The 72,089-nt window shown below is 41.0% G+C and overlaps 2 protein-coding genes and 1 non-coding gene across 3 annotated transcripts; 1 reads left to right on the top strand and 2 right to left on the bottom strand.

Annotated features, from left to right (window-relative positions):
- Nucleotides 1-890: 890 nt before the first annotated feature.
- LOC145397610 (uncharacterized) lies at nucleotides 891-3,047 on the bottom strand. Its single transcript, XM_080270650.1, has 2 exons — nucleotides 2,451-3,047; nucleotides 891-1,346 (listed from the first exon to the last, which is right to left on the bottom strand). Exons 1-2 carry the CDS (start codon nucleotides 3,045-3,047, stop codon nucleotides 891-893), a joined length of 1,053 nt encoding a protein of 350 aa, XP_080126776.1.
- Nucleotides 3,048-36,580: 33,533 nt separating this feature from the next.
- sfl (N-deacetylase and N-sulfotransferase sfl) lies at nucleotides 36,581-59,059 on the bottom strand. The gene is made up of 16 exons (XM_080270680.1): nucleotides 58,748-59,059; nucleotides 52,961-53,203; nucleotides 51,658-51,910; nucleotides 49,876-50,061; nucleotides 48,751-48,954; nucleotides 48,069-48,195; nucleotides 47,270-47,407; nucleotides 44,977-45,137; nucleotides 44,584-44,712; nucleotides 42,378-42,560; nucleotides 41,457-41,677; nucleotides 40,676-40,802; nucleotides 39,822-39,973; nucleotides 38,280-38,456; nucleotides 37,573-37,693; nucleotides 36,581-36,673 (listed from the first exon to the last, which is right to left on the bottom strand). Exons 1-16 carry the CDS (start codon nucleotides 59,014-59,016, stop codon nucleotides 36,581-36,583), a joined length of 2,784 nt encoding a protein of 927 aa, XP_080126806.1. The 5' UTR covers nucleotides 59,017-59,059.
- A 3,705-nt stretch (nucleotides 59,060-62,764) lies between these two features.
- On the top strand, nucleotides 62,765-62,883 carry LOC145397698 (5S ribosomal RNA). Its single transcript, XR_013897012.1, has one exon. It is a non-coding gene; the product is annotated as a 5S ribosomal RNA (ribosomal RNA).
- The last annotated feature ends 9,206 nt before the right edge of the window (nucleotides 62,884-72,089 follow it).

Below are 72,089 nucleotides of genomic sequence, written 5' to 3'. Positions count from 1 at the left end.
ACAGGAGAGCGACAGACAGGAGAGAGACAGACAGGAGAAAAGACAGACAGGAGAAAAGACAGGACACACATACAGTACTATACTTATCTGAACAGACTTCTACCACTCTCCTGCAAGCTTGACCCTCCGCTACTTCGAGTTCTCCAGGCAGTCTCCCATCACTCTTCAACCAGGCAATCAGGTTGTCCTCCCCCTGAAAACAGGCTATCTCGATACCGTACCTCATTCACATCCACACGAACCCAAGGCCACCACAGGAACACCACTGCAATGATTGAAGAAATATAGTACAAATTGTTTAGCCAACATTTAGAGTCGACAATTATACAGTAGATATCTGCATCTGCCTTCTACTTGCCCTATAATAATAACTGATCTACCTACATCATTGGCCATATGCCTCAATTCCATAAGGGGTGGCCACTCCAGTGTCCACACACAGCTGTTACCCTATTATGAGTTACCGGTATGACGATTTTAATTAACTAAGCTAGCTTTAGAAATACTCAGAGCGTTTAAAATGCAAACTAAAATCAATATCATCATAAAGGCAATTAATGGGAAGGAAAAGGAAATATATCTTACCAAAATCGTACAGCCTGCACCACTCCCACCTCAAGCCAGACTGACCAAAACCAGAGCTCAGCGTTACCAGATGCCAGTGACAGTAATATCGTACAGCCTTAGTCAAAGTTATCGTATTTTGGCTCAAATTATCGGATTCAATTGCTAAACCTAATCTTCGCGATACAAAACTATTAGTACACTTAATTCATGACAATCAACTTGTATTAATGTTATCTAAAAAAAAAAAAAATCTATTATCTTGGGATTACGTGTTTCTACTGTAAAGAACGTTAATGAATTTACTGTTGTACGTGGCCCTTTTTCTACTCTATGTAGATGTCTGGAACATCATGTGGCTTCTCTCCAGCAAGAGCTGTACTAGGGTACAGCACTTTTGAATTCATATTACGCAACATAGCTCTTGATGGTGTGAAAGTTGTACAGTTGCTATTTTGGTTCCACTGCACACTCTGCTTAGCTAATAACATGTCTCCAACAGTGTCGGTTTTTAGCCTGTTTCTGTCTTTACTTTTCATCCTGTTAATGTCTGAGAATATTCGTTCACAGTCAGCATTGGAATGAGGTAATGAGAGTACTGCCAGAGCAAAATTTGCCACACACTCGTATTTCGGGACTCCCTCATCATCAACCACCGTTTTTACAGTTCCCCAGAACTTATCAGGGGAATTTTCTTTGATCATCCCCTTCTGTTGAGCCATACTTGTTACTTCTTCTGGTAGATTCTCCATGCCAAGCCTCCTCCACTCACCATCCAATTTCTGAAGGGTCAGGTCATCTTGCTCAATAATTCTTGGCAGACAGCTTGCAAGGGGAACAAGACTTTGTTCCCGAATTCCTTGATGCCCGACAACATTAGCTGGGTTTAGTATGCTCAGTCGTGACAAAATTGGATCTCCAAAGTCATACCTCTTCTTCACTTGCTTGGCAGCAGTGACAAGGAATGATCTACACCCGAGACGAAATTCTTTCATTCTTTCTCGGTCGTTGTACATTGCTACATTTTCCACTGTCCTCTTTAACACTGATGCCCCTAGGTATACTTGTTCAAGCAATAGAAATTCTCGTTCTTCATCTGGATCAACATCAGCGAGAGATCTTTTCATCACATAATCCCGGTTCATGTACATCAGCAGAATATCTTTGTATAGTTCACAGGCTTGTCCATGCGGTGAGGTTATCACAACGCACTCACTTTGAAACAGTAGGTTAAATTGTGTAAATTTTTGTAACACACAATCCAAGAAACAAAAATACAGTCTGCAGTAAGGATCATGTAACATCTCATATGCTTGTGCTACTGATGTTGCATTATACTTTTTATGGTGCTGGAAGTGCAGATCAGTAAAGAACATCTGCAGAGGGTCCCACTGTTCAAGCATTCTTCTCACGACTGCGGCATATGAAAGCCAGCGGGTCCTGGAAAGTGTTAAAATGCGGTGCTTTTGTACACCAGCAAAATCCTGGAACTCTGAAAACTGAGCTAATCTCTTGGATGATAGTTTTAGGATGTTGTGAACATCGTGAACTAGCTGTTCAATACTATTGGGAAGCTCCTTACATGCCTCGGAGGTACATAAATGTGCCAAGTGACAAATGCACTTCATTAAAAATATTCCAGGACACACTTCTCTAAATCTGCTGCTAACGGAATTGTGCTGCCCCATCATTGTGCTGCAGCCATCAGATCCAAAACCAATAACATTACCAACAGGTACATTAAAATCACACAGTGTATTCATAATTACAGAGAATATTCGTCTTCCTGTTGCACCCTCAACAGTTCCTTCTGGATCTTCAGCTGTAAATATCGGTACCAGACTCCAAAATTTGCTTACTACTTCTCGTGAATCTGCAAATCGTACCACTACACACAGATTCTGAGAAGTTGAATTGTCCGTTGATTCATCAACCATAATGCTGAACTTTGTATTCCTTAGTTTTTCTGCTAATTCTTCCTGGTAACATTTTGCCATGACTTTCGTACAAACATTGTGGCATTTGGTTCTTTTCATATATAGGTCCTTTGCTATGGCAGAGTCAGGGAAACAGGCCTTCACTACATCACATAAATGGTCTGCAGCTAAAAATGATACATTATGTTCTACCATGAACGCTGTTAATTTTATTTCTGCAGCCCTTACTGCATCAGCTTTACTGTTCTTAACTTCACCACTTGCAAATGCCTCAGATATCTTTTTTGATGAAGATGGTACTGACAGTTTTTTGTGTTTTACACTTTTTTCATGCAATTTAATTGGCGTTATTTGAGCTGATATTTCCACTCCACACACACGACACCATGCCTTCAAGGCACTTTTCTTTGAAGGCTGCAACCACGGAAACTGTTTTTTCCACGCACTTCTGTACTTTTGCTCACATCTCTGTTTATTCTTCGATAAATCATCACTACGGGTCTTTTCTTCTGTGCCTTTTCTTTTATGTATTTTACTTTCAGACATGTTTTACGTTGAGGTAATGCGAAAGCTGTCAAAATTTTACGCTCCTGGGTATAGTTGCTCACTCGTGGGCACACAAGGCGAGGGGAGTCAGACTACTGGGAGGAGGCCAGCAGCCCGGGCAGGCCACTAAACTCATGCCAAGCGAACAGGTCCAACGCCCGCCAGCCGCCCGGGCAGGCCACTAAACTCACGCCAAGCGAACAGGTCCAACGCCCGCCAGCCGCCCGGGCAGGCCACTAAACTCACGCCAAGCGAACAGGTCCAACGCCCGCCAGCCGCTCGGGCAGGGCACTAAACTCACGCGAAGCGGACAGGTCCAAGTACCGTCCAACTTACGTTTTATGGGTGATGAACGGGTAATTTGATTACCACTACATCTCGAGTTAAAATTGTTAATGACTAGCGTTTTTATCAAAAAAAATAATAATAGATTATTATTAGCCATATATTTTCACGTATTTATCGTATTATATCGCATTAAAATGAAGAATTATCGTATACGTAGAAACGTTATTGTTTATCGTACCAAGCACTGATTTATCGTATTTATACGATAATTATCGTATACCTGGTAACGCTGCCAGAGCTCAGAAACCGGCAAATTCTTTCTCCCCCCCCCCTCCCCAGAATTCCGTCCACTTGTTCCCTTCCTCCTTCCCTCTCTCCCTCTCCGTTAATGCCTGTTTCCACCACCATCATTTCTCTCTCTCTCTCTCTCTCTCCTTTCTTCCATTTCCTTTCCTTTCCTTCCTTTCCCCTCCTTGTCTTTCCACCTCTTATCATCCTTCGTCCCTCCACCTCTTCCTCCTCCCTCCTCCCTCCCCTTCCCTCTCGATCCCCCCTTACCTCCATCCCCTCCATCCTCTCTCTCCTTCCTTTACCCAGCGCCATATATTTTATTATATATATATATATATATATATATATATATATATATATATATATATATATATATATATATATATCATCATCATCATCATCATCATCAGCCGTTGAGGTCCACTGCAGGACCGACCTATCCCTACCGAAACAGGGACGATACAAGCCAATGTATCTCTACCCAGTGGCTTTGGCTGTCTGGTAGAGACTGTATGTAGGGTGAGAAGTGCTTATAAGTGTAATTGTAGTGTTGTAAATGGTTTTGGATGTGTGTGTAGTCTGTGAACCAAGTGTAATCGGCCCGCCTTAAGCCGATTGCGTGCAAGCATACTAGTATGCGACACTGGTTCAACCACAGCACCCCTTATGTCCGCCAAAGTAGCAAGTGGCTCGGTGAACGATTCCCAAAGTATATATATATATATATATATATATATATATATATATATATATATATATATATGCTAAAGGATGTTCCTGAATAATTTTATTAGTACAATTTACAATGCTACGAGTATACGGTAGTATACTAATGTTTAAGCGCTATCTGCCATGACTCAATCATAGCTCAGTAAAATGATCTGATGTTAAATGAACTGAATGCTAGAGATGTCCCCATTATGAAAGGATAACTGTTAACAGTAAACTTAGTCAGGAAGGTAGGTTGTTAGACAATGTACGGTAGTATAGCTAGGTGGATAGGTAATAACACTGTGGTAGAGAGCCACTGTGACAGATGGGTTGGTAGGCATAGTGGGAAGGTAGGTAGGTAGGCAGGCACTCTAGTAAGTTGCTAGGCACTGTGGGAGATAGGTGTGTTGGCACTGTGGAAGTAGGTAGGTAGGTAGGGAATGGGGGAGGGATGCAGGGAGGGAGGACCCGTAGGTATTTTGGTAGGTAGGTATAAGCACTGTGGGAGATTGGCAGGTAGGTAAGTAGGTGGGTTGGCAAACACGTGGGCACTGAATAAGACTGCTATAGATTATTCTCCTTACGAGGTGTAGGGGCCTGAGGCTGGGACAGACAATTGTGGTCCAGTGTATTTAAGAGTAGCTGACTAGTCTGCTTGGTGGCATTCACCACCACCACTAATAGCGTTCTCTTTACCTGTTCTAAACACAGTGTTAGTAACATAATCTCTCTAAATAATACAAGGTACATCACCTTAAATGCCAGAGTTTATCCTAGACACCAAAAATGGCCCAGTGGTCACACTAGTGCTCTAAATATACCGGTGGCCCAAAAACGCCCCGGAAATCCTCAGTATTTTATATCTGAAAATAAGTACGGATAATCACCAAAATATCAGTAAATAAGTTACAGTATGTCTGTCAATATATTTATTTGCACTTTAAATCAGTATTTATGCAAAAAGAAAATTGTCTGAAGGAAAGCTGGCGATCTAAAGGTGAAACACATGGGGGTTCATTGTGATCCTTAGGGACTAAACTATGCGTTAATGGTGTTAAAATTCCAAAACTGCATATTGTCCACTTCCAGTACCATAACTCTAACACATTTTCGTCTTGAATCCAGTTTTTTTAAGTTCAATTAAGCAATTTTTGACTGGATTTATGATCATTACGTATGTCTGAACCTATATAGTGATTCTCTAATACATGTACATTACACTTGTGGGTACTCTAGACCTTCAACACATTTCTCATACGCAGCTGATCCCTTTTCAGCATAGAATTTTACCTGGGTACAATCACATGATATATGATCGGGTAATGTCAAATGAGAACCAATCACATACACTATGAAAACATAAACCGATGTCGATCTGACACAGGCCCAGGTAACCTAGTCTAAAGAAAAACAATAATCGGTCACTCACCTTATGTACTGTATGTCGTGGGTCGCTCCGAGTTGTGGCCAAGGGTGCCCCCAAGGCTGGTGGACAGCTGGAGGATCTGGGCATTCACTCCACTTTGTCAGGAGGAGGTCATGACCGATGGGGAGAGCGAAGTGGCGAGGCTGAGGGGAAGCGTAGCATTGAGGCGGGTGGCGAGACAGTAGGAGGGCTATGCGATGTTTTCCAAGTCACAAGTTTCAGTATTTCGCACACAAAAGGTTCTCTCCTCACCTATCTCAACACCGAATTATTCGTCGTGCACTTGCACTGTTACTCTGCGGTGGCCAAGATCTAAAGATTAACCTTTGCAGTTCGATGGAATTACTACACTTCGGAAACACAGCGCAGCCATCGTGACTCAAAAACATATGACTGTCGGCTTGTGCGGGTGACAGGTGTCTATACGGGATCATTCGACCCAGCCATCACAAATATCGTATAAGACATTTTTGCAATTGTTAAACCGAAACTGGGCAATCCATTAGAGCCGTTTTCACAGTTGTCCCCAAAATCCAACTGGACGCTGCTTTCCTTGGCTGCTCTTGGGGAGGGATGGGACTCAACAGATGGGACCAAATCATCGAAAATAAAAGATTCGTTGTCTAATGCATTTTTTCCCAATGATTTGAAAGCAGATACCCGGCCGGAGTAATATTGCTGAGATAGTTATACACCCTGTAAAGAAACTCATAGCTATAAACTTTTACGAGACTTTAATTTACCCGAATACAAGGCAACTCGTTGCAATTTATGTCGCAGAACGAATGGACCCGGAAGAAATAAAAGAATCGTTGTCTATGTAATGCTGTGTTTTTAAGACGACTTCTCGTCGTAAAAACACGAGCGCTGGACGGGGTCCTTTGGCTAGACCGGATGTAATGCACTAACAAAGGAACAGGGCATAAAAAGAGACAGTACACCGAATCACATCTATTGCTTAAATTCTATCCCTTACAGCGCTACATACACAACATTTGGTACATAATTACACAGAGATACAACAATACACTTATAATTGGATCCAATCTACTTTTGCACAGGGCACAGGGCAGTCAGGGATATGGGTTACTGTTATTGAGGAGAGATATCACTTCACTGCGATGGTCAATCGAGAACACTGGTCGTGCCACTGGTGGATAATAATAAACGGGGGAGTCTCACTTATATTCACTGTGATCGGGAGTCTGTGGGGGATATGATACTATAATAAAGGTAGGGTGCGTGTGGCGACATCCGACACCGTCACCTAGTCGCAAGGAAGCACTTCATTAGCCTTTCGGCTCGTTCACACACCTACCTTCGACTCCACAGAAAACTCCCCGCTTCCTTTCTGAGAGGGGGAACTGAGCTGTTTAATGTTCAAGCACGACTTACTCCGATATCACTGTTTAACATAACTTTTATTTGTCACTGCCACTGTGCATTGGATCACTGTCACTGTATTAGGGGTCACTGTCACTATCGCTGTTCTACCCGTGTTTCCTGGGTAGTTGGGTCACTAGTACTTACTGTCCAGGGAGGCTCCCTTGTTTAGGGCCTTGACCTGAGGGGCGGCTCCTTCCTAGGGCTGCACTGGTGGGGTGCAGGGAGGCCTCGTAGTCTGGGGCCTCGATCTGATCGGGGGCCCTCGGGACTAGGACCGAACAGGCGGAGGATTCGGGCCTGCTTCTTCTTCTGCTGGGGCGTGAGAGAGCCTAGGTCGCCGTCGTCGGGGAACGTGGTGGAAGGCCTGGGCGTCCGGGGTCTGCAGGTGCTCAGGGGGAGAGGCGCCGTCAGGGCTGGGCTGCGGCAGCGACTCCTGTAGGGCTCCAACAGTGCTAAGGAGCGTCCGGGTGTGGGCGGTAACTCCGCAATCGGGCCTTGCCACCACTCTAACGCCTCCGCTTGGCCAAGAAGCCTGGATGGCGACGAAGGGCTCCCCGGAGGGAAAGAGGCTTGAGGGAGACTCACGCTCTTCGTGGTTCCCTGAGTGTGTTCATTGGGCTGAGGTGGGGCTCCACTTCCCCTAGTATGGACTTTGGCTGGTGCCGTGAACTTGTCCGGCGTGCGAGGGACACCAGTAGGGTGATCGGGGTCGCCCTTTTGCCGAGGCATACGGCCGTCAGCGTGGTGTTCCTCCCGCAGTAGGGAACAAGCCGGAGTGAGGGGCACGAGGGCCGCACTCTCTCCAATACGGACAGATCCTACCGTCAGGGAATTCTCCACCCTGGTACGTGCCCCAGTCGTAACTGAGTGTCTGCCCCTACGGGAATCGACTAACGGAGAAACGGGATCACCCGTCTGCTCCGGCGAGAGGCCGGCCCCGAGTCGCCGCTTCCGTAATTGGGTAGCGCTACACGTACGGTAGCAGGGTCTCTCTACCCTGGACCGTATTCTGGCCGTAGCCAAAGTACAACTGGAGAGGGATGCACACAGGCAACTCTCTCTCTCCTCAGCGTGTTAAGGCCGGAGCCTGGGGTCACCTTCCCCTTTACACACTTTGTCAGGCCGTAGCCTGTGTCTATTTCTCTTTTAAGGCCATAGCCTTGGGCCTCTTCCTGCCCTAGAGGGTGTAGCAAGACCGTCAAGACGGTGCTACTTGGGACTGACCTCTTTTCAGTCCCACCCCTGGTCTGACGGTCACTACCCCGCCCGCACAGTAGTTCAGGTTGTCTGAACGCCTGGGGTTGGGGCACTTGCGAGGAATAGGGGCTCAGGGCCGGGATGTCCCGATGACCCTCTTGCCCGAGGTCACTAGCCTCACCTGTGTGTCCTCCTGGGGTGGTGGTGGGGTGGCGGCTCGGCGGTGGTGTGGGGGGTGGTGAGATGGGAGGTCCTGTGGCGGTCTCGGCGGGCATTTTAGTCTAATGCATAGTTTCATCAAAAACTTAATATAAATGCCAAATGTAATACTGCTGATACAACTAACACGCTGTTTAGAAAATACATGCAGACGTACTGATACTATACCCATTAAAAGTTAAATCACACCAAAACTCATTAGACGTTATTATATTTTACTTATATCTTCAAAGTTAACCCCCCTGGGGAGGGGGGGGGGAGAATACTTCCCCAGTAGGCTATTCCTGCTTCTAAGAGGCGACCAAATGAGGCCGCTTTGTCTCGTCTTTCCAACTGTCCTCGTCTGCTGTTGCCCTACCTCTCATCTTAATATTTCCGTTTCTCCTGGCCTTTATTTTCCATCTGTTCCAATAGTACCATATAGCCATATTATAGCTTGATGCAAATTCTTCGTTATTCCTTCCTTCTCCAAGGGTATTTTTACTCATGCCTTTCTTGAAACAATCAGCATTCATCACATTTCAACTTCCGATGTTGCAAGTAGGCGCTTGTTGAGGTTGCCACTGGTTAGCCCCTTCAGACGTTTTATATTCTTTATTTTTTGCTGCCTTCTGACGCATTTCTTCACTCCTGAATATATTAGTGGGAGTTATGTGAAGTAAATTTTCCAGCCATTCACCAATAAGTTCTATGTCTTTACAACATTAGGAAGGTTCTGGGTGAGATGCATTCTGCGTTCCAACAGTTTACTTCAGTCTATCTATCCATATACAGCCAGATGCCATAATCCCGCAAGGGGTGGTCATTTGACTTTGAGTTATTTGCATTATGGGAAAGGGCACTAACCCACCACCATCCCACTTGTTGACACGTAGGGAACACGTATGAGTTGGTATATGGTCACCACCCAGTATCGTAAATGGTTTCCTGGGTTACAGGATACCATTTTCTTGTCACTCAATGTAAATCCACCTGAAAATGAAAGAAGAGCAATAAAATGTGAGAGGAACGATGAGCTAATTAGGAAGAGAGGACGAAAGACACTGAAAAGGAATGATAAAGATGAAGGAACATGTAGGCAGCACTATTTCAAGTAGGTGGATGGTGGTTGCCACCACCTACCACCATGGGGATGCAAGTGTAGGTGAAAATTACTGGACCACAGTGCCTAAAGTAAAACTAAAATACAGAATTCAGTACACTGCTTATTCAAAACCATGTTGACTCAAGAAGGGGTTGTAACCACTTACAAACACCTGTCCTGATGATTACTCATTTAAAAAATCAGAAAACTAATGAGCAATTAATTAGAAAAACAGTAAATTATGTCAGTCCAAGCTGGGCTCCAACCATAACCAACAAAAACATATATAAACAAAAAATACAAAGCAAAGCCTTATGCAGTAAGACCATAAATATAGATCACCTACATCAAAAAATATGAAATAATAAGAAATACTTCCAATCAAGGATCATATGAAAGGCACATAGTTCACTGCTTCAGCTCAAGAGCCACCCAGCCCTTGTAACTTTGTACTATCCCATTTCACAAAAAAAAAAAAAAAAAAAAAAAAAAAAATCCCTCCTTCTCCATCAAACCGTACACTTCACAACCACATACATAAACACATGGACACTCCAACCATCCATAACTTTAGCAAAATAGCATCCTTCATGAAGCACCATCAAACACTCACTCGTTAGAAACTACCTTACCCAGAGAGATATGAGTGCTGCTAGCCTGATTATGACACTGCCATCACCCTTCCCTGCCACAGTGCCAACAAAATATTCAACATCAGAATAATTCATTGTGCCCACACTGCGATGCAGTCCCCCACACCACAACACACTTATTCACCTCATGCACCACACTATCACAACACAAACCTCAACAAAACACCCCTTTAAGAAATTAGCTGAAGTGGCTGCTTTTCTGCAGTCCATTGAGCTTACATCCTGATGAGCTAAGGGACTGTAACAAGAACAATGCCCAGATGACCCTGGGACCATCACAAGAATTATAACAGTATTTCTTACATAGTATCTTAATTCATTGCACTGATTCAAGAAACATGTAATTTACTTTATTTAATCAAAATACATAAACCAAGAATTCTGATGAATGCACATTATTGTTCATACATTAAAGTATGGCAACAGACAAAGTACAGTACAGTGCATTTCGCTTCTAGTTAGTATTATGATTACAGCATTTGTGGATCTCATCATTTCAGATTTTCTGATGTCCTTTTGCTTGACTACATATAGTTTACCCTGCACTGTAATAAAATAATAATATAAGCCAAGTGCCAATGTGCCCCTAGAACCGACCAGCAACAGAAAAGTTTCCTCCCAAGTACCCACTGTACTGCTGGGCACAGGGAGAGAGGAAAGAAATATATCTAACCAGCCTCAGAATCAAACTCAAGTCCTTCCATTTGCAAGTTGGATGTGCTGACCAATGCACTACAAACTCCCCTTTGCATTAACATCCTTCACTGCTATACTGTACCATGAAATCTCTTGCAATGCACAGAGAATGGTTATGGCATTTAAAAGCCTTTATTATAATTTAGTATTGTATTACCTCTCCAGTACAGTGGGTTGTGGTGATGCAATTTTTCTTTTGTTGATGAAAACTAAGAATATGTATGACTGAGCTGGAACTAAGACCTGCTCCATTTATGAAAAGTTTTAATCATAATTTCAAGTCCTGTTCCTTGAACTCTCCCCTTCCAGTGTAATGTAAGTGTGAGAGCAATCACTGGAGGCAAAACTGTTGTACCTCCCTCATCAAAAATTTTCAAGACATGGGCATTATGCAATTCTTCCATCTGAATAAGTCGTGGCCCTGTGATAATCAGTACAGTACCTTCAGTTTTTGGCAACCATTTCATCTGGCTTGCTTGTCAACAAGTGTTTGTGTCTCCTTTAACAATGCTGTGAATTTAACAAATTGAAAATTAATATCCATGTAACTGAAATATACACAATTTCACTAAGTGGAAATACAGTAATTCTTCCACTAACTGTTTTATGGATACTGTACCGATATGTTTCTTCCAGTAGTGGTATGGTAAAATTTCATCACAGTACTGTAATTCAAAATGTTATGTTTTATCATCTAGATCCCAACTGTACTATACATGTGCAGTAAATATTGCCCTATTTAGTTCTTGAGGCTGATGCCATGTACCATCACAACAAAAAGTTCATAAACAATCCCCTGACAACATTGCATCATGACTTCCATATTAAACTGTTGCTCTGCTACAAACAGGTGCTGGAGAGGAATACCATTGTGTGATGGCTTTCATATAACTGGGCAGTTCAACTTCCTTGTTATATAAACGTCCCTCAACTCTTTTCTCTATCTCCTGAAAGAAAAATGGCAGACTGCCAGAGAACGGCAACTTCAGCCTGCTGTTCAATGCACTGTTCAGATGAGACTGGGATTTAAAAACCTGCTGTGCCACTGTTCCTCAAATGTCAGAAAGTATCCTTCCTTTTCATTCTCTTTTGCTCTATGTTTCATACTGCAGCCACAAAAAAATACTTCATGTAACACTTTCCAATACCACAGTTGGCAGGCAAGTGTTGGCAAGCTCTTGACCATGAAATTACAATCAACTTCACTCCTCCATGTAATGTACTGTATCGTTTAAATGTGATCTATCTTACATGCTTTTCCACATTTTCAGGGTGTCTTGACCAACATTTCCTGTTAAGATGTTTACCTATACCCCACAACCAACCATTAAATACCATGCAGCACACTTATTCCAACAGCACATACCATGAATGAGGAACAATACAGTTCTAGGTATGATCAGTGAGTCCTAGTATGTCAGGGATGTCTTCCAAAATATCATAACTTACTCCATACAACTTACGTTAGAAGAAACTGGCAAATCAGTTTCATACAGTAGTTAGAAATGAAACTTTTAAAGGGCGAGCTGTTTGTAAATTACTGTGGCCTTATTAAAAAAAAAAAAAAAAAGAAAAAAAAAATCAGCATACAAGGATGGCCTGTACCAAAATGAATAAACAAGGTAAGAAAAGTGCCAAGTTTTCTTTATTCTCTTTTGTATTCTTTCTGCTGATTTCATACCACTGATAACTTTACAAGAATTATACTATACTTAGTATAGCATTAGTTTTATTTCATGGAATGACCATGTATAGACTTAACATAATTAACACATAAAAACCTCAAGGGAGCACTAGGTTTGACAGCAAATCTCTTGTTCTGTCCTGTTATACAATAATTTTCATAATACCAGTACTAGGTCCTTGTCACCTAATATTTCTTATGCTACCTTTGTAATACAATATCCCGATACAACACTTAAACCTGTGTGGAGAGGACAGGTGTGGGTGACCCTGTATTCTGATCATGATAAAATTTGTGGACACCCAATAAAGAGAACATCCCCTGTTTGTATACATTTTCCTATCACCAGGTACTACTAATTACTATAAAAATAAAACAACAAACAGTAGTTACATGTTTTCCAATATAAGAACATGGCAACACTGAAAAAAAAATTAGTAAAATGAACACTTGGTAAAAAAAATATACATGTACAGTGCTGTATACTGCACTGAGAATTATAGTACAGTACTGTATCTTTGTGAGTAGTTTCCTGTGAGCTGAGATACTGTATACCTTATTGCTGAAGATTAAACTAAATTACAGAGTACACCCTCATTGTTTATATCCAGCAGTTATGTGAAAAAATTAATGTAATATTCACTGGAAAAAAAAAAAAAAAATCCCACCTGCTTGAGGAATACAGTAGTCTGTATATGGTCATCTGCTTTGCTAGTACCAATGCCATTTAATAATACTTTTCACTGAATATAAAAAATGTTTTCAAGTGAGCTGCATTATATTAATGAGTAGAACAAAATATAAAAAGGCTAAGACTATTTTACTGTAATGCGGATAACAGGAAAAGCATTGTTACTAAGTAATGATATACTTATGGGAATAACATGTATTTAAAGATGCAACTGCAATTATAACAAGAATGAATGAACTGAGAAAAAGGAATGTTATGGTAATTTTGCAACAATTATTTGGTCCTAATTAATCGAAGTACAATGTCCTCATTTAATGTCAGGGATGAATTCCAAAATATAACATTTTCCATAGAACTGGTGTTGTAAACTGGGAAGAACCGGCATCTGCTTCATACATAACAATGGAACTTTATTGGTTTGTCATCAAAACATTTTCCACATTAGTACAAAACTGGTACTGAAGACTGGCAGGAAAATCCACTTTATAAGCACTGATGGATTAGAAGGAGGGGAGGGGAGCAACATATAACAAGGACTTCCTGTACACTATGGTTTCCCATACAACAAAAACTGAATCACAAAACCTGAAGGGAAGTTGAAACTCAGATGAAAACTGGGACAAGGTTGTTGCTGTTACTCAGTCCCAGTAATGCCCGGCTGAGCAGGCCCATTGACTGCAGGTAGACAACTGCCCTTGTGGGGTTGTCCTATAGGTTCCTTGGACAGTTTAGGCTGTGTTTGCATCTTAGTATGGCATGTACTGTGCAGCGCTCCAATGTGAGTGTTATGTTGTGTGACCTATTCCACAATCTGGGCACACGTCATCCGTGATTATACCCAACCCTATTTAAGCTGGTAGTTTGGGAGGACTGGGTTATGTCCTGATGTAAGCCTGGCTAGATGAGCTCGATTCACTCTATTTAAGGATACAATACCTATGATGGGTTGATACTGGGAGGAGGAGCTTGTAGTTTAGCATTCTGACTGAAGTGTTTGACACAGCACAGTACAGTTGATGAAGTGACAGTAAAGCTGAGATGAAAGATTGTGAAAAACAGATATACTGTAGACATACACCCTGGGAAGCTTCCACAGTCCCTGCTTTTCTGTTAACCCCATCAACGTGATGTAATTTTTGTTTTATTCATACTGCTGCCAGACAACTTCATTCATCTTGTGACTGACCTGTGGTACTGAAGGGGGTTAAACGAGATCATATCAAACCCCCTCCAGTTAAAAAAAAAAAATCTCTCCACAGCTGTTTAAAATCATCTATAGCAAAAATGAAATGTAGAGAGAAACATCCTTATGGTGAAGTGGCAAGAATGCTAACCCAGCACACTTTTCACACCTCTGCTTTTACAATAACCTTCGGTGGTGATGTTGACATGAGCTTGAACAATTACCGTAACATGAACATGATTACTAAATGGAGGTGATTTGTTTGTGGCCACCCCTTATGGGTTTAAAAGATTTGGCCATAGATAGACAGCTAGATGATTACAATAGTTACCATGGAATCCTTAGTATGTACCATTAATATGAGTATTATTAGAATGTTATCATGGAATCATTCATATAGACCATTAACATAAGCATTATTAAACTGGTTACCACAGAATCATTTGTACAAACCATGAACACAAGCATTACTAGAAGAAATACTGTGGAATCACTAGTATGCTCCATACCTGAAGTTTACCATGTTAGCAAGTGCATGAACCATTCATTAACATAAGAATTATGGGAGCAGTTGCCATGATATCCTTAGTGAGCCCATATCTACCCAGTGAAGCTTAATGTACCATGTTGGGAATTTCCTGTGCTGAAATGCAACAAATTAACTGTAGAAGTGATCCTTCGAGGCTACCGTTGTGAGAACAAAGACCTGACAAAAGATCTGGGGAGACACAGCAAACAACAACCATTCAACACAAGACCTGACTTAACTCAGCTTCTCCAGCAGCGAAAGGAAGTTCTCCTGGATTGGAGAGGTCAATGAAGGCTACATCTAACATCTTCAGCTTGAATATTCTCTGAGGCAGCAAGAATAAAATACAAAAACATGACCTCACAAAGTAAATGCTAACAGTAACTCCCAGTCCCACTGTGTCCCCCTTGCAGCATAGGGGACCACAGCATGGCTATGGCAGTCCAAAACATTTAAGAGTAGGAGACTGACCTATGCCCCTGGTAGCATTTACATGGCAGACAGGACTTTGGCCATTTCAAGAACATGAACCGAGTATATAAGCCACAACATGTTCTGACCCAGGAGCTCTATCACCAGACCATCACAGTGAAGATGATTAAACACAATACTTGTACCTCACTTCAAGACGGTCACAATTTCAGTAAAACTACTTTATAAGAGATCTGGACCCAACATGAATCAGTTTAGAGCAATTAGCCCTTTCCTAGTTGCATTTTCTCTCGGATTTTATTCCAGCTACTGTAATGCCAGACAATTACTGTATATTCAGCTGAGAGTGAGTCACAGGAGCCTGATTTTTAATACTGAAGCTACTTGCCCCTTATGGTCAAAACAACTCTAGTATTCTGCTCCAGCTAATACCAAACAACTTCATTTGGCATAAAATGAGTCACAGGAGTGTGAATATGGCAACCAACAGATTACACAGGCACAGACACACAACAGTATGTTTTATCCCCAGACACTCCACAGGGTAGGCACGTGTTCAGTTCCAGAACTTTGCCAGAGTCAAAATTTGTGTGAGTCAGATTAGCCTTCAATACACATGGTATGCATGAATAGTGAACACATACACTGTACACATTTTAATAACAAAAATAAACTTACTCTGCACAGAAAGAGTGAAAAAAAGAAAAGAAAAAAAGGCATACCTTGCATGAATAAAAATAAATATACTATATATCAAAAAGTAATAAAAATATAAATACTGAACACACTGTAATGAAAAATAAACTGCACATGCTGCAATAACAAAAACATACATAGCACACATACTGCAAAAATAAATAACAATATACGGAAGTTCCAAGAATGGCTATTCCTGACAAGGAAAGGATTTCCTACACACAGAGAGGAGTGTGTTTGCTGCCTGTGTAAGAAGTGTGATATTATACAGCAGTTAAATGTGGCCAAAGAAGAATGAGAATGTTAACAGATTGGAGCCGAGATGAGAATGGTTAGATGGACTATGCTCATTTAACTTAGCCTGAATTTGCCATCACTTCATCTTGATTGCCGAGCTGTAGCAACTGAATTACACTAGAATTGATTGCTAACCACCAAGAAGTGCTATGGAAAGGATGGAGAGCTGTTGCACTATCCTTTTTCCGCTAATGAGCTATGTGAAATAAGTTGCAAAAGATGAAAATCTTGGTCAAATTAAGATGAAAGAACTATAGTAATCCTGAGGGACATGTAGGATGGTGTTGCATCCAGGGAAAAATTTGGTATAAAGTGTACTAATGATGTGATGTGAATGGGACAACTGACATGGTTTGGATGTAGGGAGAGAATGGCAGAAGTTAACTGAGTGAGGAGGTTCAGGGATAGGAATGTTGAGGGCAGAGTGTCAAAGGTCAGATTTAAGATAACATGGGGTAAAGAGACTAGGCAGAAAGTCTACAGAAGATTTAGTAGCCTCAGCAGCCAATCCAGTAATCAAGATTTACACACATTAGCATGGCCAAAGTCTTAAATGATGTAGATATAAATGGGCATAATACGACCTTCTCATTTGGCCAAACTTCCAAAAGCTGCCATCTGAGTAATCCTAGAACCATTTGTACTGTTGTGCTGGTATTCCTTACACCTTGCTAAATTAATGATCAATGTGCAATACAAACAACTAGATTATCATCACCATCATCATCATCATCACTATCACCATCATCATCATCTTTCCCACTAGGATATAAAGCTAAATAAAGAAGCAAAAATCTGAAAAAGTATAAAAAATATACAAATGTCAACTTCCATGATTCTCTTCTGCCAAAAGATATCAATTTATTTCATTTTTACTATTGTACTACCACATTAATTTATTTACAGCAGGAGAGACTTTTCGTACTGGATGGGTTAGATATTGCCTTTACGCTCCTTTTAAACTATAAGATTTCTCCCCTAAATTGAGAAGAAAAGAAAATAATACTAATACAGGTAATTATAATAATCATTTCATTTTGTTTCCTTTTAGAAGGCTCCAACATGCTTGCAGGCGTCGGCCTTGGTCACCTAATGGCGGCTCTCCATGCTGCATGATCTATTGCAGCCTCCCTGCTCAGTCCCTTAACCCTGAGGTCACACTTAATGACCTCATCCCACAACCTTTTCGGTCTAACCCTTCACAACCCCACCCCCAATATTAACATTTCTCACCTTCTGCACCCAGTTATCATCCCCCATCCTCTCCACATGCCCAAACCATCTCAATCTACCTCTCCTCATCACAGCACCAATACACTCCAGTCCCATCCTACCTCTCAACTCTTCCATCGTAAACCCAGCCCCCCCAGGCCTTGCATGCAGGGACGCATTGCACATCCACCTAATCATTGTCATTTCTGTATGTCTGAGCCTGCAAATATCCTCCTCCTTTACTGCCCAGGTTTCACTACCATACAGCATTACACTCCTAACACATGCTGCATAGAAAGACCCCTTAGCATGTAGGGAGGGTCCTCTCAATACAGGTAATAATAATAATAATAATAAATAACAATAATAATAATAATCTTGAGGTAGTAATATCTACAAAACAAAACATCCTCAGGGTGAAGGGGATAATAAAACCCAACAGTCTATGCTCTTCCTCTCATTCAATCTTCTAAACTCACTCTTCAAACACACAAATATTTCCTCTAACAACTTCAATAAGATCCCTAGCAGCAAGTAGCTAACGTGGCCCATTTTCTGCAGTCCACATGGCTCACCTCCAGTCAACCCTGCAGTCACGACAACACGACATTTTTATCACTGTACTATTGAGGTGCCTAAAAAATAAAAAATAAAAAATAATAATAATAAAACTTTCAGGGTGCAGAGGCCAGAGGTTAGGATACCAAATCCACCACATTTAAGAGTAGACAATCAGCTGAGACATTTCCTGATAGCATTAAATGATTGATAACCTCCACCCACCTATGTACATGGCCAAACTGTAAGCACATACGGCCAAGCTGTCATCACATGGCCAAATTATATCTCCAACTGCAATTCTCTAACCATTCAACCACCTGCTGTACAGTCTATTATGTATGGCTCTCCACAGCAACAGAAGTGCTAGATATGACGTATGGTATTGTATCTACTATAAGGTGTAGGATCATATTCTGGTTGGTTTGGGAGGCATCATAGCTCCTCTTCCTTAATAATTTACTTTGCACATTCCACTTCAGCACTTTCTTGTATGCTACTTATTTTATTAACAACATCATTTACAGCACTAACACACAAGAGGATGCAGAGGAGTGATGTGCAGAGTAACGTACTTAGGAAGAAGTGTTCCAAAATCTCCGAAACCACAGAGAACATGACAATCACACAGAGAGAAAAAACAAACAGGATAAATCAAGACCTATCACCACTTAAATCTGGTGTTTTTTTTTATCTGTCTTATCCTTCACAGTACCAGATAATTTTACTCAACTTAGGGAACACATTTTGAAGTGAAGGGGTTAATGGAACCTATATCTGACCTCCCCAGTTTGTTACGAGTCATGCAAGAAGAATAAAAGCATCTGGTAAGTTGGTAACTGCAACAGCAATATATAAAATTAGTCACCAGAGTAAAGGTGTTAGTGTCAAAATACAAAATATCTACACATCAGTACCTGAAATGTTTGATAAAAGCTCATTAAAAAGTAAATGGTACTAAAATATAACTGATGTAATCATTTGTTAAAAAATATACTGTACATGTGATATACTGATCACTAAGATATAACATAAACATATAAATTAACTTAGTACTGTATGTGACAAAAAGTAATATTATAAAGTTAAATTATAATGCGTACATAATGATACACTACATTAAAAAATATATATATAATTATTTTGGTAATAAAGACTTGAAAATTGAAATATCAAAATACACCTGAAAAAACAAAATCTGTCTTTTTTCTGGAAGTCCCTGATTTTTAAATTTACATTCTTAAAACAGTGAATGCAAAGGAGTTCACAGGCAAACATCAACTCATTCAGCTCAAGGACAGTTTTGGCATATTTTCTTCATCACTATTCAGCTTAGGGAAGATATTTTGAATTGGAAGGGTTAGATATAGTATCTACACATTTAGCACAAGAAATCTTTCCTTGGGTGCATGTAATCATCTCAAGGTAACAATGATAAATAAGGAGAAAACATCATTGTCAAAAAAAAAAAGAAAAGAAAAAAAAAAAAAAAGCACCCACAAAAAATGAGGCCAGTCTCCACATCACGCATCACAGCATAGACAACAACCAGGTACAAATGCAAAGCACATTTCAAAAATATTTTACCCATGTGTTTGCAATATTAATATTAATAAAAATAACAACAACAATAATAGTAATAATAACAATAATAATAATAATAATAATAATAATGATAATACTCACCATCCACTCTCTTGATGTAGTGCTGCTCTTGGGTGTCTGCCCTTTCTTTCTTCCTTCATATCCTTCTTTCTTTCCTCTTCCTTCGCCTATGGGTGACTCTATACTTAATGACATGCCAAATGGTTTCCTATACACCAGGAAACCATTTACTAAGCTGGGTGGTAATCATATAATCAAACTATGGTGCCTAGTGATTTAGTGGGTACCTGTACTTAATTAAGGCACTCTAACTGGACTGAGCCTGTGTCAGTTTATATCCAAGGAGTGGTTGGGGTATATTGCTCACATAATGCCACTCAGGGATGAGTGAGGCTGGTCATTCTCATCTCAAATGTTATGACCAACTTGCCTAGCCCTGGGCTCCTATGCTTCTCATGGGACAGCACAGGATTAGATGATGTATGTATGCATGATGTAAAATAATAATAATAAAAATAATAATACAATTGTAAAAAATGTGGGGCTTGCCATTCTTTTCACAATCTCAGTTTTAAGAAAATGATCATTGTGTACATGCTTCTTGTACACAATTGCTACCTGGTGCTCTCAGCTTAGTTAAGCCACACTGAGATTTTAACATACCATTTCACAGAAGGTTATGGCTGAGAGTGATAGAGGTAAGTTACCTGAGGAATGGATGTGGAGTTACCAACGAGCAACAGAGGGTAAATGAGTATGTAGGAGGGTGAGTGAGTGTGTATGAGGGTGAGCATTTTTTTTTTTTTTTTTTTTTTTTTTTTCAGGGAAGAAGGAACTAACGACTAGGAGCCTGCAAACTGTTCCTTCCAAGAAAGAAAAAAATAATAATAATACAAAAGAGAGCCAAATTCAAGGTACGTTCATTTTGAGATGCCTGGACACATTGCGTTGGAAAGACTGGAGATCATAGGAAGTAGGAAATACAGACAGAGAGACAGTTCCAGAGTTGACCTGTTGCATAAATGAAGGACTGAGTAATGTATGAGGATGGATGAGTGGGTAGGTGAGTAGATGAATGTGTAGGAGGGCAGACGAGTGTGCAGAAGGGTGAGTGAGTTTGCAAGATAAGTGACTCTGAAAGAAAACAAATGTGTGTAGTAGGTAACTGCGTGTACGAGGGTAAATAAGTTGTAAAGAGAATTGGAGGTGGGTAAAAAAGGCATGCATATGACTGGAAGTCACCATCACTATCATCATTACCTTACTTCCCACTGGCAAGACAAATACATCCCCTGCCTCATGAAAAACTTATCTGGAAAACCTACCTCATTTGCAGGACAATAAAGATGGGACCAGCATTTGTGGGGAAAAAAAAAAAAAAAAAAAAAAAAAAAAAAAAAAAAAGGCAACATTTAACCTGGAAAAAAAAAAGGGGAGTGGGGGAGCACACCTCTCCACTATGACAGTTCCCATGCAAAGCAGCGATGAAGTAAGAGATTTATGTCTTACAACAGCATTAGTCATTATGGATGTTACAAGTTGTGTTACTCATCTATATTTTTCCCTGATCTGCTTCAATAACATCACTCGAGTCAACAATTCATTCATATACATTTTTCTCCAACATTACTTGAGTCAACAATTCATTCATTTATATTTTCCTCCTCGTATGCTTTATTAAACATCACTTTAGTCATAATCAAATCAGTGTTCATGTGTAAGCCAACAGATGTCACACACCTCAGCACTGAAAGCTTAATGCAGTTGTATAGTCAGTTGTCTGGTACAGTCTTTCTAGCTTAACTTGGCCCTAATTTTTGTCCTTTTGCAGTTAATTTCAGGTAGCTCAATGGCAGAAAAAGATAATAGTACAGCTCTACATATTCTCCACACCACTTTTTCTGACTAGCATCATATTCCTGTGCCACTCTTGTCAGAACACAGTATTCAAGATGAAGGGATGGCAATGTCAGGCCAAGTTATGGTAAAAAGGACACAGCACTCATGATTTAGCTTAAGCTGATTCATACTTGGCCAGCAGAGAAAGGTTCATTCTTGCGAACATGATCTCCCTCCCTTTGCAGTAAGGTCAGGTCTTGTGGTGTTCATTATGGTTTAAAATAATACATAGTCTCACATCCTCACCACAAGCACTGGCAACTCTAGTAGTTTGATTCCAGTGTACCCGTATTTGAGACCCAACAGAGCACTCAAAACCATAATAACAATGTCAGAATTCATATTCAGTACAGTATAACTACCATAATGCATACTAATGGTGTTATTTTTTCAAATTACAGTAATTACTAAACTGAGACATTTATTTGACATAATTTTCACTCTCATCTTAAATGTCGGGACCAACTGCCTACCCCCGGGCTCCTCCGCTCCTCATGGGGCAATGTAGGATTGGATGATGGATGAATGGATGGATGTGTTTCTTTGGAAATCCTTTATGGAAGAAGATTTGAGGTTCACAGAGTACAATACTGTACAATAATTGAACACCTTTAGCCTTTAAACAGCATGGTATGCCATATGATGCACAAGGGAGCATCCTTGTTTCACAAGGGATATTATACAACAAAAGGAACTAACACCACAAGGGTGGTCGTCATCAATCACAACTTTTGTGGGAGTGACATTTGGTGGTCGTCATCAATTACACCTTTTGTGGGAGTGATATCTGATGGTCATTATCAATTACAACTTTTGTGGGAGTGACATTTGGTGGTCATCATCAAATACAACTCTCCCCCACACTTGCCAGAGCTACATCAGTCTGCTACAGTTACCATGAAGCAAGACATGCTTAGTTCTTTTGCAATATACACTATCTGTATTTATGATGCTACACCTTGCTGAATGCACTATTTAGTGAAAAATCACTTTCATCTTTCTCATCACTATAATGCCATCAAGTATGCTCAATATTATTTGTTCCTTGCAAAGGAAAGACTGGACTCCACCAACAATATCTTACTTTTCTAAATAACCATTACCTTCATGGTGTAATAATAAGCTGATGATGAGCAAGTTTTAATAAAAATGCCTGCACTGATGAAAAGCAGTGCCTTCTCACCCATGCTGTTTATGGGTTAAAGTTGAATGTAAATATGCATGTAATTTCAAAAGTTATCTGTGGAAGATTATCATGGGTTTGATTACTTCATCTGACAGTGATAATACAATAAGGTCAATGGGCATGCCAAGCTGCCATTTATAACAAGCATACATGGGTACTGAGAAATCCCAGCTGGATTCAAGCCAGGGTTAAACCACTTGCTACAAACATGTGATACAATACAGAGGACACATGAAAACCATTGTTGATTGAACAACAGCTGTGTTAACTATGAAAATAATCACCAAATAAAAAACAGGGATCATGTTCTTTACTGTTTACCACACTGACTTCCACAGGAATAACAAAATGTGTACATTAACCCCTTATTTGTATCCCAACCCTGATTATTACTGGTCATGCCCTACTTATTTACTTGGTGTTTCTCTACACAAACACATGAAAATACTGTACTGAACACATGTACTGTACAGAAGTTTCAGATCTCATTACAGTCCTCACAAGCCACACTGCAGAATAAAGCCTTACTCAGCTTCACTCTGAAAGCCAAGTTGGCTGCTAAACCAAACAGGCAGTTCTCATCTTCCAGGGATGCATTACAAAACATCATAACTTCTCACATATAACTTGTACTGCAAACTGGGGGAAGTTAGTAAATCAGCTGCACAGGTAGCAATGGAACCTGAATGGATGAGTCTTCTGTCATTTACTGTAGACTTACAAAAGAAAACATTAAAAAATGATAACCTATAACAAGGATTAGCTTTTTTAAGTCATTCAGAGCACAGTCGCCAAAGCAATTATTTTTCCAATTTTAGTCTGTACTCTATATTTCCAATATGAGCCTGTATTCCAGGTGGTTTAGAAGGTTTTGTGGCAACTCTTCCTATGCAATATATTTTCTGTTCTGCATCACAACAGTCCCTTGCCGGTAATTTATACATATTAATATCAGCTATTTTGTATCAAAACCATTCAGTACAAGATGATACTGACATGTAGATGAAAATAACTGGGGAAGATGTATTATAAAATCACCAGTCATTCTGAATACCACCTTCTGTCAGAAGAATATCTACAGCAAAACACAGCTACACTCTCACCTCAGTAAATGCTTGTCTTGGTAGGTTCAATTTATTCAGCTTTAACTCTTTCAATACATTTATATTTTACTTTACTTAATGAATATTATATGTACTGCGTGAATTGGAAACTATCTCCTTCAGATCCTTCAGTATATAATTATATATGTTTACATGTACTTTTCCTACCACCTGACAAGTGTTTCTTTCTTTAGGGAGACTCCATGAAGAGATGAGAAATGACACACTCTCCATTTACTACCTCAGTATAGGATTATAGTTATTAACTTAATTCCTGACAATGCTAGACCATTTTAACCCACCTATGGGAAACCTCATGTAGATTATAAATAATCCCCAATGAGAAAGATAGCTGCGATTATATCGGCATATGCTCCACAGGCAGGATTGGATGAAGCAGAGAAAGATAGATTTTGGGATGATTTAATACGTGTAGTGGGTGGTATGCGGGATGATGAAATAGTGATTTTGGGAGGGGACTTAAATGGTCATGTAGGTGAAGCAGCACAAGGTTATGAAGGAGTGCATGGGGGATGTGCGTATGGTCTAAGGAATGCAGAAGGGGAAAGGATACTCGAGTTTGGGGAGGCAACGGACATGATTGTATGCAACACATATTTTAGGAAAAGAGACAGTAGGTTAATTATGTATGAGTCTGGGGGAAATAGCAGTCAGATGGATTATTTTCTGGTTAGGAGGGCCGATAGGAGGTTAGTGGGGGATGTTAAAGTTATAGGAAGTGAGAACTGTGTGAAGCAGCACAAACTATTGATTTGTGATATGGTGCTTAAAGAACAAGTGATGAAAAAGAGGACTTATGTACCTAGGAGGAAAATATGGAAGCTGAAAAACCAAGTAGTAAGGGATGCCTTCTATTGCGAGTTGAGGAGAGAGGTGGCTGAACAGGGAGCTGTAGACAGAGGTGTTCATGAACAGTACAGAGCCCTCAAGAACAATTTCTTGAGAGTTACTGATGTAACATGTGGTTGGACAAGAGGACCACCAAGACATAAAGTAACTTGGTGGTGGGATGAGGGTGTAGAAGCTGCAGTTAAGGAGAAAAGAAGGCTTTTCCAGGAATGGAAGAAGGGTGGTAGCAAAGAGGAATATATGGCTGCCAAGTGTAGGGCTAGAAGAGAGGTATACAGGGCAAAGTCTGAGTCACAGAGACTATTACTTGATTACCTAGATCATGAGGAAAGGAAAAATATGATATTTAGAGTGGCATGTCAAGTGAAGAGGGATAATCCGGATATTATAGGTGAGCAGTGTGTGAAGAATGATGAAGGAAGGGTAGTGGTGAACAGTGAGGATATTAAAGATGCATGGAGAGAGCATTATAATTGATTGTTGAATGAGGAGTTAACAGGGAAGGTTTGGAGCCAGCAGATCCAGTGTCTGGCCCTTGGCCTTTGATTGATACTGCTAATGTGAGTGAGGAAATAGGCAGGATGAGGGTGGGGAAGGCAGCAGGTGTGTCTGGGTTGACTGCCGAAATGTTGAAGGTCTCAGGTGATATAGGGGTGAGTTTAGTCACTGACCTGATAAATAGGATTATTTATGAGTGTGTTGTCCCAGATGATTGGCTGAAGAGTGTAATTGTAAATGTGTATAAAGGGAAGGGAGATGCCCTGGAAAGAGGAAATTATAGAGGTATAAAGCTTTTAGATAGGATAATGAAGGTAATGGAGAGAGTTTTAGAAGGTATGATTAGAGAAAGAGTGAATATTGATGAGATGTAGTTTGGGTTTATGCCAGGTAGAGGGACCACTGATGCTATATTCATTGTTCAACAGCTTCAGGAAAAATATATTGGTAGGAGAAGGGATCTTTATTTTGTTTTTGTTGATTTGGAAAAGGCCTTTGACAGAGTCCCTAGAGAGGTGGTGAAGTGGGCAATGAGAAAGCTTGGCTTGGAGGAGTGGCTGGTTAGGGTGGTTATGGCTATGTATGTGGGTGCTCACACCCATGTAAGAGTGAATGGAGATTTGAGTGATGAGTTTTCTGTGAATGTTGGTGTGCATCAGGGGTCAGTCTTGAGTCCCATGTTGTTTATCATGGTACTTGAAGCCCTTTCACGTGACTTTAGAAACGGACTCCTGTGGGAGTTGTTGTATGCTGATGATTTGGTGTTGATTGCAGAGAACAAAAGGGAGGTGGAGGAAAGGTTAAGGAAGTGGAGAGATGGTATGGGGCACAAGGGTTTAAGGGTAAATGCAGATAAAACAAAAGTGATGATATCTAGGGTTGGTGGCGGTACTGTCAAAGACGAGGGAGAGTGGCCATGTGCAGTTTGCCACAAGGGCGTGGGAAGTAATTCCATCTTGTGCGGTGTGTGTGATAAATGGGTGCATAAGAGATGTGGTGGTATCAGAGGTAGACTGCGAGATAATGCTGATTTTATGTGTATGGCGTGTCGGGGTGAGCAGGTGGAGATTGTCGGATGTGAAAGGATTGAACTTGCTGGTGAATCTCTTGAGTGTGTGGAAGAGTTTTGTTATTTGGGAGACATGTTGTGTGATGGAGGTGGGGCTGGAGCTAGCTCTGTGGCTAGGGTGGGAAGTGGTTGGGAGAAGTTCAGGGAGCTCTTGCCTCTCCTGACATTGAGAGGACTCTCCCTACGTGCTAAGGGGTCTTTGTATGCAGCATGTGTTAGGAGTGTAATGCTGTATGGTAGTGAGACCTGGGCAGTGAAGAAGGAAGATAATCGCTGGCTCAGACGTACAGAAATGACAATGATTAGGTGGATGTGCAGTGCGTCCCTGCGTCCAAGGCCTGGAGGGGCTGGGTTTACGATGGAAGAGTTGAGAGGTAGGATGGGACTGGAGTGTATTGGTGCTGTGATGAGGAGGGGTAGATTGAGATGGTTTGGACATGTGGAGAGGATGGGGGATGATAATTGGGTGAGGAAGGTGAGAGGTGTTAATATTGGGGGTGGGGTTATGATGGGTAGACCGAGAAAGACATGGGACGAGGTCATTAAGTGTGACCTTAGGGTTAAGGGACTGAACAGGGAGGCTGCAATGGATCGTGCAGCGTGGAGAGCCGCCATTAGGTGACCAAGGCCGACACATGCAAGCATTTTGGAGCCTTTAAAAACGAAAAGAAACGATCCCTTCAGTATACGAGGAGTCTCACAAGATTTTTTGGGAGACTATTTTCACCCTTAAGGTCATCACTAATTGTAATAACACAATGTTAACAACTGAACCCACGATGACCCAAATTTGCCCCAATATAACCACCAGAAACTTATTAAAAAATCTCATGAGGCTCCCTCCATAACGACAAAATTTTCTAATTGCTAACACCAAAAATTTAAATCAATCTTAAGGGATGCCTCTCATGGCGAATGGGTTAATATACTGTACCTCGAATATAACAGTTGCTCCAACCACTCTGAGTGAAGGACCGGATATATCACTCAGCATACAACAGAAGGCCATGCTAATAAAATAATCATCTGAAAAATCATAAATTTGTAAACCCTTCTATTTCAAAGCATCATCAAAACCAAGTATAAGTTGTATTAAAGTACAAAGTACATGACCATAGAGATTTCACCAAGATAACATTTGTATGTTAATGAGTACAAATGACCAAGATGGACAAGGGGCCCACCAAGACATTAAGTAACTTGGTGGTGGGAGGAGGCTGTAGAAGCTGCAGTTAAGGAGAAATGAAGGCTTTCCTGGGAATGGAAGAAAGGTGGTAACACAGAGGAATACTTGGCTGCCCAGCGTTGGGCTAGAAAAGAGGTTTACAGGGCAAAGTCTGAGACTCAGAGACTTTTACTTGATAACCTATACTGTGTGGAAAGGAAGAATATGATATTTAAGGTGGCAAATCAGATGAAAAAGGAGAAGAGATATCACAGATGAGCAGTGTGTGAAGAATGATGAAGGAAAGGTAGTGGGGAACAGTGGGGATACTAAAGACTCATGGAGAGAGCATTACAGCCAGTTGTTGAATGATGAGTCTGACTGGGACAAGGAAGTTTTGGGGCCAGCAGATCCAGTCTCTGTCCCTTGGCCTTTAATTGATGTTGCTGCTGTGAGCAGGACAACAAGCAGGATGCGGGTGGGGAAGGCAGCAGGTTTGTCTGGTATGACTGCTGAAATGTTGAAAGCCTCAGGAGATACAGGAGTGGGGTTAGTCACTGATTTGATAAATATTATATATGAGTGTGTTGGACCAGATGATTGGCTGAAGAGTGTAATTGTAAATGTGTACATGGGGAAGGGTGATGCCCTGGAAAGAGGAAATTACAGAGGCATAAAGCTTTTGGACCAGATAATGAAGGTAATGGACAGAGTTCCAGAAGGTATGATTAGCGAAACAATGAATATTGATGAGATGCAGTTTGGGTTTATGCCAGGCAAAGAGACCACTGATGCAATATTCATTGTTAACAGCTTCAGGAAAAATATGTAGGAAAGAAAAGGGAACTGTACTTTTTTTGTTGTTGTTGATTTGGAGAAGGCCTTTGACAGAGTCCTTATGGAGGTGGTGAAGTGGGCAATGAGAAAGCTTGGGATGGAGGAGTGGCTGGTTAGGGTGGTTATGGCTATGTATATGGGTGCTTGCATCCAGTTGAGGGTGAATGGGGATTTGAGTGATGAATTTTCCATGAATGTTGGTGTGCACCAGGGGTCAGTCTTGAGCCCCTTGTTGTTTATTATGGTACTTGAACCTCTCCCTTGACTCAGAATGGACTCCCGTGGGAGATGTTGTATGCTGATGATTTGGTGTTGATTGCAGAGAATGAAAGGGAGGTGGAGGAAAGGTTTAGGAAGTGGAGAGTTGGTATGGAGCACAAGGACCAGAGTAAATGCATATAAAACAAAAGAGATGGTATCCAGGGCTGGTGGCGGTACTGTCAAAGAAGAGGGAGAGTGGCCATATGCGATTTGCCACACAGGTGTGGGAAGTAATTCCAGCTTGTGCAGCATTTGTGATAAGTGGGTACATAAGCAATGTAGTGGTATTAGAGGCAGACTGAAAGATAATGCTGAATTCATGTGTGCAATGTGTTGGGGAAAGCTTGTGGAGATGGTCAGGTGTGAAAGGATTAAATCTGCTAGTGAGTCTCTTGAGTGTGTGGAAGAGTTTTGTTATTTAGAAGACATGTTATGTGCTGGAGGTGGAGCTGGAGATAGCTCTGTGGCTAGAGTGAGGAGTGACTGGAAGTTCATGGAAATATTGCCTCTCCTGACAATGAGAGGGCTCTCCCTCCATGCTAAGGGTTCTTTGTATGCTGCAGGTGTTAGAAATGTAATGTCGTATGGTATTGAGACCTGGGTAGTAATGGAAGAGGATATTCGCAGACTCACACAGGCAATAATTCGGTCGATGTGCAGTGTGTCCCTGAGTGCGAGGCCTGGGGAGCCAAGGTTTACGATGGAAGAGTTGAGAGGTAGGTGGGGACTGGAGTGTATTGGTGTTATGATGAGGAGAGGTAGATTGAGATGGTCTGAGCATGTGGAGAGGATGGGGGATGATAACTGGGTGCAAAAAGTGAAAAGTGTTAATGTTAGGGGTAGGGTAGCGAGAGGAAGACCGAAAAAGACCTGGGACGAGGTAATTGAGTGTGACCTTAGGGATAAGGGACTGGATAGGGAAGCTGCCAGAGACTAGGCAGTGTGGAAAGCCGCCATTAGGTGACCAAGGCCGACACGTGCAAGCATGTTGGAACCTTCAAAAACAAAAAATGGTTATACAGAAAGCCATTACTTCACCCCTTCACTGTAATTATATATTTACAGTTTCACTTTCACTACCACCAGACAACACTTTTCAACTTACGAAGGATCTCAGGTAAGGTTCTATTTCCTCCCTCTATTTTGAAATCTCTCATGAATTGAATAAAATCATCTGAAAGTAAGAATAAAACTAATATATGCACAACCAGACTCATGGCATTACAAGTTTAATATGTGGGCAAAATGCTTAATCCTTTGGCCATTTTGTTTTCCTGCACTGAAGAAAACCACCTGGACTCTGCCAAAATAAGGGGTAAAGTTAATAATAAGCAGCTGATGGAATAAAAAAGATAACCATTTACCCCTTTGCTGTGTAACATTTCCCATGCAAAAAAAAAACAGGGGGGGCAAGGGGCAGCTAGTAAAAATATAAACCTAGTACAGTACAAATCTGGTACGTTCTAGCAAAATGATTAACTGATGCAACAAAATGAGACAGGCTTTTTTTTGTGAGTGTGTGACTGATGGCACATTTAAAAAAGATAAAAAGAATCACCATCAACATCCCAACACAAACTGCAACCTTAAAACAAAAAAATATATATAAAATGAAACACACAACTTTCTGACTTTAAAAATATATATAGCTGCATAACAAACTGTGACCAACTGTTAATGAAATAAAGGTATTAAATTATTCATAAAATAGTACTGTAATAATAATAATAAAATTTAAAACAGATGACACTGTACATTATTGCCTTAAATACTGATCAAATTGTCAATGTTGTTTTTTATTTCACTCTTAATCAGCTGCTACAAAGAGGTCACAGCAGAGACATCCACCAGATCAAATAACAGTGACTATTTACAGCTTCCCATGACTACCATTTTCATATCAATATCTGTGGCCATAATCTGGTTGACTTTGGAGAACCATAGCACCTCCTCCTTACCACTGTATGTCTGGATATGAGACAATAATAACTGTCTGTGGCTACCTTTTCAGGGATTAATGCATTTGGCTTTAGACAGATACACTGACAGACAGGTCGATACCATAGACTGATCTGTTTTTATGCATATTATTGGCAGTATTACGGGGAGACAGACATTATAAGGAAACAGTCATTCTCAAATTATCCCCTTTGCAGTTACCATTCTTTTATGAGGGGCCAGAGAGGAGTGTTACAATGCAGCAATAAGCTGCTAAGGAGAGGTTCTAAGCAATATCCTAAAACTGAGGGAATTTAACATACACTTGAGGAAACTGCTGTATCAGATGTTAGCCAACCAATCTGACCCTCTACATATGAGACCAGCAAAGCAGTAGCCAAATACTTACTAGTCTGGTAACTGTGTGTGAGAGGGTTGGGGTTATGGGAGAAGGGTTGGAGAAGGTGAAGGCTCCTACCCATCCCTGTCCCATCCCCATGCCAGTCAGGCAGTTGTCTGGCTCAATTTCCCTACCACCTGCCTCAAATTTACTGGTTCAAAGTGATGGCCAAATGAATAATGCAGAACTTTCCTCAAGTGTACATCCCTTGGACACTCAACCATAAGGTATTAACCACCTCACCATAATACCATGTAATTTTACTCCAGTTTTTCAAGTAATATTTAGTAAAAAGACTAAAATATAAATTAAACATAAAAGACAAGTACAAAACAGTTCCACACATGAACATGAACATGAACACAATAAATCACCTCTCTCACGGCTGCACCTTTTCCGTATTCCATTCCATCTACTCTCAGTTTTATTTAGTTAAGAATGTCCATAGGAGCCTGAGTGCTAATACTGGTGCCACTAATCCCCTCAGGATCAGGGCAACTCTAGTATTTTATTTAGCTGTCATTTTTACTTACAAATACATATTAGCTCACTTTTTTACATACTAGCTCAATTCAATGCACCTTTTAAAATCTTGTCATTTTTACTTATATATACACACTAGCTGACATTTTCACATTTTTGCTCAATTCAATGCACTTTTTATATAACATCCTGTCATTTTTACTTCCTTTTACATACTAGCTCACTTTCTACATACTAGTTCAATTCTACACCTTTGATGTAACATTTTGTCATTTTTACTTCCTTTTACACTATAGATCACATTTTTGCATATTAATTCAATTCAATCCACCTTTTTATAACATTGTCATTTTAATTTACTTTTACAAACTACGTAACTTTTTTACATATTAGCTCGTCAATCCACTTTTCATGTAACATTGTCATTCTTACTTACGTTTACATACTAACTCAGTTCTTTTTTTATGTACTAAGTCAATTCAATGCACCTTTTATATAACATTCTGTCACATTACTTATATTTACATACTAGCTAATTTTTGTACATAATAGCTTGTCAATCCACTTTTCATGTATTATTTTGTCATTTTTACTTACATTTACATACTAGCTCATTTTTTTTTTTTTTTTTTTTTATGTATCAGTTCAATTCCATGCACCTTACATAAAATTATCTGAACAGGCCAGCTCAGCCAAGCCTTAACACTCTCTATACACACTTACATAACCATCTAACAGGCAGTCCTCGTTACAAGTCAGGTATGCATTCAAAAACATCTAAATTTTCTTCTTACAACCGGCAAAAAACAATTCAAGAAAATAACCATCTAACATGCAGCGCTCATTTTGTCAGGTATACATTAAAAAATATCAATATTTTCTCTTTACAACTGACTAAAAATTTCAGAAAAAAATACCCAATCAGTTATAAAAGTCCATTACCTGAAGTTCCATCGTCTGGTTAACCAAAAACAAAGATAAATAAATACAATAAATAAATAAAAAATAAATACAATGGATCTAAACCCACTGTGCCTGGGAATCTTCTCATCACTGTATCCTTTCTAACAACCAATGATTCTTATTCACCTTAGGATATCAGCCCATACTCTATGTGACTTCAGCATCTTTCATTACATCTCTTCTTCAGCAATTTCTTCTGCATATTACACCTCACAATCCACACAGATGTCAATGGAAACTATATAAACAACTGAGAAGATAATGGTAAGGTGTAATGTGCAAAATGAATCACCTATGAAAATGAGCTATGATGCCTCCCATGCCACTTGTAATATGTATGACAGCCTTTGTAACCCCTTCAATATGAGAGGCATTTCCGAAGTTGAATAAAATCATCTCACAGCAACAACAGCAAACTGAAAAGTATGTTACCTGATTTCAAGAAGTCAACAGGCAATTTCTTTTATTATTTTCTTGAACCCCTTTCACAACAATGACATCAATCTAATAATTCATCCTTGCTATTCCAGGCAATTTTATTCAGATTAGGAAAGACTTTACAAACTGAAAGGCCAGATACACCCATACAGAGGAGTGTCCTAATATGAGTAAAACTGTCTGGTGATAGCTTGATTTAAACTGCAAACTAAGTCACTGTACTGGTGGTGTTAATCCATTCAGCCTGTGGAGATCTTTTACACTTTATTCATAGAACACTTAACGTGGAGTAGACATAGTGAAGAAATGAATTATGTATACTGTATATCTAACTCTTCCAATTCAGGAAATGTCTTAAAAACTAAAGAAAATTGTATGCAGATAGCAGGGATTAAATGAATGTCATTTGTTTAAAGCGATTAGTAAAAATCAAAGTAAAGAAAGTTCCTTATAACAAGGACTTACCATAATATAGTCTAATTTGAAGGCCAAGGCGATGATCTAATTTCTTTAAAACTTAACTTCTTAACAATCTAGAACGAGTGTTAAACTAACATCAGTAGTAAGTATTGGTTAAACCCAATATTAAATTCACATCAGTAATATTATTGGGGAAACCCAATAAGTACAGTATATATATATATATTTATTTATCTATATATGTGTATAAATACCTAACCATCTGCTACTCTAGATCTATATATAATATGGCTAATACTTAAACCTTACAATCCCATGACATCTCTTGTTATTGCCCCAGGACTATTCAGTTTAGTAAGGACATTCTCAAATAGAAAGCATAAAGGAGAGGCTTTATATCCCTTCAGTCAGAGAGGTCCTGCCTCAGCATCACCACCATTCCTGGAAATATGACAGTGGATGGGCACCCTGTCCTCACATACCTCTCTCTCTCTCTCTCATTCAATTACTCTTCTATCTCTCTCACTAAAGTGCTGCTCCACTCTCTGTCCCTTGAACAACTCTCTCACCCACTCACAAGCTTCTCATCCTCTTTATGTTTCTCTCAGCACTGCTGCTACACTCTCTTCTTCCATACCACATATGGTCCACCTCATCCATTACCCTCAGTTGCACTTTCACTGGCTCTCCTTGGCATCCTATCTGTGCTAATTCCCACTGAACTGAAGAAGATAGTTCACAGGTAGCCATAATATTATAAAAAAAGATGTCTTAGGGCTCAAGGAGCATTAAGCTGACTTACGACCATGACAAACCAAGACATATGCCCTCGTACTTATGCAAACAATAGCCTGACCCTCAAAGCTGCATTAAGATACAAGTTGGTTTGGGTTGTGCATCCCTTCTCTAAACCCTTCAAGTGCAACCCTTTTAATACAGTATAGTGATGTGCTTTCTATCATTTCTTGCTACTGTTCTACCACAAGGATTTATTCAGTTCAGAAGAGACTTCCTTACTGGAGAGGGTAGATATAACCTTCACTCAACCCTACATTACCTGATGGTTCTCTAAAGCCAAATAAAATTAACTTGTTGTTGCAATGATAAACCAATGAAAGATGTCGCTGGTTTGAGATTAACTATTCATACTTTGTAAAAACTTATACTTGCTGACTAATATGGCTGTGATGCATTTCTTTATACCTGCATTACCTAATGAAGGAGGAAGAGAGGAAAAGATAGGATGAGACAAGCATGAAGAAGGCAGGAAGCAAAGAGTGAGGGCAGCATGGAAGGAAGGAAAGTTGAGGAAGAAAGAAGGAGGTAGGAGGAAAGGAGAAGGAAGGAAGAATAAGAAAGGAATGAAGAGGCGAGAAGAGAGTGAGGGGTGGTAGAATGAGATGGCATGAATGAACATGTCATACTTGTAAAAAGAGGTAGGAATCATGAGGGAGGTATGAGAATGAATGAAGAATGAGGGAGGGAGGGAGGGGAAAAATAGCATAAAGAAATGGCAAGAGCAGGCACATAATTACAAAAACTACCCTTAGGCCTAAAACCTATTACCTACAGAAGATCAATCAGGAAGGAAGGAACGAAGAAGTGAGGCAGGAAACGTAGGAGGAGATGGCAAGAGTTGGCATATAACATATACAATACCTTTCCCAAAAAATCCACCATTTATTGAAGAACGATCAAGGAAGGACAAAATGAAGCGGAGGAAGCATGAGGAATGAATGAAGGGGATGGAAGGATGAGGGATGAAGGGAGGCAGGAATGATAGAGGGAGATGGCAAGAGTGGGCATATAATTATGAAAGAATAGGCAGGAGTGATAGAGGGAGATGGCAAGAGTAGGCATATAATTACAAATCCTTCCCTTTTAACTCCATCATTTACTGAAGAGGATTAATGGAAGAGGGAAAGTGGGAATGGTGAAGGAATAGGGCAAGACTGTCAACTCAATTCACTTAGTTCTTCCAACGAAAGTATGTTATTTCCATTATATTTTTGCTACTACCAGGCTATTTTATTCAGTTTTAGGGGAGAAGTCTTAATAGTAAGGCTGTATCTAACTCCTCCAGTTCAAAAATCCTACCTCATGCTGAATATACCCATAAAAGTGGTAGCTTATCCCTTTAGCTAGAGTGAATTCTCCTCAGACAAACAAAGTCATCAAATGTTGACTAGAATAAAAAATCAAGTTCTTAATTCTATGTCACATTCTTCATTGAGGTAGTTCTTAATCTATCTGCTGCATGAAGTTCTCTGAGCTGAGTAAAACTGCCTAACGTTACCTGGAATGACATACACCATCACCAAAGGGATAAACAAAATATCCACCACAATTCTCCCATGTTTTTGCCACCACATCCATCACAGTTCTCTCCAGTTTCCACCATCACAAGCAGCCATATAAAGGTTCACTCTGTTCCTGAAGAGAGCTTACAGTTTATATTGACATTCTTGATATTAACCAGGGAACCTTAGTAAACACTCTGGACTTCAACATCTTCCCCATTACAAGCAGCCATGTAAAGGTTCACTCACTCATCCTGCTGAGGGATCACAGTCTGTAGCGATCTCACTAATTCTGAGTGGAATAGACAGGATTACTTATGCAATTGTGGTGTATCTATAACTTATCAAACTACTGTAAACACTTAATTTTTGTGGTTTATATGACTGGCTTAGAGTACATGGATTTTCAAATAATGTTTAGAATTAACTCTTGTCATTTGTACAGCTTATTTAAAACACACAGATGTCCTAGCGATGATTAGCTTCAACCTGACACAAACCAGACACGTTAAGTAATTACATCTGACTGTATGCACTTTAAATCACAAATACATCATAGCAATATTTAAGATGTATGTATATATACGGTATCGAACTTGCAGGAAAATCAAATACAGTATACCTGTATATATAAATGTAAGCAAGTGCGTACACAGCTGTCTTGCACATGCCCGACACAAGTGGGCAGCTCATTAAATTGTCATGTGAGCCATCAACCATATAAACTACATGACTTACCAAGGATTACAATAAATCTACAAGTGACACACACACCACAAGGACACCAGTGATCCAGTCTGTTCAAAGTGTGTCTAGTCCTGAGCATCACCTGAGTCTGCCCTCCACTGCACCTCCTCACCCACCCTCACTGCAGCTCCTCCTCCAGCCACCCAGGTACAGGGTAGTCTAGTCTTGTCAGCAGTTTCTCCAGGGCTATGTTGTAGGGCTGGTAGAACTCCTGCAGGATATATGTTGTTAGATATCATCATCAACGTCCTTACAACTCTACTTATCATTACACTCATCATCGCCGTCATCAAAGTCATTACAATCACCATCAATGTCATCACAACTGTTGGCATCAATATATTCCTAAATATATATAGTACATATATTTCTTGCAATTATTTTCAACATCACCCCCATGAACACACTAAGCTCAATAACAGCTTTTCCTGAATAATTTACTTCTGTTCTTCATAATATGTAAATATTAATTATACAAACAATCAATAATGAAATGATATAAATACAGCAACACAAAGGAACAGTTATGCTGATGCAATTTTATATCACCTACACCCCCCTTGGGAGGCTACGGTGCAAGGCCAATTTCAGGGACTTTGTTGGAACATGTGGCACTTTAGGATGTCTTCATGTGTTGGCAACAGTATAACCAAGAACCTCCGCTGTTTGGTTACAGAAACGTCTCTCAACTCCCTGTAACCAAGAAACTCTGCTGTCTGGTTATACAAATGTCCCTCAACTCCCTGTAACCAAGAAACTCCGCTGTCTGGTTATACAAACGTCCCTCAACTCCCTGTCTATCCCCTGAAACATGGATGGTGGACTACAGGGAACAGTCAACTCCAGGTGGCAATTCACCAGAGTCACATCCGGATGAGCCTGGAGTTGCAACTAGTGTTATTACTGGATGCCTTCCTAACATTAACCAATGGCCCTTGCATAGGACCAAATCTATCACTCTTGGCTGATGGTTGGCTCTATAACCCACAAGACCACAGCAGCTATATTTAAGAGTATCATCATCATCATCATCCGAACCTCCTTTCCCACCCAAGGGTGGGGTGAGGAGTAGCAACTTCCAAAGGAAATGTCGGAAAATGTACGTCTTACCTTCAGTAGCTTAGCATCTGATTCATTCATGGGAGGGTAGACGCGGCCCTTCCCCCGCCCAAGGCATTTGGTTCGATCATCCCCGACTACTTGACAGAAAAATCCCTTCCTCTTGTCATACCTATGGGTGGGAAAGCAGCATATGTCCATCACCATTATCAATATCCTAACCGTGATTTCCACTAACACTCTCAGGCTCCTATGAATTGCTTAAAAAATTAAAAAATAGAAAAATAAAAAATAAAGAATTACGTGAAATCAAATACTATACATTCCCTGATCATAAGAGAGTTAACGGTGCTAATATTAACATTATTGGCCTTCTATGACTATTAACTCAATAAAATACTCTAGCATTAGCTAAAATACAATGCAACAATTGTCCTGACCATGTATGGGGTAATATGTGGAAAGGGAATCATTCAAAATTAGGACCATGTAACATATCCATTTCCTCATCATTCAATGTCACCAAAATTCTCTCTTTCATAACCAATGCTGTAATTAAATAACAAAAAGAGGACCCTTGGTATTGGAAGAGTTGCATTCATTTAAAAAAATATATATATCACTACAAGTAAACAAAGAAAATATGCATACCAATTACTATAACTAAAACTACACCTTATGAATCAAAGAAGCGCACAGTAGAATAAAATATACAGTATATACAAATAAATAAATAAATAAATAAAAATTGCCTTCACCTGAGATGCTGTGTGTAGTTATAGAAAGGCTGTATTCCCAGGAAGCGCTGAAGGTCATTCATAACATAGATGGGGTCATTCCGCAACTCCTCTCCGTCAATGATGTTGATCTGTGAGGCTGGGAAGTGGTCCAGCCAACGCTCTATGTGCCGTGCGTACATCCCCGGCACCAGGCACCTGACACATGCATTAGAGTTAGGTACACACACTTTATCTTCAACAGACGTATAGTAAATCTTGTTACAAATGCCCTTTTTATATCTTTATTTCTTATTCAGGTTGGGAAGAGGTCCAGTCAACAATATGTGCTGCATGTACACACTAGGAACCTGATGAAACTATAGTCACGGCATGCGACTCTGAGGTTGTTATTATCATGCCCTGGCAACCTACCATTCAAAAGTGTGTCTGATTTTGTGTATAATATGAGACGCATGTGATTCGTGTATAATATGTTCATGTATAATAATATTCGTGTATAATATATTTGTGTATAATATATTCGTGCATAATAATATGATTCAGGTATGATACGAAATCAGATGCACTGTTCAATGGTAGGTTGCCAGGGTACGATAATGACAACCTCAGAGTTGTGCACCGCATCTATAGTCTAAATAGCTCCATACATCTTATTCCTAATAGGCATGCAGTAAAATTCAGAAACTACCTTGTTTTATGTTATTAGTTTTTGTTGATGTTGGGAACCGGTCTAGCCAATGCTCTAAGTGCTGCATGTACAGTCAAATACTAAAGACCATTCACTTCTCCTGCCTCAATCATATGTGGGTGATTAAATGCATCACTATGTCTTATTCAGGCACCTATGAATCCAACAGTGAGAACTAGGCAGATATGAACAAACTTTAGCATCTGACTATAAATTTCCAACACCAGGCACTTGACAAAACCATAACAATTATATCCACACATTTTGTCTCCAGCAGGTACACAGTAAACCACATTATAATCCATCCATTCATCACCCAATCCACTATCCCCAGCACTAGGCACCTCACAAAATCACCATATTTACTGCCATGTGTCTTATTTTACAGTTCCAAAATGTTTATGCACAAAGGGATAAAATATACTGACTTACGGCCAAATCTTCATGCAACTGCCTCCCTTGAACCTTTTCCTTACCAACGGATGACTGCAAATGGTATGTTTATTTCTCATCTATTTTATTTATGGATTATGCAACTTATGTCATCATCATCATCATCCTGAACTCTTTTCCCACCAAAGGAGGGGGTGAGGCAGGGTCCAGAGAGTAGGAAAAAGCCTGACAGAAAGAAAGCTAGCAAATGTCTGTCCAAAGAAAAGGGTCATAGTTACCGGTACTCACATTCATTCACCATTCAAGCCCCTGGAATCCTGACTCAATCTCACAACTACCACACACACATAAAAATGCCACTTCCAATTAAAAGGGCCATACTCACATTCATTCACCATTCAAGCCCCTGGAATCCTGACTCAATCTCACAACTACCACACACACATAAAAACGCCACTTCCAACAACCAGAGCACATACTTATTGCGTAGGTTCCTGAGTGGGCGTGGGTGCTTGTCAGTGGATGTGATAACCTGGTGGAAGGAGTACTGGAGGGCTGTGTGGTCGCTGTGGGCGCGCATGTGGTGATACCATGAGTATGCCCGCTTACTGGGAGAGATGATGGTGATCACCTGTGGACACAACAGGTTCAAGGGTAAAGTTCAGTTAGCACATCCACTGTGATAGTGACGTTTCTTTTTTGCTCTTGCTATGGTCATATAGTTTCTCCACGTAATTTCTTCAGATACCAATAGATCTCTAAGAATGAATGGGTTACAAATGTTAGACACAATCACCACCAAGATGATATAAAATCCATTTTTCAGTAATTTTATATTACGTTATTCACTACTGATGGAGTTAAACACAGTCTCCACGAACACTTCAATATCCATGGCAATTACTTAAAATTATATTCCAGCTAATGTCAAACCATTTTAGTTAGCTCAGAAACAAGCTCTTAAATGACGGGTCTGATTAACACTGAAGGAGTAAGTTCTGCGCATTACAGGTATAAATACTGTCAACAAAAGAACATGTTGCAATAAAATGTGAGAAAAAAACTATACTGCTATGTATCTGGAATTACCTATAACAGTTTACTCACATATAATAATCATCATAATCATAAACCTATTTCTACAACTAAATGGATCAGATTAAATCCGGAAATAGGATCCTACCCATCACATTTATTAGTGAAAATCATGATGACGATGACGATAAAAATAATTATATTGATGGCGATGACAGTGACAACAATGACAAAGACGATGATGATGACGATGAGGATGATAATGATGATGATGATGACAATGAAAGCAATAACTAACCAGCTTTGCAGAGGGCAGCAGAGCTTTGACCCGCAGCGGCACCATGTCCCCCTCGAAGTACGTGGCACTCTTCTCAAACAGGAACTTGGCTGAGGAGTTGGCTGGCACTGGGAAGAACTGCATATACCTGCAGGGTGAGGAAAAGGTGAATTATGAGTGTACACATAACCCTTCTCTATTCCAGCTGATCTATCAATCTACTGCTAGACACCTTAATCCCATATGGGGTTGCCACAAACAAATCATCTCCATGTCACCCTGTCTTATGTTATCTGGCTACCCTCTCTCCAGCTCACACCATCCTCTCTCATATACCTCTTCATCCCACCTCTCCCTCATATCTTCAGTCTCCTCCCTCCCTCCACCTCACTCACACCCTCCTAGTCATACAAGACACTATACAACTCATAAACATCCACTCTTGCCTTGTGGTACCGGAGAGGGATGCCTTCATGTGGTGACACTGATAAAAACACATCTCAACACTCCTATTTCCCCAAAGGAGGAAGATGGACTGCAAATGAAGGGCAACTTTTGCCTGAGAAAAAAAAAAAAAAAATGGTAGATATCAAGTTTCTTGAACACCAGCTGTAGAGTACGTAAACCCTTCAGCCTGAGGGCATACAGGCATTTTGCACTGCGTGCCTGCCATCTCCTAATTAATCATTCAGCACTGGGCAGACTCTGAATCATTGGTACCACGATAAAAAAAAACTGTATTCAGGTGGAGGGGATTAACACTATCTCCTTTCTAATTTTTAACTGCGCCAGCTTCACTCACCAGTCTATGCCTTTATAGTAGTTCTTGCCATTGAAGAACTGCACTTCCTCAAAGGTCTCAGGTGAAGGGTAGTTGGCAAGGATGGCTGGATGCATGGCCAAGAAGGTGTAAAGAGCAGTGGTGCCTGTCTTCTGGGGACCAATCACCAGAAACTTGGGCAGTTGGTCACAAGTCTTCTCTTTTGCCCATATCTGCATGTGTCGATGGTCGGCACATGGGTACTGATGAGATATGGTGGTTGTCATTAGTTATTTCTGATCCTCAACACCAACATCCTATCCATATTTCCTACTAAAAAGGTATAACTACCGTATTAACAGAGTCCCGGTGAAATGAACCAAACATCCATTCACTTACTTTTCAAGCCTTCAAACAAATTTTTTGCTTCATCTTTGAAGCCTATCATTCACATTTTTTTTTTTTATGCATTTGAAAAACCCATGCGAGAAAGATTTCATCAATTTCTGAAGTTAAATGATGGGTGCAATCCATGTCATGTGCTTCTCCATATACAGTATACTCCATCTATCCGTGCACTAACACCACCAGAGTATATGCCCTTCACCACTCCACTCCTCCTACAATAAAATTTTTACTTACAATACAAACAGAATCAGACAGCCTCATATTATGTCTTCTAAGGTGAAAGGGCATAAGGCTAGTTAACCAACTCACACCCTTGGTTGGTGTTGCAGAGGGATGACTTCATGCAGTGGCACCAAATACTGCCAGACAGCTCTGCAACCCAGGTATATAAATGTCTCCCACCTTCCTCCCTCTCCTCTTAAAGGGGGATGATGCACTTCTGCATAATGGCAACTTCAGCCAGCAGTCCACCAGGTTTACATTTCAGATGAACCTGGGTCTACTATTACTATTACTACTACTACTACTACACAATTGGTGGTTAATAGCACATACCCCCCACACCGGATCAGCCTCATCAGGGAATCGGTGGAAGTACTCCTCTGCCAGCTGCAGTGGTGGTACCGTGCGCAGCTGCAGGTTGGTCCAGCACTTGACGAACTTCACCACCGACTCAAATGTGTACAGGGCCAGACGGTCATTGCCATAGTTGCTAAGGTGGGTCATGAATATACTTATCTGAAAATAACATTTTGGTGATGATGTGGACATACTGCAATACACTAGGACACATACCCTGAGAAGGTGTGGTTGTGTGGAGAGAATGAGAGCTTGACAAGGTGAATATGAATGAAGTAGAAGGGGAGAGGAGTAGGAGTCCAAAGATGAGGTGGGGAGCTTCAATGGAAATGTATGTGTGAGTATGAAGGGTGTAGGAATTGGAGAAAGGTTAGCATGATGGCAGACAACAAAGTGGCATGAAAGCAGTAAGAAAAGATTTTAAAAATGTAAACAATTATGTAGATTTCACTCTCACTTCAACATCTGTCATCACTGTGCTGATTTTAAGATGAGAACGACAATATAAATTTCATTCTCACTCCTTAAACAGTTATAAAGTCAGTGAAAAAAAGTTGATACTTCTGGAGCAATTCCTATATACCCACACATGGCATGAAATTTTAATTCAGAAGATACAGATGGAAGATATGAATAAATACTTAGTGAAGTGAGACGGTGAGAAGGAAGGGAGACAGAGAGGGTGGGGAGGGGTAATGGGAAGAGGTAAGTGGGATTTGGATGAAATCCTTGTATATACTTTACAGATTGTTGAATGGAGATGAAACGTATAAGTGTATGGCAGATAAAGTGAGGTAAGGCAGCAAGAAAGGGAGAGAGGTAGAAAGGGTGGGTAAGGGAGAGGAAGAGAACAAAACAGTGGGATTAGTATCAAGTTCTTTGAGTATTTTACAGTCTAACTACATATTTTGTGAGCAGTAGATGGAAGCCTACCACCACCCTGGGGCATACTACCAGGTGAACAAGAGTGAAGTGTTACTGGGCTTGGTAACAACAGTCCTTTCATCTTTACTTGGCCCAGATTTTTGTCCTGCAGCATTTTTCACAACAATTAAAAAAGTGACTGAAAAATACAATGCTATGGCTCTACATTCTCTCTATTGCATTCCATCATGGCATGGATCATCTTCTATTACTAATACTGGTAAATAGTTACATCACAGTAGGTCAAGTAACAGTGAAATGAGTGCAGTTACATAACCATTCACATCTGCACAGAGATTTCAGCCACAAATACACAGAAACTTAGCCCAAGCAGCTAACCCTCAAATTTACAAGCTTTCCTACAGATTTCTGATTCACTTCTTCTGTATTAAAAAAGGCTGGAGGAAAACAGAGCACAGGCCAAGTATTGCCTGTGTAGTAAAGGTAACTACACAAGAAGGGGCAGTGTGGAGAGGACATCCCCTTACCTAGAAAACAACTTCCCCCAAAGTATTTAGGAAGACCTCATCTTCTGTCTGGCCCTGGTGCTGTCCCAGATCATGGAATCCCCATTCCCTAAAATCAACTTCCCGAAAATGACTCAGGTTTTGGATCTGGGAGCTGTACCTGCCCAGAGTCCAGTCAATCAATGGAGGCCCAGTGTGACTGTATGTGTTGTTCTTTCTTTTGATCTATCTATCTGTCATTAAATCCTTTTTTGCCTCATTACGAGCTGCGCCTAGAGCCCCAGGACGTGGCATCACAACATTTATGGTGAGGATGCAAAGTGCTACACACTCCAACTGATGTCCTTTACACAGAGGCAACACCTTAGCCCTTGAAAACCTCCTCCTCCTCACTTATCATCATCATCATTATCATGACCAGCTTCACTCCCCATGAGTAGCATTATGTGAGCAATAAATCCCCTGAGATGCACACTGTTATGGGCTTCATCCAGTTGGAGTGCCTTAAACCACTGGACCAGCACTTAAAAAGTTTGATCATCTTATTCTTCTTACCCCCCCCAAAAAAAAAAGATCATCTTATTCTTCTTACCCCCCCCCAAAAAAAAAAAGTTGAGTATGATCCAGAAACAGGAAGAGAAGAATATAAAAGAAAGAGACCCACCCAAACCATCAGTCTCATAAGTGTACATGCAAAATACTATTTTAAGTGAACTAACTTTAAATGAAGGCTAAATATACTCTCTACCTTTCTTACATATGCAACCTTTCTCGATCCATCAGTGACCTACCGGGTTGTAAACAATAGTCTGGAAGAGTTCTCCGCCATGTATGGACCTGTCTAGCACCTCACGTCCCCCCGGGTAACTATCTATGAACACGGTGTGGGTGAAGAGGCCACATGTCTGTCTTGGCAGCACCTGGGGAAACACATACCATCATCATCATCATCATTATCGTCATCATCATCATCACCACTACCACTGTTATCACCATCAACACTTTCAATGTTGTCATTAACATCATCATCATCATCACCATCACAATCACCATTACCATCATCATTATCACCAGTGTTATCACCACAACCACTACCATTATCATCACCACTTTCACTGCTGTCATTACCATCATCATCATCATTATCATCATCATCACTCCAACTCCATTTTCCATTTCCTCACCATAATGTTGCGGTGAATGAAGCCTCGCCTGAGTCTGGCAGGGTACAAGTGAGGGTATTCTTCAGAGGATGTCACCCGCACATTCCACACCTTCTTCCAAGCAGCGTATAGAGGCTCATGGACGGGGTAAACTCCAGAGTGGTGCGGCGCGATGCTGTAACCTGCCAACAAACAATACATTCTTTCCTATGCAGATGATATAACACTTACATGTACACACCAAAACTCAAACACAGCTGCACACATCATTCAACCTTACCTCAACACACTACACGAATGGTTCACCACAAACAGGCGCAAAATAGCCCCAGCCAAATCTACAGTTACTCTTCTCACAAACTGGACAGCAGAACACAGTTACATCCCACACCTCACCATAAACAACACTCCACTACCACACACAAACACACACCCAAAATCCTTGGTGTAACATACAATACATCAATGTCATTCAAACAACACATCACAAACATTAAAAATAAAATAACACCAAGACTCAATGCTTTGAGGTCACTTGCCCATACAACATTCGGACACAACAAAGAAACCACCACCACAGCATACAAACAATACATACGTTCAGTGATGAATTATGCAAGCCCTGCCTGGGCTTCTAACCTGACCAAAACACACTACAACACTCTACAGACCATACAGAACAAGGCCCTAGAAATAATCACAGGCTGCACAGCTACTACACCCACAGACCACCTACATCAAGAAACCAAAGTCATCAAGGTCAAGGATCACCTAGACATGAGAGGCACCCAGTTTCTTGCTGCAGCCTCCACAAACCCACAACATCCACTACAGTACATGGCAGCACATCCACCCACACCAAGGAACATCAAAACAACACCCAGCACACAATACCATACACAAATACTGTCATCTCTCCCCCCTCGCCCACCTCAGACCAGCTTCCAGAAGCATATCCACACTCAGATCACTCGCCGCTCCATTCAGTCATTTAAAGACAACACACAGCTGCATGCCGGCCTCCTGACATCCATCCTTCTGAATCCTATCTTCCTCGTGAGGACAGGGTCCACCTGGCCAGGCTGAGATGTCGGCACCATCCAGCCCTCTTAAGCTACCAGAAGAGGCTGGATGACTCTGTCGCTGATGCCTGTCCAGGATGCAACACAGCACCCCATACTATTAAGCACATTATGGAAGACTGCATTGCACACAATCACCTACGCCAACAACACAACATACACTCTTTGAGAGCCCTGTGGGAAAGCCCGGTCTCGGCCATGGCCTTCCTAAGGGACTCGGGGCTGTTTGGCCAGACTGCCTAGGGAACAACTACTACTACTACTACATTCTTTCCATACGAGATTCCTATTCCAATTTTGCTGTCTGATATCATATTTTCATTCAAGAAGCAGATAAGCAATCATGGCACAATGCTGCAACCAGGCTGTAAACAAAGTATTAATCTTCTCCATCCAGTAGGTGTCTGTTCAGCTAAAATTATACTGTACTGTCTAGAAGTACGACGAATATCATCGTCATTATCATCAACATTATCATCATAACTATTACTTCTCCCAACAGTGTACTAACGGTCATGAATGGGACAAACTCCACAATGATGTACTGTGATGCTGCAACCTGGTAACATTAAACACTTTAATTTCTTTAAATCCACAACCAAATTTAATTTCATTCTTACTATTTCCAGATGATTTTATTCAGCTGAGGGGACACATTTTATAATGGGGGGGTTAACAAAGCCTATATCTACCCCCTTCAGTTCAGAAAGTCTCTCCAAAGTTGAATACTATCATCTGAGGCAACTATCACACAAAATATGGCAATGCAGCGAAGAGGTTCAACTCCACAGAATGACGGACCAGATTTTCACTAACAGACTGACTGGCTGATTGATTAAATTATCAGGTCATGGCACCAAAATGCCAAAGGTCTTTGCTGCTATACAGCACGGACAAAATTAAAATAAAGGTAAAAACACAAATGCCATACATAAAATTTCCCACACAAATATCAAACACACACCATAAAAGACCTTATCTCTATAACTGGCTGTGATGCTCCAGAGGGCTGCCATACAGCAGTGGCATCAATAAAACAGGACAGCTCCACTGCTTGGTTATATAAATGCTCCTGAACTACTTTCCTATCCTCTGAAAAGAGGATGGTGGACTGTAGGGAAAGGGCACCCTCAGCCTGCAGTCCACTGGTATAACAGTAACATCCAGATGGGCCTGACATTGCCACACCAACAACAGCAGCAACAACAACGACATAATATGCTGTACCATACCTGAGTCAGTGGGTATGCCGTGACTTATGGCAAAGTCCTTATTAAGCTGCATCTGATGCTCCAGCTCCTCTTGTAGGAGTTTGTGTGGCTGTGTGTGGCCCCACATGTGACCAAACCACCAAAAGTCATCCACATGATCTACACAAAGAAATATGCCACGGTTAATTGATGTGGATGTGCTGGAGTGTTAGTACAAGTACCCTGATATGGCTTTGCCATATGGAAAGAACTGAGAATGAGAGATTGGCTTGGATGGTGGGAATGAAGTGGAGGGGGAGAATGGGAGGAAGAAACCAAAGATGAGGTGTAGGGATTGGGAGGAGAGGTGTATAAATGAAAGTGATGTACACTGGAGGGAGGGCAGCCTGATGGTGGAGGGTAGGATGACATGGTAATTTGTTCATTGCCACACCTTCAGGATTAAGAGGACTGGCTGTAGACACACAGATAGATAGTTCTTCATGGCTGCTTCAAAAAAGGTAGTTTCATTACAGTGTTGATGATAAATTAACATTTTCACTACTTCAAACTGCTCTCCTTAAAAATGCTAAAACTGCCCATTTCCAACTCTCCAATTCCTCTCACCTCTAACCACCATGGAATCACCATTGTCTTCATCATTCTAACCTTCCCATTTCATCATCATTAACATTAAATCATCAATCTACTCCCAGTCTCCTTGTTCTCTCATCTATACTCCCCAAGAAACTATCATCATCATCATCCTACATCCTATACCATTATCATCATTATCCTACTGCCTATATCATCACCAGCACTTGGCTATCCTTGTACCCACCAAGCAGTGTATGGTCGCCTTCATTCTCCTCTGGGTAGCCGTTCTGGTAGTACTTTCCACTGAAGCCCAGATTGAAGTGCCACCCAGGGACCATCTCCTGTAGCCGCTTCTGAGATTCAAGTAGGGCCTGGAGGGAAAAAGGAATAAGAGTTATTGTTATTATTATCATTATTTTCATCATTATCATCATGTCATTACTATTATCACCCATTATCACCTCCTCCTCCTCCTCCTCTTCTTCTTCTTCTTCATCTTCTTCTTCCTCAAAAAAAATAAATAAATAAATAAATAAATAAAGTGAGAGGAAACTATCAATGCCCAGTGAAAAGTGCCACACAACCGTTCACACATCACTCAAGCCTTCAGAACTGCGCCTCCACGTCAAAGTATAATCAACCCACAGGAACATTACTGGTGGTCATCCTGGCACCTTCCTTGTGACGAAAATGTTTTCCATGTCCACCAAGATGCATTGGTTGAAGACACAGGGGATGTGATCTAACTTGACATAGAATCTGTCTATTCCTCTATCTATGGCCATTCATCTCAATCATAGAGGGGATGGGCAAAACAAATCATCTTCACATCACCCTGTACTCTCTCTCTACCATCAAGCTGCCCTCCCTGCAAAGCACACCTCCCTCATTCATACCTGGACTAAAAGGTTTAAAAATCCACTCACGTGCACATCATTGGTGGTCATCCTGGTGCCCTTCTTTGCAACAAAAATGTCATCAATGTCCACCAGAATGTACCGATCAAGGGTGAGGGGGATGCGGCCCAGGCTGACATAAGAGACTGCATCCAGGAATAAGAGTCGATGCAGCCACAGGTCCAGACTGCCTCCAAATAACACACGTGGGATCCCATCAAGCTGGCCTTGGTCCTGTACAACAATCATCATCATCATCATCAACCAGACCTCTATTCCCACTGAAGGATGGGGTGAGGCAAGGCACAGAAAGCACAAAAACACTGACATAGGGAAAAACTAGTCAAAATCATCCTAATTCAATGCACTACCACTGCATTTATATCTTATTACAGTGCAATCGGTCCTCATTTGAAGTTTGCAATATGTGCAGATAAAATGTTACATTAGCCCCTTGAATCAAATAACTGTTTTATTATTATTCTTCCTATTTCTAAATTTATCTAATCAACTTCCGAGAGAATATTTAAACTGAAGTAGTTAGATAAAGCCTATATTAACCCCTTAACTACTACAAGTTCATCACAAGTCCAATAAAATAATCTGCAAATAGTAAGAATAAAATGGGAAACACGTCACCAGACTCAAGGGGTTTAATGACATTCTACTTAGCTTACTCCTGATTTTCCCAAAATTGATTTAAAGCAACACCTTTAGCAATTTCACTGCCACATAAAGTAACTGACTCTTTATTACAATACCCATTTTAGAGCAAAAAGTACTGTATAAACCATACTCGAGGCTCTTGAGCTGAATCATATGGTCTGGGTGACAAACAAAATGGAGCTCCAAACATCTGGGACACTCACTCCACTCTTGAATCCTGAGAGAGTTAATGAGCATTTATTTCTTTTTTTTAACTGTGGCTTTATAACTTTTAAGCAAAATTTAACATAACAAAATTAAACAACAATGTGGACTTAATGGTACAAAACTGTACACTAATGCTGGGTCAGTGATAGCTATAATCTTTGGTTAATTTAAGCATATTTTTTTAACAGAAGCTTTTGTCCTGGCTTGAATATGAGGCAGAACTACCAGCAATGTACAGTACTGTATGTATCCCACTCTCAACACATGCACAAGGTTATGGACCAGAATGACGGTGATGAGTCGCTCCTCTGAGAAGTGTGTGACAGCAGGGTACGCCCACTCCAGTGGGATGTAGGTGGGGTCCTCAGGGGTGAAAACAGTCCAGTCTGTGCCAAGGAGAGGGCCCACTATGGTTCCACCAGCACGAGTCAGTTGTAACACTGGGTTCTCTGCGTTGAGGCTCACATTCTGCAAACACACAAAGAGAAGGTTGGATTAATGTTTTTATAACATGATATTGTATTCATATCAATTCTACCTACCTAACTACAGCCACATGCCTTACTCCAGAACATGGTGGCCCCCATATAAATTGCCCCCATATCACCCTGTCCTCTGCCATCAGACTGTCCTCTCCCCATCTCACTCTACCCTCCTTTATGTACCTCTAAAGTTCATCCCTTCACCCTGATCTACCTCTCATCCTCTTCCCTCCCCCCTCACTTACATACATGCTCATAATCAATCTCATTCTTCATTTGCTGTACTTGGCCAAATCATCTCATTCAGCACATCCACATCAACGCTACAATGTTTTTTAATTTCCTCATTTGTCTGTCTCTCCCTCATAGACATTCTTCCATTCCAAAATGAAAATGAAATACAGATTTAATGAAAAAAAAAAAAAAAAAAAAAAAAAAAAAGGTAAAGGTACAATGAGATGGCACAGACTTCCTCAAAGAATGTACTGGTACATAAACGGTGTGCCAAAGGCGGTCTTTGAAAAGTTACTCTGAAAATAAATTTAGATCGGGAAGATCATACATAATATGGTTAAGGAAAGCAAAATGGAAGAATGGTGAGAAAGAAGGAAACAGAGTAACTGATATAGTGAGAGATGTACCAGGTATGTGAGGATATAGTAACCTGGAGGTGGTTCTACAACAGCCACTCCCTGTTGGGGCATTCCCTGGAGAGAGCAAGGTGTTAGAGATGATGATGACATCTAGCAATTTAACACCAAACATTCTTAACCTCTTCTCTGTCTCTCCGTCTCTCACATTCCATAACCACTTGAAAATTCTGCTAGTACTGTATTGTACAAAAATATAAAATATATACTACCTCAACACTGTACACAAAATCATCATTCCAGTCTAATTTTAACACCTAAGGATGGAGGGAAGTTAGATCTGGAAAGCAAGGAAGGAGAAAACAAAGCAGAGGGAGTGCTAATCAACAGCACACCCAGCAAAGCAGACCAGACTTCACTCACCATTCTAGTCCCCAGAAACCTGACTAAGCATCGCAGGCCTAACCATCTGCACATTTTTTACAAACCAAAGTTCCCATCTGCAGGTGGGGGGGGGAAAAAAAAAAAAAGAGGCAGGAAGATGACAACCATGCAGAATTTGCCAAATCAGTGGTCTAATGTAAACACCCACCTGGAGTGATGGCCTTTTGCAGGCTCCATCCCCAAGTTTTAAGAAGTGCTGCCAAATGGTCATTAAGATAGATGATGTATGCTGGTCATCTATCTTAATAATGTACTGGACTCTGGCAGCCTTGCATTAGGCCCATACTCCTTGAGGGGGTAAAATCTGACTGGCTGTTACCATTACCAAGGTGCTGGAGAGGGATGCCTTCCTATGGTGGTGCCAATATAACCAGGTGGCTTCACTACCTATCTTCCCTCATTTTTTGTACCCCCAAAGAGAAGGATGGTGGACTGTAAGACGTCAACTTCAGCCTGCAGTCCACCAGATTCATGTCCAGATGAGCCTGGGGTCAAAATAACATTTACCAAAAATACTGTACTGAAAAAAGAATTTCCTATCACCTTACCTCAAGCGCCATATTGGTGTGCACATAGAGTGGGAATCCTTTAAGCTTGGCCCCAACTTTGGTGTCCTCCCTGGCCGGCATGAAGCCCACCACACCCACACTGTAGTCACGCAGGTACTTGTCCAGCAGCTCACGGTTCCAGGGGTCCAGCTGCAGATACCGCTCAAAATTCTCAAACACCACTGCCCCATACTTGCCCCGGGACAGGTTGGTTAGCCCTGGCAGTGACCTACCCAGCACCTCCATTTTGTACCTGTAATGGTGGGTGGAGAGGTATATGAGAGAGGGGGGTGTGAGTTGGGAGCAGGGCAGTGAAATGGCGGGGGACAGGGCGACTTGGAGGCGATTTGTTTGTGGCCACCCCAAACGGGATTGAGGCGTCTGGCAATAGATAGACAGATAGACTTATCCATCTATCCATCCATCACCCAATCCTATTTTGCCCCACGAGGAGTGCAGAAGCCTGGGGCTAGGCAAGTTGGTCCTGCCATTTAAGATCAGAGTAACCAGCCTCACTCATCTCTGAGTGGCATTATGTGAGCAATAAGCCCCAACCACTCCTTGGATGCTAACCTACACAGGCTCAATCTGATTAGAGCGCCCTAATTACCCACTAAACCACCAAGCGCCAAAATTTGGTTATATGGTTACCACCTAGCATAGTAAATGGATTCCTGGTGTACAGGAAACCATTTGGCTTGTCACTCAGTGTAGAGTCACCATAAACAGAAGGAAGAGGAAAGAATGAAAGATAGACAGAAGAGGAAGTAAGGAAAGAAGGAAGGAAGAGAGGACAGGCACCCCCTAAGATTTATAAAGATGGATAAATGATAATGATGACGGCTATAAAAATGTTGTCAGTATAGGACCACATAGCTATGATTATAAAGAATTATAATAAATGAATATTCATGATGGTAACTGATTATGGTATCTATACGCAGCAGTAACATCTATGCTACAGTACAGTATGTTACTTACATTTCATCTGGAAACTAGATAAACTATTTTTTTGTACAGCCAAGAAAAAACTTCTCTGCTATATATTTACTAAAGCACTTGAATTCTGCAATGAGTACTCCAAAAGATAAAAATATCATAAAACATTTTCATACAATACAGATACAATTCTGACATCCTGACACAATATAGCCATTAATTAACCCTTATTCAACTCTCATTCTAATCTGACCTGTAGCCTCATAAGCAAAAAAGGAAATCAACTGGATCACAATTACAGTATACAAGCAAGTACAATACATAAGGAAACTGTATCACAATAATGAAAACAAAGGGTACTCACTTAATTCTATTGGCAACTAATATGTTAGCGATGGCTTTGCCAGTCTTGGAGTATTGAGTTTCAGTAAATAGCAGGACCTTCGGCTCATCACGCAGCTTGTTTTCCGGTGAGCGTGGCGGGGCACGGTGAGGCCTGAGGGTTGAGTTGCCCCCACCGCCTTCTACCATACCCGCTGCACTACCACCACAACGGAAAACGGACTCCGGGGGCCGACTGCGCACCAAGCTGGAACACAGGACAAGGCTGCTTCTCTTTCAGTCTCCACCCAATGTCAGCTCCCAATCAATACCTCTACATCATGACTATATCCTTTACACACCAACACCCTGACACCACAATCACACACACCAACACCCTGACACCACAATCACACACATCAACATCCTGACACCACAACCACACACACCAACACCCTGACACCACAATCACACACACCAACACCCTGACATCACAATCACACACACACACCAACACTCTGAAATCACAATCACGCTCAAACCAACACCCTGGCACCACAATCACACACACCAACACCCTGGCACCAGAATCACACTCACACCACAATGTCTGAGCACCCTTACATGAACATCACACTCTTACACCACCACTTCATTCTTACCACATTCTCATATAAGCACCACATCACTGCAGCCTCTCTATGGACAAACTATTATCACCACCACACCAGAAAATTGAATCTGGGGGCCACATCAAGCTAGAACAGAGAACAAGGCTGTTCTCTTTCAGTCTCCACTTGATATCAGCACCCAAGCTATACCTGTACACCAGGACTAAACCCTCTACACAACAACAGCAACAGCCTTAACATTACCACCTTACTGCACCTTCACAATACTATGACTCTATTACACACACATGGCTACAACAAAGGATTTACATACACCTACAATGTATTCTCCTGACAAGCAAGCTATACTGCACATCATAGCTATACCTATTCCACACCCACAGCAAAGCCCTTTTCTACACTCTCACACTTGTATTACACCCACACCACAAGCTACTGACACCATTCCACGGTCTCAGACTGGTATTACATCTACATCACAATCTACTCAAACCAACATCCTTACCAACATATCTTGATACACCACTATGATATACTGATCACATTCTAACACCATTATACCAATCTTTCTTGCAACTTTGCACCTTTACTATTTTTCTAAACACACATTATTGTCACCAACAGATATTCACACCTATACAAAGGTACATATACACAAGCTCTCTATACGCATCCACACACGTTGGCCACACACACACACACACACACACACACACACACACACACACACACACACACACACACACACACACACACACACACATCCCTTCACTCAAGATGTTTCAACTGTGCAACTGACACAGAGTAGATGTTAGTAAAGCCTCACACAGTTCAAAAACAACACTGCAATCTTGTGAGCCTGGGAGACTTTCTGATGCCTCTTTGGAAGTGACCTACAGTATTTGAATATTATAACCTGATACACTAAGTCCTTGTTATATATCACAGATGAGTTTAAAAATTTATCACAACTTTTTCACACAACTAGTACCATAAACACTTTTCACACAACTAGTACCATAAACAAAGGGACTGATTAACTGATTAAAACAGGGAATCATGGCAGCACAATATCAAAGCTCATAAATAACAAACTGCAGCAAACCGGTTCATGAGCCTGAACTCTATATATAATGATGGGGCTTAACAGGCAACCTTTCTTGTAATTTGCTGTGGACTTAAAAAGGCTAAATGAAAAAAATGGCAACATACAATAAGGACTTACTGTACATGCTACTCCCTTACAAGCAATGTCACTAATCACTTCTTTATACTACACACAACCACACAAGATAATAACGCTTGCTTGTCATGAAGAGGTACAGGAAGGCCTCCTAAGCTATTAAGAACATGGCTCTACGTGTTCCACACAAAAAGATATAATGTGTTAATGTATACAGCACAAAACACACACAATAACACACTATAGAAAAAAAATAATATAATCTCTAATCCTCTGACCAGCAACTAATTTTAAATGCTCTTCATCCCTCTTACTTCAGTACATGAGACTCAAAAAGCTCCTGAAAGGAAGCTGCCAGCCCAATAACTCCGTGATTCAAACCCTAATACAACTAATGGTGCTACTTGACTCAGCTGTCCATCCACCTTTTGTGGGGTTATAGATAAAATGGGCACCTAGAAAAAGTAAGTGTGGTACCCTGAATGATGTAGAGACCTGGTACCCCAGGACAGTGAGTGAATAACTCACCACAGGTAAGACCTGAGTTATTGAGATAAGCAACGCAACTAAGTACCTCAAGATGTCGGACTCCACCTTTATGCCTTAGGCTATATGGGTAGAGCTGTGTACACAGCACCTTTCAGTATCTCTCTTGGCCTTAGAAACATGAAATTGCCTGATAACACACTGAAAAATAAGACATATAATGTACTACTCTTACACCATGTTTTGGGGGCCACCAATACTGTTAACACTGATCTGTATACAGGTACTGGTACAATGCCATGCAGTAGAATTCAGCCTCCTTGGACCTTAACTTTGGTCTTCTAACTGTATCTCAAAGACAATGAAATCAAGTACAATAAAGAACTGTATTTAAATGTAATGCTTTTCAATCACAGTTCAATCTGTGTGTATAAACTCATGATGACAGCTGTCTCATGTTGGCATACTCCAGCAGTCAACACTACTTTTACTATAAGCAAGACCTAAAAAGTATCAAAGTATCAAACTGTTTCACAGATTTCCAGATACAGACCGACTGAAAGCAAATCCATCGTGTTTATGTACATCTCCTGTCATAAGGTTGCAAAGTTTAACCAAATCTGTAGCAACAGGCCACGGCTTCTCTTACAATACAGGAAACTTCCTGAACCAATCTCATGTACTGCAATACCTTAAGTTTCCTTGATCTGGCAGGAGAAGAGGATTCAAATACCGACAGTGACCAATGAACTACACAAAATACCAGCAAATGCCTACAGTTTGTGAGCGGAACTTCAGAGTGGGAGTAAATATAATTGATGCTGGTCAAAGAATTAATATTTTCACAAGTGCTGGTCAATGAAAGCAAGTACTGTACTTTGGTGCAACATAACCAGCACCATACACCATACACCATAATACACCATGTAGCTTCCAGAGATAAGTCTTTGTAATAAGTACAATGGTCATATACATAATTCAGAGGGTACTGGTAATCAATGTGCAATATACACATGCAGCCTTCTGCTTACTGTGCAATATACATATGCAGCCTACTGTTTACCTCACTAAGAAGAGAAGCAGCTGGCAGGCATTACAAGCAGTACCAAACCTGCCCAAGGCTCAAAGGCCTAAGTTATGGAGATGAGCACTGCAGCTAACAGTCTCATGGCATCTGCCCCCACCTTTACCTTTTCCCTTTGAACTCCCTCCTTATCCCCCACAGGAGGATGGTGGACTACAAAAGTGAAACTTCAGCCTGTAATCTACTGGGTTAACATTTTGATGATTCTGGGTGAACACCAACAACAATTTTCTCTTGCAAACAACAAATTCATATTTCTCACATGTCATCTATTACTTTGAGTGTTACATTAGGTAGCTATCACTTTCTTTACTCCTGCAAAGTTTTCAAAAGTGGTGAAACACAATTATAATAAGAAAAATACATCACCAAATTCAATGGGTTAAATCTCACAATAAAAACCAAGATGGCTATAACAGCATGATTACAGTTCTGTGTTGGTCATAAAAAATTTTCAGCAACGTATATTACTGTATAACTATGACAAGGAATGTTGGGGAGTAGTTCTAACAACCTTGTTGTATAGTCTTAAAGCTTCAAAATGAATGGTAACTATAAATTATTACCAATGACTATTACCAACACTACATATTAGGCTATACAACATGCTCTTTCTTCTCATGCATAGGTAAGGGAACAATGCCAGGAAAACTCATCCTTGAAAACTCTAAAAGTCAAATCAAGATCTGTTCATTTTCAGATGCTTGATTACACTGTACAGTATTCTAAAATATGGAGGCCTATGATATAATGAATGATGGACTAAGGATAACTGTTACATTGTACATAGGAATGACTGAATTTTTTAAAAGTTCTTCTGTCAGAGTTTGAAATAAAAAAGAGAAAATGTGGTTTTAAGTTTGTGTATACAGGTATTGTACATAGGTTCTGTACCACATGCTCTTTCAAAGGCATGCACTAGGCCTATATGTTTATTACTCTATACAAAGACAAGAAATTAATGACTGCTTACAAAATATCAAAAATGGCTGGCAACAGTAAGCACATAAAACATACATTTCTATATAAAAAAACAACAGCCATAGGCCTATTATTAAAACTAAAAGAGCTAAAGTGTGGACAAGCCCATATTTTTTGACGGTCATTAATGGAACCCCTGTAATTGTTACAAGTGATAAATCCCTCCTTGTTGGAGGGACACAAGTCATGAGTGAGAACAGTGGAAATGAGTTATCTGAGAGGAGCATGTGGAGTTACATGGAGTGACAAACTGACAAATGAGGAACTGAAGGAGCATTGTGGTGTGGATGTGGATGTGACAGAAAGTGTAAGATGTACACTGAGGTGGTTTGGCCATGGGGAGTGTGAGAGACTAATGAGGTGAGTGTATGTGGGTGAAGTGGAAGGGGGGGAGAGGGAGGGGGATGCTGAGGATGAGATGGAGAGATGGAGTGAAGAGGTACCATATATGAGAGAGAGGGGGGTGAGCTGGAGGGAGGCAAGTGAAATGATGAGGGACAGGGTGATGTGGAGGCAATTTGTTTGTGGCCACCCCTTATGGGACTACGGCGTCTGGCAACAGACATAGATATATCAGTCTGCGTACCACATTACTGAGTGAAGTTAACAACAGTACAGTACTGTACAGGGAAGTCAGACATGTTCCATTAGCAACACACGACTTAAAAATTTTTTCAAAAATTGGTGGCCTGTCCACATCTTTTGAGCTCCCAGTTTTAACACCAGTAGTACCATAATACAGCCGAAGGTTCGCACACCAAGACAGCCACATGTAGCCTATGTGGAAATTGTGTATGCGAATCTTTAACTCCCGCTGTGTGATGTCATCCCTTGTAGTTTCTCACTGCTAATGCTTTGTGAGCTTATTTAGCTTATGGGAGATCTATCATAGCGAAAGGGTTACTGAAGGTAGTATCTAACCCCTGCATTACCAAACACCTCACCTAAGTTGAATAAAACTGTGAAGGGAATGAGGAAATAAAAGACATAAGATACAATTCTACTAAAGGTGTTACGCTATAGCCAAGTACATTACAGTATTAACTGACAGGATAAAAGTTGGTAAGCAAACTGTGACTGCTGCTATATTTTCACTCCTGTACACAACTTTAATTGATATATCATAAGGACAGGAAGAGTGGAATGCAAAATCTTCCCATGTCATATTCTTCCAGAAAAATAATTCATTAAAAGGGAAAAAAATAATGGCAACTTACTTACATAGGTGGTGTTGAGAAACATAAGTCAGGGACAAACTTTAATCCTCTAATAAAACTAAATGAGCAAAACTAGTTAGAAATAAACCGTTCAAACCCAAAGTCATGCCTCTGCACATCACTGCCCAATAATCGCCTTAAACAAGCTTATTTATGAATCTGGGAAACGGCAAGAAGCAGGAGGTGTTATTTACGAAGCTGGGAGAGGGGACAGATGTGGGACGTGCTATCATATCTGGCCTCCTACCTGAGGAAGGAGCGTGGTGACGACTCTCGTAGGGAGTAGACCACCACAAGTACCACCACAATAGCCGCCACCACCACATACTTCCGACATGACGCCTTCCTGGACCCTATGAGGCAGTGTGTCGTCCGGTGCCATAGTCTCCATGGCCGACACACCAGGGGTAAAGTTCTGGCACTCTGGGGACTGGTCGGCACTATTATCCGGGTCCGATCTCCCCACGCATAACTGTCCAAGGAGGGGGAACCCGACCACCCCTGTTTGTCCTCCATATTCTCACGTTTCTAATGTGGCTGGGAGAAGGCCAGGCAATCATTTGACAAGGATATAGCACTCTTTTCACCTGATGTTACAACAGAGAAGGTCAGGCAGTTACGTGATGCTGCAATGGCACTTTTTTCACCTGACATTAAAGTACAGAAAACCTGGGAATCACTGGACAGGGTGATGGCTTTCTAATCACCAGGCAGTCATTTTGCAACATTTTTTAACATCTGGCATTAAAGCGTACTATACAAAGCCAGGCAACAATTTGACAATGCGATGGCACTCTTTTCACCTGACGTTAAAGTACAAGATGCAGAAGATAATGGGGCAGGTTCTCCATGACAATGGCCTCCAAGTGGACTGATCCATGGCCACCTGTGTCCTTGTGTTGCCCCTATATTTGTCCACACAGCTTCCTGGGGCACTGGTACACCCCAGGCCAGTCCACCTCAGTGTCTCACCCATTCACATCAGTCCTGATAATTATTTCCCCTTCAAATTCACAACTGACACAATCTGGAAAAAAAAAGAAATGGTAACAGTAATCATAACAGAAAATAATCATTCAATCATTCACTGACAGAATATAATAATAATAATAATAATAATGGGCTCCTACACTCCTCATGGGGCAATGTAGGACTGGATGATGGATGGATGGACGGAATAATAATAATGATGATAATACTGTAATAATAATAATAATAATAATAATAATAATAATAATAACAACAATAATAATAATAATAATCTATCTATCTATCTATTGCCAGACGCCATAATCCCGCACGGGGTGGCTATTTGACTCTGAGTTATTTGTTTTACAGGGAGGGGCACTAACCCTCCACCAACCCACTTGACACGTAGGGAGCACGTATGGTTTGGTTATATGGTTACCACCCAGTGCTGTAAATGGTTTCTTGGTTTACAGGAAACCATTTGGCTTGTCACTCAATGTAAAGCCACCTGTAATGGAAAGAAAAGCAATAAGTAGTGAGAGAAAAGGTGGGAGAAATAGGAAGACAGGAGGGCAGGCACAGAAAAGAATGATAAAGGCTAAGGAAGAAGTAGGCAGCACTACATCAAGTGAGTGGATGATGGTTGCCACCACCTACCACTATAATAATAATAATAATAAAAATAATGGCTGGGAGAGGGAGGGAGGTGAGAAGACAGGAAGAAATCAGTAGGACAGAAGTTGTGGAAGCAATGAAGAAAGTTAAATTGGGGAAAGCCCCAGGAATTGATGGAGTGTGTGGTGAAATGCTGAAGCATGGGGGAGTGATAGTAGTAGAATGGATGTGGAAGATGTACAGATTGGCCTGGGTGGAAGGTAGAGTCCCAGAAGATTGGAAGTTAGGTATAATTATTCCCTTGTACAAAGGAAAAAGGGAAAAAGAAGTGTGTGGTAAACATAGGGGCATTTGTCTTCTTAATGTAATAGGAAAAGTGTATGGTAGGATACTTACTGACAGAGTTAGGGAAATAACAGAGGAATTAGTTGGAGAAGAACAGGGAGGCTTTAGGAAGGGAAGAGGTTCTGTAGATCAGATATTCATTCTTGAATCTTTAGTGGAAAAGTTTCTAGAGAAGGGAAAGAAGTTGTATGCAGCTTTCATGGATGTGGAGAAAGCATATGACAGGGTGGATAGACAAGGATTGTGGAAAGTGTTAAGAATATATGGAGTTGATGGGATGTTGTTGAATGCTGTGATGAGTATGTATGACGGTGCTAAGGCTGCAGTGCGTATCGATGGTGAACTGAGTGAATTTTTCAGGGTTGGGTTGAAACAGGGATGTGTCATGTCTCCAAGGTTGTTCAAGCTGTACGGTACATGGATGGGGTACTAAAAGAGATACAAGGTAAGGCAGTGGATGTTGGAGTGGCCCTAGTGAGAGAGGGTAGTGTTTGGAAACTCCCTGTACTGTTGTTTGCAGATGATACTGTGTTGTTAAGTGAAGATGAAGGGGAGCTGCAAGACTTGGTAGGTGAGTTTGGGAAAGTGTGTAAGAAATGGAATCTAAAGGTGAATGTAGAGAAGAATAAAGTGATGGTCTTTAAGAGAGGTGAAGTCAGAGAATGTACAGTAGAGTGAGGTTGGATGGTGAGGAAATGGAAAATGTGAGTGCGTTTAAGTACTTGGGGAGTGTGATGAGTAAGGATGGAAGTTTGGAGGGTGAAGTGCTTGAAAGGGCACAACAAGGAAGAAAGGTTGCTGGTTACTTGAAAGCAGTGATAAGAAACAGAGAAGTGAGCATGGAAGTGAAAAAGTTACTACATGACAGTATTGTGATACCAACTCTGATGTATGGAAGTGAAGCTTGGATGTTGTCGGAAGGACACAAGTCAGGAGTGAGAGCAGTGGAAATGAGTTATTTAAGAGGAGCCTGTGGAGTCACATGGAGAGACAGGCTGACAAATGAGGATATAAAGGAGCGTTGTGGTGTGGACGTGAATGTGATAGGAAGCGTTAGGAGGAACGCAATGAGGTGGTTTGGCCATGTGGAGAGGATGGAGGGTGAGAGACTGATGAGGAGAGTGTACGTGAGTGAGGTGGAGGGGGGGAGAGAGAGTGGGAGGCTGAGGATGAGATGAAGGGATGGAGTGGAGAAGTATATGATAGAGGGGGATGTGAGCTGGGAGCAGGGCAGTGAAATGGCGGGGGACAGGGCGATGTGGAGGCAATTTGTTTGCGGCCACCCCGTACGGGATTAAGGCGTCTGGCAATAGATAGATAGATAGATAGATATAATAATAATAACAATAATAATATAATAATAATAATAAATACAGTACTACCAGTACTATCACTACTACTACTAATAGCAAAGACCAATACAAGTGCAGTACATACTGTAATATAGCTAGGCTATGCAGTAAATTCAGAGTTGCATCAGATTTTCAGTTTAATTTTTACTACTGTTCCTAACTCATTCATATCAGTCTTGTGGTTTACATTCCTTTCCAGTTCACAGGCAACACAAACGGAAATGAAAAAATAAATGTGTTGCAATTTCTCCTCCTCCTCCTCCTCCTTATCATCATCATCATCATCATCATATCATCATCATCATCATCATCATCATCATGAACACAGGGGTCCAGGGCAAGACCATCCTTTACAAGCATTCAAGGCAAGACAACAACTTGCTCACTCGGCAATATTTTGTGGGCAATAAACCTTTACCTATCACCAAATGAATTTACATCCGTATGGGCCCGTACAATACTCATGCAAATTTTCAAGTTAAATTTTTCACCATGATGACATCTGTGTTTGCTCCTGCCACCTGGAATCAATTTTCTTATATCTTGAGATGGACCTTTCACAATAATAGGGTTAGATACAGTTTCCACTAATCCCTTTCCTATGACGACCACCAACATTTTATTCCTGTCTTCTTCAAACTATTACCAGGTATTTTTAAGCTTGAGATCAGGTTACACTTCCTGTCTTTGATATTAGTTTTGCCCCACTGAAATAAGTTTGCTACATCTCAAAAGCTATAACAAAGTAGATACAGTACTAAATAACATGAGTCACATATTCATCAGAGTGAAATTATAAAAAATATGGATATATTCTAAGGACAGGTCAGATATACGCAAAATACACTAAAATGTAGCTAATAAATAAATACTGTAAGTAAATAAATAAATACCAGTATAATGAAATAAACTTAAACATTAAAAAATAAACAAATATAAAAGTTTTCAGGTTAAAAATGTGCACACAATTGAAACAAATAATCATCAACGGCCATACCACGTTGAGTACACCGCTTCCCTTCCGATCAGCGAAGTTAAGCAACGTTGGGTCTGGTTAGTACTTGGATGGGTGACCGCCTGGGAACACCAGATGCTGTTGGCATCCCTACGTGTCAAGTGGGGTTGGTGGAGGATTAGTGCCCCTCCCTGTAAAACAATTAACTCTAAGCCCTTGACCACCCCGTTTGGGATACATGGCGTCTGGCAATGAATCATTAAAACTCTATCTACAATAAGATATAGAGCTGAATTATAGGACACAAAGCTTTACTTAATACTGTATTTACCATGGCCAATGCAACAAAAACCACCAATATAATTAAGACAAATGTGGGACTAAACCTCCAACAGTAATCTCTCACAGATGTTGACAGCTGATAAAGAGGATTAAGTTTTATCATAGTGTAATTCATTTCTGATACCCAAATTCCACTGAAGTTACTAATATGATAACAAGGCTAGGGATGAAGTATGCTGCTTTCACAGTTCAGTTAGATCCCCAGTAAACTTGGTTTTTATGTAAAAATGATGAGGCTCTTTACTTAATAATAGTAAAAATTATGCATTTTTGCAAATTTTTATACCTACAGCATTACTCTGAGAGTCAAATTATATAATGAAAATACCCCAGACAAAGTGATGGCCTAGCACAGTTTTGATCTCAGGAATTGACTGTTTTAATGCCATCAAGAGATGCATGCTGTTCATCTACCCTCAAATGTACTGAACCACAGTAGCCTAGCCTCAGCCCTACACCTCAAATGGGGTTACATGGAACTGGTTTTGAAGTTAATCTTCACCTACCCAGTAGCCTTACCAGATGGCACTTAAGACATACAGTGAGAGGCTACCATACTTCTAAGATGAATAAAATGGCTTAGCACTACTGTAACACAAATAAAGCAGTTCGGATTTAAGTCACAGTTAACTTAGAGAGTTATTTATTTATTTTTTTTTTAAGCAGTTCAGATTTACGTCACAATAAACTCTGAGGGGTAATGGGCAAAGTTTTCAATTCAGAGATGATGACAGGCCATTTAACTGAAAAATGTTGTCCAATGGTACTAAGGTCCACTCTTGCTTGTTTAGGAGGCTCCCAAGCACTTCTTCCTTACCAGTTCATTTATCTGGTAGGCAGTATTTTCTTGTGTTAAATACCCTCCTTGTCACCCTGTCCCCTGTCATTTCACTGCCCTCCCCCAACCTCATACCCCTTACTCAAACATGGTATCTTCCCACTCCATCCCTCCACCTCATCCTTGGCCTCCCCCTCCTTCTCCCTCCATCCAATAATAATAGTAACAGTAAATAAACAAGGGGTATGACTGTCCCAAACTACATTAATAGCAAGTTAAATCATAAGTTATAATACAATGCCTGGTTAATTAAGTATCCGGTATAACACTGACATTCTGGGTTGGGTCAGATTAGGCTAAGTATCAATCAATAATGTCTGGGGAAAGAATTATAGAGAACTTATCCCAATTTATAATTTTTTTTCATTCATTCATTGCCAGACGCCATGTATCCCAAACGGGGTGGCCAAGGGTTTAGAGTTAATTGTTTTACAGGAAGGGGCACTAATCCTCCACCAACCCCACGTGACACATACATTCTAATAAACCTAACTCATTCTAACCTCGCCTAACCAAGGGTGTGTCTACGGCTAATCAATCTACCCACCACTCAACAGGCTCAGAACTGGAAAAGAACCCGAGAGAAAATATATCCAACAAAAATTCTCAGTCTGTTCTACTCTTTTGGTATGTGTGTCCTGTCTAGCAGCAGAAAAAAAAAAATTACCAAAGGTTAATGGGTGATATAAAGCACCATTTCATTATGTTCAGGAGAAGAATAACAAATCCTAAAGAAGTATTATTTCCAATCTATAACTTACCTCCACTTAATATAAGTGCAAAAATAAATAACTTGGGATATCTATTGTTGGTGATGGGTACAGATGTGAACACAATCACTTCATTATGCTCTGAAGGAGAAAATATTATCTCAACAGAATAGATGCAAGGAATTTTAAAATAGGGTGGCCATGGGGGCAGCTTAACCCACTTTTGCCACAGACCAAGAAAAACTGTTCATGGGATCTGAAGATATTCCCCTGAAAATTTGGGGTGGGGATGCCACTGGACCCCAGAAAAAATGTCTATCTATTTCCAATCTACCCACTGTCTATTTCCAATGCTTTGGCCGTGTACCCCAGCTAACTTACACAAAGACAAAATATAGTTTTCTGTAATCTATGAGCCTTAGGACTCCAGTTACAATACACCCACTTCTTTATGCTGGGGAGGAGAAAGAGGGTAGCCAATAAAATTTTATAATTCCCAACTGGCCTATTTTCACTGCTTTAGCCATGTACTCCAGCTAACTCAAAGGCAATATACAATTTTCTGCCACATACAGTATATGCCTTGATCGAGTTATTGGCTAATACACTCACTTCACTAACTTACGCCCCGAGGGAGAACGAGATGATCCATGAATAAATACATGATTTATATAACAAATCCCCATCTGGCGCATTTCAGAATAAATAGTTTGAGATTTATATTGTCGGTAATGGATAAAGATTAAATGTAAAAGTGTACAAATTCACTTACTTCATTACGCGGGGGAGGGGGAAAGATGATCCTACCGTAGAATAAATATATATATATATTAATTTCCCATCTACCTTATTTCCACTGCTTTAACCATACACCTCGTCTGACTCACCACTGGTCTGCTCATATGGCGTAACTCGGGTGTGCCCTGGGTAGGCGAGGGTTGAGTGACCTGCTAGTAAATTATCCCCCTGGCACCTCGCCCTTATTGAGTCAAAAACAATAACAACAATGGCGTACAGCGGCCATCTTGACTTTGACAAGGGCGCCATTTTTAAATCGCTTAGGGTGGACTTGTTTTTGTTTATATCGTTGCTCGCGATTTAAAGCAAATAATTAGTGTTGGTATAGGATATTCTCTCTCTCTCTCTCTCTCTCTCTCTCTCTGTTTCTGTCTGTCTGTCTGTCTGTCTGTCTGTCTCTCTCTCTCTCTCTCTCTCTCTCTCTCTCTCTCTCTCTCTCTCTCTCTCTCTCTCTCTCTCACACACACACAAATACACATGAAGGGCGATTGTATGAATGGCGCTTGTCTATATCATCAAGCGTACTGTACTATCGAGAGTGAAATTCAAACCTGGAAATTATCCTGCCACAGTCTGGGATCGGGCTCATCGAACTCTAGCCTATCAGACAGCGCTTCTCTCTGATGACCTCCCTCGTTTACAACCCCCTACCCCGTCTTTCCGATTCGGGTAGTGTGAACAGGACATTATATAATATAAAGAGTGACACAGGTGTGAAGGATACCCACAGATAACCCTCAATCACAGGTGAGAAGGACACCCACAGATAACCCTCTATCACTGGTTACGTATGTTTTCCTGTTGGGGGAATCCTAATATCGTTATATATAGCAGCAAACACACTTATCGATACGATGGGAGGATGGCGGGGTCGGGGAGAAAGGGTTCACTTCCGGTAAAGGGTCGTATTTTAGTCACCGACACTGGTGATTTCCTAACACTTCAATTTTAACGATTTACTTTATAAAATAATCCTTATTTTCTTGTCTATTATTTATTAGGTGCGGGAAAAGGGATGGGTCTATTATAATGTGGCAGGAGTAAACCAGCTCTGCTGTCGGGCCCTGCTGCGGTTGTCACTGATTGCACTGCGCAGTTGACCCTTGTGCGGTGTGATGCGGTGAGGATCTGTCCCTTCTCCCCTTTGGGGCTAAGATGCGAATGAATGTGTTTGAATGGATGAGTAAATGGGGAGTGTGTCATCTTGTCTCGGCTACCTCCCTTTCCTTGGGGGAAGCAGCCTAGGTATAGAGATAGATGTTCACACACACACACACACACACACACACACACACACACACACTACCGCTCGCTGGCGCAGTGGTAACGTTCTCGCTTGCCATCTGGTAGACGGGAGTTCGCGCCTCGCTCTGGTTGCGAAAAGTTTCACTGACGAAGTGGGTGGTTACTGTCCCCCTGGAGCAAGGGGACGGGTGTGTGGGTGTGTGAAGGTCACAGCCTTGCCCTTAGATCGGACTATATGAGCTCTCAGCTCCCTTCCGGGAGGGTGAAATGCTGACGATCACGACCATCAAGTGATCCTGACCGACCCGGTGAATTACACACACACACACACACAGGAGGAACAAAAAATACGAGAGGGATACCGTTAATAAAAACAAGAAAAAATCCAAACTGTACTACAGGTTTGTTAATAGTAAAATGAAAACAAGAACCACATAGTACGACGTGAGAGATGGTTGTAATACATGAAAAAGAAGAGGAAATTTGTAACACAATGAATGAAAGACTGCAGTCAGTATTTGTGACAGGAGAGGAATTCCCAGAACCTGTAATAGAGATGCAACCCCCGGAAATTGGAAACAGTAGTAGTTGTGAGAAATGAGACTGTTCGGTTGATGAAGGATATAAATGTGAGGAAGGCAATGGGACCAGATGAAGTAGCTGGTTGACTCTTGAAAGAACGTGCAGTCCAGTTAGTGAGGCCTATCCATGATATTATAAGGTTTTCCATAGAAAGTGGAGTGGTACCTATTGAATGGAAAAGAGCAAATATAGTTCCGATTTATAAAAGTGGTGACAGGGAGGACCCGCTTAACCACGGACCGTCTATAGTCTACAGACTATGTGAAAATCTCTTTAGAAAAAGATGGATAAATTCCTTGAAGGGCATATGATAATAAGGTTCAAGCAATTTGGATTTAGAGAAGGGTCGTCTTGTGTTATGAACCTGTTGAGCTTCTATAGTAGAGTGAGACATTCTTCAAGAAAGGGAGGGATGGGTAGACTGTATTTACCTGGATTTAAAGGAGGCTTTTGACAGAGTGTCACACAGATGATTATCACGGAAACTGAAAACCTGTGGAGGTGTACATGGGATATTGCTGAAATAGATGGGAAATTATTTGATAAGAAGGCAGATGAGAACAGTCATAAGAGACAAGTTTTCCCAGTGGATAAAGGTAACCAATGGAGTGCCCCAGGGTTCGGTGTTGGCCCCAGTCATGTTCTTGATATATATAAATGACATGCCTGAAGGGTTGAGTACTTATATGAGTTTATTTGCTGACAATGCAAAAATTATGAAACATATTAAAGGACTAAACTGTTGTAAGGAACTGCAAAAAGATCTAGATAAACTCTACAAGTGGAGTCAAACGTGGAGAATGGAATTCAGCAATGTCATGTATTGGAAATGGGAGTCATTGATAAAAGACCAAAGTATGTGTACAAGATGGGAGATGAAAGGAAGGAATAAGAAGAAAAGGACCTTGGTGTGACTATACAGCATAATCTATCGCCAGAGAAACATGAACAGGATTACTGGAGGATTATACGGGCTACTGACCAACATGAGAGTGGCGTTTAATTATATGGATGAAGAGATGATAAGACCGAGACTGGAGCTACACCAGTGATATGGTTACCACACTTGAAAAAGCATGCCAGTAAACTAGAAAGAATACAAAGGATAGCCACAAAATTGACACCAAGCTATATGAGGAGAGATTAGAAAAGCTGAAATTGCCAATCCTGAGAGAGAGAGAGAAGAGAGAGGGGAGATTTGACTGCAATGCTTAGAGGAGTGAGAGAAATAAAACGTGAGGACAGAGAGGTTGTGAAAGATGCTGGGAGAACAAAAGGATATGAATTCAAGCTGAGGAAGAGTCGATGCCTTTGTGATGTAAAGAAATTTGGTTTTCCAAACAGAACTATAGACAATTGGAATAATTTAGAGGGAGAGATGATGCGAGCAGCGAGCACCCATGTGCTTATATGTAGATTGGATAATAAATATTGGTAGAAAAGAGACCGGACAACACGAGCTTATCTCAAATCCTGTATAATACACACACACACACACACACACACACACACACACACACACACACACGGGATGAATGAGCCACTTATCAGGACAGGATGTGTGAGTAACGCCATACTGTTAGTTTTGACATACGACTACTTGTCACTTTTACTCATTTTTGTTTTTGTCTCACTCTCCTCCTTCCCTTCTTTTTCTTCTTCTTGCTGATGCTCGTATGGGTTAAAGTCTAGTAGGCCTATATCTATCTATCTATATCTGTTTACGTGTCTATCAGTCAATCCGTTTACCTATCTATCTATCTATCTATATATCTATCTATCTGTGTCTATTTATGTCTATCTATCTACGGCCAGACGCCTTAATCCCATAAGAGGTGGCCTCAAACAGTACATGTCGCCCTGCCTTCTGCTATTTGGCTGCCCTTCCTTCAGCTCACACCTCTCACATACATCACTCCATCCCTCCATATCATCCTCGGTCTCCTCCTCCACCTGACTCACATACACTCTTTTCGTCAACCTCTCGTTCTCCATTCTCTCCACCTCATCTTCGATCTCCCCTTCCACCTCCTTCACTTACATTCTTCTAGTCAGTCTCTCATTCTCCATCCTCTCCATCTCATCCTCCGTCTCCCCTGCACTTCACTCGCGTACACTCTTCTAGTCAGTCTCTAACTCACCATCCTCTCCACATGGCCAATCCATCTCAGAGTATTTCTCTTAACGTTTTTAATAACATCCACATCAGCACCACAACGCTCCTTCACTTCCTCATTTGTCTATCTGTCTCTCCACGGTCCACATCCACATCAACAACACAACGCTCCTTTACTTCTTCTTATGTCTGTCTGTCTCTCCACGTAATTCCACATCCACATCAACACCACAAAGCTCCATCAGTTCCTCATCTGTCTGTTTCTCCACATAACTCCACATCCACATCAACACCACAACGCTCCTTCACTTCCTCATTTGTCTGTCTGTCTCTCCATCCACTCATGCTCCTCTCACATACATAAAAAATAAATTAATTAATAAAAGGGAGGATACTTTCTGACGTTCAAGAAGGAATGAAAAATATGGAAGGCAGGACACAAGAGCTGGCAGTATAGTGGTATGAGAGAGAGAGAGAGAGAGAGAGAGAGAGAGAGAGAGAGAGAGAGAGAGAGAGAGAGAGAGAGAGAGAGAGAGAGAAACTAATGACGTCCCTCAGTTCCGAGAAGGAAATGGTGTAATGCACTAAAATGACGGTTGTGATGATGAGCACTTAACTACACTCTTTACATTATAACCTGGCCTAAAATTACCACCTCCATCTTGAATGCTAAGTTGTAACAGTTGATAGACACTAGAATATAAAGTTATTGACGAAGAAGTGCTATGGAAATTAGGATGTAGAGCCGTAGCACTGTCTTTTTCTGCCACTGAGCTACGTAACATAGCTGCAAAAGGATGAAAATCGTGGACAAGTTAACGTGAAAGAACTATAACAATGGCCACGCGATATAAAATGCTTAGTGGGGATAGCATGCCCATAGATAAGGATGTGTTGAGCATATGCCTTTAGTTGTTTATATAACACTGTGCACGAAATCGCTAAAAGCTTGGCAGAGGTGGCATGGTATTAAAGTGGCTTGGTGATTAAGTGGATTGAGTGGTCAATTGGTTGAAAGGCTTGACCCAGGAAAGGAGGAAGGGTCGGCGGCAATAGGAAGTCCTTAAAGTACTCATAACATAAAACCAAAATGTCTAACCTAATAAGAGTACAGAGAAAATAAAGGCCGGAAGAGACACGGAAATATCAGGCAGGAGGTAGGACAGAAGAGAAGAACACAGTAAAGAGAGAAAGACTGGAGACAAGAAGGCCTCTTTTAGTGGCCTCTTACTACAAGCAGGGATGCTGGGAAAGTAGTCTCCCCCCCCCCACCCTCCCCAGGGAAGAATATAAAATAAAAGCATTCATCATGCAAAAGGAGTTCCTGGACTGTTTGTAACTATTTCTGAGAGACCTCTGCGTCTTATGAAATTGCTTGGTGGTTGCAAAATTGAAGGGCTTGTGTCAGTGAGGTGGAGTAGGCAAGGGGAAAGAGACAGGATGAGATGGGGTGACAGTGTGGAGAGGTAGGCGGAGGGAAAGAGATTGAGGATGAGACAGAGTAATGGGCTGGAGAGGAAGGTAGAGGAAAAGGGATAGACTGAGGATGAGATATTATTTTGAGTGATGGGAGTTTGAACTGGGGGGAGGGCAAGGTGATGGTATAGGACATGTGAGATTTATGTCCACCCTTTCCGGGATTAAGGCGTCTAGCTTTGACTAAACAGATAGTTAGATATTGCCTAATGCTTTTATAAAACATGACTATACTCCTTTCATCTTAACTTGACCTAGATTTTCGTCCTTTTGATGCTTATTTCATACTGGTAGAAAAAGACGATACTACAGCTCTACGTTCTTTCCGTGGCACTTCTAGCACCATTATTCATGTGTTAGTCTACAACTACAACTCAGCAATGAAGACAGTGATGCCTTTTTTAGGCCAAGTTAGAGTAAAAAGAGTTTAGCACTATTTACCCATAGAAAATGCCAAAGTAACGAGACTAATTATCTATGACCTTTATCTATCTATCGATCGATCGATCTACCTATCTTATCATCTGATGCCTTAATCCCATAAGGGGTGACCTCAAACATAATCGCCTCCATGTCACTCTGTCCTCTTTTTTTTTTTTTTTTTTTTTTTTGTGCCTTCACACCCTGCTCCCAAGGCCCAGTAGTCCTCTTACCGTACACTTCCACATGTCACCACTTCGGCGCTAACACCCACCGTCCATATTGAATACATGCTAGGGCTGTCTCATGCGACATGTCGGAGGGTTTTATGGTAGATCAGTAATGTCTGCTTTATGAAATTCAAATCCATAAACTGTTCCCTGCCCAAGCGGGGATTCCAACCTGGATTCATTACGACTGCAGACCACCTCTACCTGACTGCCCTCCACCTCTCATGTATCTTTCCACTCTGATCCTTGGTCTCCTTCTCCCCCTCTCTCCCTCCACCTCACTCACATACACCCTCCTGGTGTTAAGAGAAATATTCAGAGATGGTTTGGCCATGTGGAAAGATAGGAAGAATAATGAGGAACCAGCACCAAGTCATGCTTATGGCTATATGGCACTACGGTAGAAGGGAGAGGGAGAAATTATATAAAATATGTGGTGTGAGAGCAGTAAGAAAAGTGATAATACTGGAAAGGGAAGCAGTTTTAATCACCTAGGAAATCAGTAAGCCGGGGGAGCAGACGTAGTGAGGCAAGGAAGAGGAAAGCTGAGAGACGGTGTTGGAGTCTGTGGTTGGAGTGTTGACAGTCAGCCAAGA

The sequence above is a fragment of the Coenobita brevimanus genome, chromosome 42 (genome assembly GCF_032717465.1).
Source record: "Coenobita brevimanus isolate Jiangsu-jjx chromosome 42, ASM3271746v2, whole genome shotgun sequence".
NCBI lineage: Eukaryota > Metazoa > Arthropoda > Malacostraca > Decapoda > Coenobitidae > Coenobita > Coenobita brevimanus.
Note: the sequence above shows the minus strand (reverse complement) of the source record. Positions and strands in the feature narration are given on the sequence as shown.

Coding starts and splice junctions, on each gene's coding strand:
- LOC145397610 (XM_080270650.1), bottom strand. CDS start 3,047: ATGTCTGAAAGTAAAATACATAAAAGAAAAGGCACAGAAGAAAAGACC. Junction 1,347..2,450: donor CTCAGAATCTGTGTGTAGTG/GTACGATTTGCA, acceptor CTGACCCTTCAG/AAATTGGATGGTGAGTGGAG.
- sfl (XM_080270680.1), bottom strand. CDS start 59,016: ATGGAGGACAAACAGGGGTGGTCGGGTTCCCCCTCCTTGGACAGTTAT. Junction 44,713..44,976: donor TCATTCACCGCAACATTATG/GTGAGGAAATGG, acceptor GTGTTTCCCCAG/GTGCTGCCAAGACAGACATG. Junction 42,561..44,583: donor AGACTATTGTTTACAACCCG/GTAGGTCACTGA, acceptor TGTTATTTTCAG/ATAAGTATATTCATGACCCA.